The sequence below is a fragment of the Monodon monoceros genome, unplaced genomic scaffold (genome assembly GCF_005190385.1).
Source record: "Monodon monoceros isolate NGI ecotype Baffin Bay Population unplaced genomic scaffold, NGI_Narwhal_1 Super_Scaffold_18, whole genome shotgun sequence".
NCBI lineage: Eukaryota > Metazoa > Chordata > Mammalia > Artiodactyla > Monodontidae > Monodon > Monodon monoceros.
The window spans coordinates 162,156,881-162,227,665 of NW_021703774.1; the positions used below are offsets into that span (position 1 = coordinate 162,156,881).

At 47.2% G+C, this 70,785-nt stretch overlaps 2 protein-coding genes across 3 annotated transcripts in view; one reads left to right on the top strand and one right to left on the bottom strand.

Annotated features, from left to right (window-relative positions):
* The first annotated feature begins 203 nt into the window (after positions 1 to 203).
* STPG1 (sperm tail PG-rich repeat containing 1) lies at positions 204 to 50,032 on the top strand. 2 transcript variants are annotated; one of them, XM_029230177.1, is made up of 10 exons: positions 204 to 255; positions 2,591 to 2,709; positions 9,627 to 9,767; positions 16,911 to 17,029; positions 26,286 to 26,387; positions 30,716 to 30,886; positions 35,739 to 35,847; positions 39,603 to 39,768; positions 47,974 to 48,173; positions 49,956 to 50,032. In XM_029230177.1, the coding sequence occupies exons 3-10, from the start codon at positions 9,695 to 9,697 to the stop codon at positions 50,030 to 50,032; spliced, it is 1,017 nt and encodes a 338-aa protein (XP_029086010.1). In that variant the 5' UTR covers positions 204 to 255; positions 2,591 to 2,709; positions 9,627 to 9,694. The 2 variants fall into 2 exon arrangements, with proteins under 2 accessions (XP_029086010.1, XP_029086009.1); XM_029230176.1 differs by lacking the exon at positions 49,956 to 50,032 and having other exon boundaries at positions 47,974 to 48,331.
* Positions 50,033 to 54,596: 4,564 nt separating this feature from the next.
* Positions 54,597 to 70,785, bottom strand: part of GRHL3 (grainyhead like transcription factor 3) — a 35,615-nt gene continuing 19,426 nt past the window's right edge. Inside the window, exons 8-16 of the mRNA XM_029229576.1 lie at positions 69,834 to 69,928; positions 67,425 to 67,583; positions 66,756 to 66,834; positions 66,501 to 66,634; positions 64,757 to 64,791; positions 63,476 to 63,564; positions 62,538 to 62,623; positions 60,037 to 60,101; positions 54,597 to 55,553 (exon numbers count right to left, since the gene is read on the bottom strand). Of these exons, the coding sequence (XP_029085409.1) occupies positions 55,439 to 55,553; positions 60,037 to 60,101; positions 62,538 to 62,623; positions 63,476 to 63,564; positions 64,757 to 64,791; positions 66,501 to 66,634; positions 66,756 to 66,834; positions 67,425 to 67,583; positions 69,834 to 69,928 (857 nt within the window). The 3' untranslated portion in view covers positions 54,597 to 55,438. The remainder of the gene's footprint in view (positions 55,554 to 60,036; positions 60,102 to 62,537; positions 62,624 to 63,475; positions 63,565 to 64,756; positions 64,792 to 66,500; positions 66,635 to 66,755; positions 66,835 to 67,424; positions 67,584 to 69,833; positions 69,929 to 70,785) is intronic.

The window sequence follows — 70,785 nt, forward strand, 5'->3', positions numbered from 1 at the left end:
GATAAGCCCTGTTAAGGTTCCCCACCCATCCTGACGTAGTTAACCCGAACCCCAAAATTCTGGCAGCTTCCCAGCGGTTTTTGAAATGCCTCTGATCATTGGCCAACAACTTTTCACGCTTAAGAAACGGAGGACACCATTGGCTCGAGTTCATCCGGAAGCGGGCAGAGGTGGAAGTTAGAACGTTTAGGCCTGTGGTTGCCATAGCGACAGGGAGGTTGACAGGCCAGAGTCAGCCCTGGGGGACCCGACAAGGTAGGAAGATGTCCCTTTTGGGGGACGGATGCCAGGGTCGTGGGGAGGAGGACCCGGCGCACCGCAAGGGACGCCCACTGAGACCGCCGCCTACCCGGTGCGTGCGGAATTCCGCTGCCGAGCTAGGTGGTGCCCTGAGGGCCGGAAGAAGCCACTGTTGGAGGTTCCCCTCCCTGGAGGTGTGCCCTCAGAGTCCCCAGCTGAAAAGTGGTGATAATAACCAGGGCATCCCTTCCTCATAGAGCTCCGGTGAGGGGCGTGGGCATCTGACTCCCCTGCCTCAGCCCCGGCGAGTGGACAAACGTTTGGGGGCGTCTGGCAGCGGGTGGACCACAAAGAGCTAAATTCTAATCCCAGGTCCACTCCATCTCCTTCCCTGCTCGGGGCTTCGGTTTACCCATCTGTGAAACGAAAGGCTGTGATTGGAATCTAGAGGTCACTAGCCGGCAGCGGAAGTTTATTCCAGCTCTCCGACACACTTTCTCGGCTTCAGAAAAATATCAAATAGATTATTTACCCAAGATTGCTTTGAAAAATGTAAAATACTTCCAAGATGCACCATAGCATTGTAACTGAATCAATAAAAATCTCATACAGTCAAAACTACTCACGCAAGTCCCATAAAATTCCACATAAAGGTAACAGTATACATGAGGTAGTATATATTGATATACTTGTACAGTAAAATACATGCATAAATATATGAAATATGTGATAATACTATAAGATAAATAATAAGGGTTTTTTAAAACATAGAGATGGTAGAATGAAAACATGCCTACAGTTGTAGTTTTGTGAGTTAAATCTTTCTAGAATGTAGCTCCTAATGGAAAGAGTTGTATTTAATATTATGAGTACATCTATATACATTATGGATAAAATGTGTCTACTCCTAGTATTCATCCATTCATTCAGTCCACAGATGTTTATTGAGCAACTGCTATGTGCCAGGAAACAGATTGGGGATTCAGTGATGAACATCTTATTGATGAAGATCATAAAAAAATATTTTACATATTACATATAAAATATGATGTTGGGTAGTGAAAAGTGCTTTGAGAAAAATAAGACAGGGTCAGGGACTAGAGAGAGATAGGTGGTGCTTCCGAAGAGAGAGTGGTCAAGGAAGTCATCCCAAAGGCAATTTGAGGAGAGGCCCAGATGAATCTGGTGACAGGGCCAGAGGATGGTACCCAGAATAAGGGAGGAATCCCCATGTTACAAGGGTATTGCAGAAGCTGAAGAGGTCCCTTGTGGAGAAGAGGATTAGTCTTTAGGTTGTGGGTTATGACAGCTGCCTTCAAATACCTGAAGAACAGTCATATAGAACAGTGGCTTTCAAACTTTTTGACTGTGACCCATGGTAAGAAATGCATTTTATATTGTGATCCAGCACACATACACATGCACATAAAAGCTTCACAAAAGACTACAAGCTATGACCTGCATTTCAAAACTCACCAATGTGGAAGAGGAGTGACACTTATTCTGGGCTGATTCACGCAGGAACTTTCTAGCAGTTAGAACTACCCAACAGTGAACTGCCTCAGGAATTTTCAAACTGAGTTCTGGGGACCCCCAGCATCCTGTGAAAATTCAAGACAGCCTAAATATTTGCATAGGACTCTATTTGCATAGTACATTGCATAGGATTCGATGCAATGTCCTAATTTTTAAAAAAACAACCATACATACTCAAGGATAGTAAATGTCAACATTTAGCATGTTAATATTTAGTGTGTGCTGCCTTAGAGGTTATTGTAGTGGTTCAGAGCAAGCAGAAGTCAGACTTCCTGGGTTCAAAGCCTGATCCCACCTCTTACTTCTGGTGTGACCTTGAGTAAGTCACTTAACCCCTCCCTCTGAATTTCAGTTTTCTCATCTGTAAAATGGGGATAATACCTCACTGGATTATTGTAAGGGTTGCGTGAAGTATTCTATACAAGGCATTTAGGAGTGTAAGGGCTCAAGAAATGACAGCTATTATTTTAAGCTGTTAATACATTATCCCCGTGCACGTATTAAAATCTAATGTTAATAAAAGCCTACTGTAGGCTAGGCAGCATTAACTACTACTTGTGGATCATCGTATTTGATCCTCACAAGCAACTTGAGAGGAAGGTACTGTTACCAATCTCCCTTTATGGAAGAGGAAATGGATTTAAAAGGTCAAGTGACTCATCCAAATAAGAACTATTAAGTGGCAGAACCCAGGACTATTAACCTTGAAGAGAGGACTGGATACTCTTGATCACTGCACTGGCCCTCACCTGGGAACTGCTTAAACATATGCTGTTGATTAGGAAGTTAGCATATCTTCATTGCTCTTTCTTAGACTCCAGGCCCATGACATCCTGTCATGAACAGTTATACAAGCAAGTGCACCAGTGAGGCACATCTGCACAGTGCTCCATTCACACCTGGGCTGCACCTTCTCTCATCCTGGCTTCACAGGTATGCAGTAACAAGGCTGGAAAACATTATTAATAGTGTTGTCTTTGGGTGGTAGGAATGTGGATTGGTTTTTTCAATCTTTTAAATTTATCTTTCCAAAAATTTGACAATATGTACATATAACCATTGTAATAGGAAGCTTAAACCTCTTCTAATTACTCATAATTCTAGCACACTAATGCATTTAAAAAATAACAGCTTTATTGCAGCTAGGGAAGTAGATGGTTATTACTAAGACAACAACACTGCACTGAGACGTGATAAGTGAATAGTGGCTGCTTTTATAGATCCTAAAAGACATTCTTATACTAGAGTAGTGATTGTGCTGTGATCAATATTGACTTGTTTCTGTTGTTTTTGATTTCTTAATTTCTTTGAGTGTGTTGCCAATAATTATATTAAATATTAAGTTTTTAGTATAGATTGTCCACCATAAATGATTGAGAATTGCTGCCGTGAGGGTGATAGAATAAAGTGAAGAGTAAATACTGAAGGAGCAAAGGATTGGTAGAGCATAACATCATTTATTCAATCCTTCATTCCTTAGTATTTATAAATGATGTAAATTCCTTAGGAAAAAAGGTGAGCAAAATAAAACTCGAGTCTGTTCATGAAAGATTAACTTCTATGAAAATTAAATCATGCTCCTGCTGTTAACAACTAAAAAAACAGAGAAATATAGGAATCATGGTTTTTAGACATTGAACAACAGGGAGCCCAGTACTGTAGTCCCTGAGAGGAGAAAAACAAGGTGAGCCCCACAATTGCTCCAGCTTAGTGCTGGGGGCAGTTTCTAGGCCACAGTTCAGGGTGAGGGAAACCTCAGTTTCTGAGCTGGGGAGATAGAAATCAGAGTTCAGGGAGACCAAAGCAGCTGGAATTTACAGGGTAGAACACCATAAAGGACGGACCTGCACATAAAAAGTTCAGAAATAGGAAGAGAGTTCTCCTCAAGTCTTTGGCTGAGGAATGATGGGCACATGCATGAGAAGAAACTAAGACTGGGGAAAGAACCACCAGAAAGCGGTAGGCTGAACAATTTCTGGGCCTTATGCAGAATTGGGACTACTTCATGTTCCCATAAACCAGAATAGAGAGACACTGTACCAGATGAGGATTGATTGGGCAGAGTCTATAGAAATATCATGTCTTAGTAGTGGAGATAAATTATTCCTAGAATAAACGCTGCTCTGGATTCACTATAACAAAGCTTAAAAAGCTGGAAAGGAGCATATGTGTCTGTAAGTTACTGGAAATTGTGCCAGGAAAAAAAAATGCAACACTCTACAGAAATACTTCAAAATCCAGTACCCAACAGTGTAAAACTCACAATGTCCAGCGTCCAGTACAAAATTACTGGACATGAAAAATACAGGAAAATATGACATATATCCAAGAGAAAGAGCAGTCAATATTAGCAGTCCCAGAAATGACAGAGATCATAAAATTAGTAGAAAAGGGGCTTCCCTGGTGGCACAGTGGTTGAGAATCTGCCTGCCAATGCAGGGGACATGGGTTCGAGCCCTGGTCTGGGAAGATCCTACATGCCCTGGAGCAACTAAGCCCATGCACCACAACTACTGGGCCTGTGCTCTAGAGCCCTTGAGCCACCACTACTGAAGCCTGCACTCCTAGAGCCCATGCTTTGTAACAAGAGAAGCCACCGCAATGAGAAGTCCACACACTGCAATGAAGAGTAGCCCCCGCTCACCGCAACTAGAGAAAGCCCGTGTGCAGCAACAAAGACCCAATGCAGCCAAAAATAAATAAATTAAATAAATAAAAATTTAAAAATTCGTAGAAAAAGACATTAAAGAAGGTATTATAAACATGCTCAAATATGTAAAGGAAAACATGAACATAATGAAGATAAAAATGGAAAATATTTTTTAAAAGGACCCAAATGTAACTTCTAGAGATGAGAAATGCAATATTTGAAATAAAAATATAATAGATGGGATTAACAGCAGATTAGAAACTACAGAAGATCTTTGAACTTAAAGGCAATATACACTGTCCAAATGAAAGTGCGGGGGAGGGGCAAGAACAGAATCTCAGTGATTGTGGGACAATATTAAGTAATCTATATACGTATACTTGTAGCTCCAGGAAAGAAGCCAGGGTGGGGAAAGGCTCAAAATTTTTTGAAAAAATAATGGCTGAATATTTTCCAAATTTGATGAAAACTATAAATCTGCAGATTCAGGAATTTCAATGAATCCAAAACAGTAAAAACATAAAGAAAATAATAAAATGATGCAAAGTCATCATCAAATTTCTGAATAAAAGTGATAAACAGAAAAACTTAAAAATAGTGGGTAAAAAAGATGTATTAGGACATAAGATAAGAATTACAGTGGATCACTTATCATAAACTATGCAAGTTAGGAGACAATGGAGTAATATATTTTAAAGTTGGGGAGAGGAGGGAAACTGTCAACACAGAATTCTATTACCAATAAAAATGACTAAGAAAATGAAAGGAAAAAAGATTATTTTAGGCAAACAAAAACCTAGAGAATGCATTATCAGAAGACTTTCACTACAAGAAATGTTAAAATAGGTTCTGCAGACAGAAGGAATATGATACCAGACAGAAGCTTAGATAAACCCAAAGAATTAAAGAACACTGACAATGGTAAATATAAAATACATTTTTTCTTATTTTAATCTCCTTAAAAAATGATTGACTGTTTAAATGAAAAATAACACGAGGGACTTCCCTGGTGGCAGCCAATGCAGGGGACATGAGTTCGATCCCTGGTCTGGGAAGATCCCACATGCTGCAGAGCAACTAAGCCCATGTGCCACAACTACTGAGACTGCGCGCCACAACTATTGAGCCCACACACCGCAACTACTGAAGCCCGTGCACTCTAGGGCCCACATGTTGCAACTACTGAGCCCGTGTGCTGCATTATTGAAGCCTGCATGCCTAGAGCCCGAGTTCTGCAACAAGAGAAGCCACCGCAATGAGAAGCCCGTGCACCACAACAAAGAGTAGTCCCCGTTCGCCACAACTAGAGAAAGCCCGCGCATAGCAACAAAGACCCAATGCAGCCAAAAAATGAATAAAATTAAAACAAGTCTTAAAAAAAAAAACATGAGATTCATAATATATGTAGAACTAAAATGTATCTCAACAAAAGTATGGAATGTGGGAAATGGAAGTATACTATTGTAAAGTTCTTACGTTATATGTGAAGTGGTGTTTCTTTTTACTGTGATAAATTAAAGATGTAAACGCTAAACCTTAAAGCAACTGCTAAAAATAAAATAGGTATAGCTAATAAATCAGCAATGAAGGTAAAATTGAATCATAAGAAATACTCATTTAATCCAAAAGAATGAAGGAAAAAAGGAACAAAGATCAAATAGGAGAATGATAGATTTAAATCCAACCATATAAATTTTTACATTAAATGTAAAAGTTTTAAACACTCCAATTAAAAAGAGATAACCAGGGCTTCCCTGGTGGCTCAGTGGTGGAGAATCTGCCTGCTAATGCAGGGGACATGGGTTCGAGCCCTGGTCTGGGAGGATCCCACATGCTACGGAGCAACTAGGCCCATGAGCCACAACTACTGAGCCTGTGCATCTGGAGCCTGTGCTACGTAACAAGGGAGGCTGCAATAGTGAGAGGCCCACGCACCACGATGAAGAGTGGCCCCCACTTGCCACAACTAGAGAAAGCCCACTCACAGAAATGAAGGCCCAACACAGCAAAAATAAATTAATTAATTAATAAACTCCTACCCCCAACATCTTCTTAAAAAAAAAAGAGATAACCAGAACAGATTTTAAAAAACCAAGATCCAACTCAACTATATGTTACCTTTAAGAAACCAACTTTAAATATAAAGACACGGATAGGTTAAAAGTAAAACGATGCAAAAAGATACAGTTTGCTAACAGTAGTCAAAAGAAAACTGGAGTGACTATATTAATATCAGAAAAAATAGACTTCAGAACAAGGAATATTACCAGGGATAAAGAGGGGCATTTCACAGTGATAAAGGGTTCAATTCACCAAGAAGAGGTAAAAATTATAAATGTGCATGCACCAAACAGTGCTTTAAAATACAGGAAACAAAAACTGACAAAACTTAAAAAAGAAATAAACAAATTCACAATAATTTAGTGTGGGAGATTTCAACACTTTTCTCTCCATATTGAAAGAATGAATAAAGAGAAAATCAATAAGGATATAAAAGACTTGAACAACATTATCAACCAATTTGACCTAATTGACATTTATTTTTAAAAACCTCCATCCAATAACAACAGAAAAACTCAAAATCCCTCCAGCTACTTGGAAATTAAACAGCAGTCTTCCAAATAAACCATATGTCAAAAGATATTATATGAAAAATAGAAGCTAGTTTAGGAAGAAAACGAAGGCACAACATTTCAACATACATGAGATGCTGTTAAAACAGGGATTAAAGGAAAATTCACAGTATTAAATGCTTATATTAAGAAAGAAGAAAGGTCTAAATTCCTAGATTTAAGCTTCCACCTTAAAAAGCTAGAAAAAGAAGAGCAAATGAAGCCTAAAGTACATAGAAAGAAGGAAATAATAATGGTAATAGTAGAAGTAAATGAAATAGAAAACAGAAATGGGAAAAAAATCAATGAAACCCCTTGTTGTTTTCTTTTGAAAAGATCCATAAACCTCTAGCCAGTCTTAACAAAAAGATATAAGATGCAAATTACCAATATCAGAAATGAAGGAGGGATATTACTACAGAACTTACAGACATAAAGGATAATAAGGGACTATTATGAACAACTTAATGCCCATAAATTACATGACAGAGATGAAATGGAAAATCTTCCTTGAAAGACATAAATTACCAAAGCTCACTCAAGAAGACATAGATAATCTGAAGACCTTATATCTAACAAACAAATGGAGTTTGTCATTAAAAAACCTTCCCACTGGGCTTCCCTGGTGGCGCAGTGGTTGAGAGTCCGCCTGCCGATTCAGGGGACACGGGTTCGTGCCCCTGTCCAGGAGGATCCCACATGCCGCGGAGCGGCTGGGCCCGTGAGCTATGGCCGCTGAGCCTGCACGTCCGGAGCTTGTGCTCCGCAACAGGAGAGGCCACAACAGTGAGAGGCCCGCGGACCGCAAAAAAAATTAAAAAATAAATTAAAAAAGAAAGAAAAAAGAAAACCTACAATTAACATCGTCATACTTAATGTTGAAAATAATTGGAGAAATATACCACATTAATGGGTCATAACACTCGACAAAGTTAAGATATTAATTCTCTCTAAATTGTTTTATAGGTTCAGTGCAATCCCAATTCAAATCCAAAGAGGTTTTTTGGTAGAAATTGAGCTGCTAGTTGTATAAATTGCATGGTAATTTGAAAGAGCTTATAAGGGCCAGTACCAATGGTTCCCAGAGGGGAAGTGTGTTGGGGGGGGGGTGAAATGTGTGAAGGGCATCGACTGTATGGTGATGGATGGTAACTAGACCTGTGGTGGTGATCATTTTGTAGCGTACACAGGTGTCAAATTACAATTCTGTACTACTGAAACTTATATAATAATAACTTTAAAAAGAACTAGTATACTCAAAATAATTTTGAAAGTGAAGAACAAAGTTGCAACTACCTTGATTTCAAAACTTATAAAGCCAAGATAGTGCGCTGTTGGTATAAGGGTATACATATAGGTCAAAAGAACAGAATTCTTGGACTTTTGATGACTATGCCAAAATAATTCAATAGAGAAAAGGATATTCTTTTCAACAAATGGTGCTAGAACAATTGAATATTTAAATGCAATAAAACAAACCCGACCTATATCTCATGCCAAATATAAAATTTAATTCAGAATGAATCTTAGACCTAAGCATAATAGCTAAAAGCATAAAACTTATAGAAGAAAACATAGGAGGAAATATTTGTGACCTTGAGTTAGGCAAAGATTTCTTAGACAAGACAAAAAAGAATCACAAACCATAAAAAAAAATCGATAAATTCGACCTGATCAAGATGAAAACCTCTGCTTTTGAAAAGACACTGTTAAGAAAATGAAAAGGCAAGCCTCAGACTGGGAGCAGATATTCCTAAAACACATATATGATAAAGGGCTTGTACCCAGAATATATTAAGAACTTCTATAACTCAATAGTGAGATAACCCAATTGTTTAAAAAATAGTCAAGATTTGAACAGACACTTCACCAAAGGAGGTAAACAAATGGCAAATAAGCACATGAAAATATACAAATTAAAATGACAATGAGATACCACTATACAATCACTGGAATGCCTAAAATTAGTAAGACTTACCAAATGTGTTGGTGAGAATGTATAGCAACTGGAACAAATTATTGATACATGCTACCACATGGGAGAATCTCAAAAGCATTGTGTTAAGTGAAAAAAAATAGACACAAAACAGTATATATACTGTATGATTACACATATATAACATTCTAGAAAAGGCAACTATTGTGACAGAAAGAAAAGCAGTGGTTTCCAGATGCCAGGGTTAGGAGGGTATCGACTGCAAAGAGACATAGGGAGCTTTGGGGAGGCGGAGGATGGATATATTTATATCTTAATTGTTGTGGTATTTTACACAATTGTAAACACTTGCCAAAACTTAAAAATGTACACTTTGAACCGATGAATTATACTGTATGTAAATTATCTCAGTAGAAATAAATTTATAAAATTCAAGCCTACAGGAGCTCTGTAAGCAACATCAACAGAGACCACTTACAGAGTTCCTACTACAAGCAGTGCAATGTATTTGGGATTTGGGGTCGTGGAACTTGGTAAATCTCAGCCTCTACCCACAAGATTTCTCAGTTTATCCTGCAGATACAACAGAACCCAATCAACATACTTACCATTGTGAAGTGATCCCTACAAATGCTGTATTTTGCTGTTTCAGGTGATTAGAAGAAAACGCAGTCAAGTTTTTCATCAAACACGTGGAATATATCACAGAACTTTGCTAAGATGGACAACTCCATGCAAAAAGACCAACACTCTGGCAAAAAATATTCCAGAAAGACTGACAAAGTACAGAAAGGTCTAGTGAATTTTATAACAGAGGTCTTTGGGGACGAGAGCTCCTGACATATGTTCATTTTAGTACATAAGAGCAAATTTTAGGGGGATATAGTAAATCCTGGGTTATACCCACAAGGCCACTCTTAAGTATATCAAATAGATTGCTTTGGTCATTCTCCCACTGCCTCTAGGGTGATGATTGGGAAGAAACTATGAGAAGAAAGGATGGTGGTGGCGGGGAGAAGGAGGAAGAGATCTTACTTTATTTCCTAAAACTTAACCCAAGCCCCCATTCTGCCAGGTTGTTGGAAAGTTAAACTCCAGCCATTACTGGCACAAATGCTATTCCTCCTTATTTCAAGTTTTGGACCTTTCTTAGTAGAAAAAGGTGATGTGATGATGGGAGTCTGGGTGAGGGAGGGGAGAGGTACTCAGATCATGGGTCATCCATCCAGACAGGTGAGAGCTCCACTGTCTCAGCCCATGTATTCCTTTGGTTTTGTTAGTATGCACTAATCCGGGACTACCTCTGGGCTTGGGCAATCATTGCTGAGGCTGGAAACTTCGTTCCAAGATCCTCACTCACTCCACTGCTTTTTCTTTTAGGGGTATTACCACCGCCCTGGTGGGCCTCTAGAGTCCCTGCTCTCAGACCCACAGCTGGACCTCTCTTTCTTCCTCCCACCTTTTGATTTAGTGCTCTCTCTTTTTCTTTAATACTTTTAAATTGAAGCTTAATATATATTCAGAAAACAAATCATAATTGTACAGCTTAATGAATATTCACAAAGAAACCACCACCTATGGAATCACTTCTCAGACCCCGCAGTAAACACCAGCATCCCAGAAGCCCTTGTCTTGTCCCTTCCTGGGCATTATCCCCCTTCTCTGCAAATGTAAACACTATGGCTATCCTGACTTCTAATATCATTAATTACTTTAGTCTGTTTTGAACTTTATATAAATTGGAATCATACAATATGAACTCTTTTCTCTCAGGCTTATTTCATGTTTGAGAGATTTAACTTCATGTTTCATGTATCAGTGATTAGTTCATTTTCATTGCCGTAAAATGGCATAGCATTCTTTGTTCTAATGTACCACAATTAGTTTATCCATTATACTATTGCAGGACATCTGGATTGTTTCCTGTCTTGAGGCACTATGACTAAAAGCTTTTATGACTATTCTTGTTCATGTCTTTTGGGACATGTATGTATACATTCCTTGGGTCTATACCTAGGAGAATTGCTGGGTCATAGAGTATGTTTATGATCAGCTCAGTTGATACCACTAGTTCTCCAAAGTGAGCGTGCCAATTTTACTTCCTTACAAGCAATGTATGATCATTCCAGTTGCTCTACATCCTCACCAACACTTTTAGCTCATCAGGGTTTTAATTTGCATCGTCCTTTGATCAGAAAGATTGAGCACTTTTTCATGTGTTGCCTGACTTTTAGGATATTCTCTTTGGAGAAGTGACTGTTCCCGTTTTTTACCCATTTTTTCTATTGGGTTTTTCTTTTCTTAGGAGTTCTTGAAAACATTCTAGAAATGTATCCGTTCATTGGCTATAGGTAAAGTAAATATCTTCCCTCCATCTGTGACTTTCCTTTACATTCTCTTAATGGTGTGCTAATGAAGAGAAGCTCTTGATTTTACTATAGGCCATTTTATCAATATTTTCCCTTATAGTTAGTGTATAATGTCTGTCCTATTTAAGAAATCTTTGCCTATCCCAAAATAATTTCTTCTAATAACTGTATTATTTTACCTTTCACGTCTAGACCTACGATTCACTTGGAATTGTTTGTGTGTATGGTATGAAGACGTCCAAATCTATTGTTTTCAGTATGTATATCCAATTGCCCAGCACCATTTATTGAAAGAACGTTCTTTTTCTGCTACTCCGCAGTGCTATCATTGTTGTAAATCATGTCTATGTATATGCAGGTCTGCTTCCGGATTCTTTATGCTGTTCAAATACCACCTTTAATTACTGTAACTCTATAACAAGTTTTTTTCTTATCTAGTATAAGTCCTTCAGCTATGTACTATGTTTATCTTGGCTACCCTTGGCCACACTGAATTTCCATATAAATTTTAGAATCATCACATTAATGTCCTAAAAACATCTTTACTGTCATTTTGATTTAGATTGCATTGATTCTAGACATCAAGTTGGGGATAATTTACATCTTTACAATATTGAGTTCTCCAATCCATGTGTATCCTTTCTTTTATTTTCTTAAATTTTTCTCAATAATGTTTTATAGTTTTCTATGTAGAGGCCTTGCATATCTTCTATATATCTATTCTAGGCATTTGATTTTTATGCTGTTGTAAATGGTACTATTTTTATTTCATTTTCTAATTGTTTGCTGCTGGCATAGAAATAAAATTAATTGATTTTTGTATATTGACATTGCTAAATTCAGTTATTACCTCTAATAGGTTATCTATAGATTCTTTTGAAATTTCTCCATATACAATCTTGTCTATGAATAATGACAGCTTTATTTCCTTCCTTTCTGATCTATGCATTTTTATTTATTTTTCTTGGCCTTTGTACAGGTTAGAGTTCTTCAGTACAATGTTGAACAGAAGTATGAAAGCAGTCAACCTGGTTTTGTTCTCTATCTCAAGAGAAAGCTTTGAAGTATCATGTTTGGTGTAGGCTTTTGTCATAGATACCTTTTATCAGATTAAGGAAATTTGCTTCTATTTCTAGTTTGCTAGGGTTTTCTTTTAATCATAAAAGAACACGGAATTTTACAAAGTGCTTTCTCCATCTACTAAACAGACACTTTACCAAAAAAAAAAAAAAAAAAAGATAAACAGGTAGCAAATAGCATATGAAGAGATGCTCAACATCATTAGTCACTAGAGATATGCAAATTAAAGTCACAATGAGATACCACTACACATCTAATGGGATGGCTGGAATTAAAAAGACTGCCCATGGGACTTCCCTGGTGGCGCAGTGGTTAAGAATCCGCCTGCCAATGCAGGGAACACGGGTTCGAGCCCTGGTCCGGGAAGATCCCACATGCCGTGGAGCAACTAAGCCCGTGCGCCACAACTACTGAGCCTGTGCTCTAGAGTCCGTGAGCCACAACTATTGAGCCTATGAGCCACTACTACTGAAGCCCGTGCACCGAGAGCCCGTGCTCCGCAAAAAGAGAAGCCACTGCAACGAGAAGCCCGCGCGCTGCCACGAAGAGTAGCCCCTGCTCGCCGCAACTAGAGAAAGCCCACGTGCAGCAACAAAGACCCAACACGGCCAAAAATAAATAAATTATTTTTTTAAAAAAAGACTGCCCATTGTTGTTGAGGATGGGAAGTAACAGTAAGTCTCACACACTAATAGTGGAGATACACAAAGATACCACAACTTTGGAGAAGGGTTTGGAAGTTTCTCAAAAAAGTTAAAGTATGATCCAGCCATTCCTCTCCTAGGTATCTACCCAAGAGAAATGAAAACTTATGTCCATTTTAAGACTTGGGATTGAATGTTGTTAATAGCTTTACTTGTAATACTTCCAATCTAGAAACAATTCAAATTTTCATCAACAATGGATAAAAAATTGTCACATTTCTATACAATGGAATGCCACTCAGCAATAAAAAACAATGAAGTATTGATACTTGAACAACATGGATGAATCTCAAAATAACTGTGCTCAGTGAAAGAAACCAGACAAAAAAGAGTACATATTGTATGATTCCATTCTGCCTCTATTGACATGACCATATAGTTTTTCTTTTTTAGTTTGTCAATATGGTGAATTACATTGATTGTCAAATGTTAACCTATCTTTGGATCACCGGGATAAACCTCATTTCATCATGATGTGTTATCTTTTTTATATATTGTTGAGTTTAATCTGCTAACATTTTTATAAGAATTTCTGCACGTATATTTATGAGGGTTAATGATCTATAGTGATTCCCTCTCACCTTCTGCTATGACTCTGTCTGGCTTTGGTAACACGGTAGTAACTGGCCTCATAGAATGATTTGGGAAATGTCTTTTACTCTTCAGTTTTCTAGGATAGATTGTATAGAATTGATAGGTGGAGTGTTCTATAAATGTCAGTCAGGTCAAGTTAGGTAAATAGTATTGTTCAAGTCGTGTATGTCTATTGATCTTCTATCTACTTGCTTAAATTATTGAGGGAGAGATTTTGAAATCTCTGACAATTTTTGTGGAATCTTCTATTTCTTCGTGCAGTTCTATCAGTTTTTATTACCTGTATTTTGAATTTCTTGTTATTGAGTATATCAGTGCTTAGAACTGTTATATTCTCTTGAGGAATTGGCCGCTTTATCATTATGAAATTACCTTCTTTATTGCAGTCCCATCTGTTCTTTGTTTACATTTTCTGGATTCTTTTGTATTGAATATTTTTTTGTTTCTATTTTGTCTACTTTGTTGGTGTTTTAGGAACAGCTCTTTGCAGTGTTTTCTTCGTGGTTGCTTTAGAGCAAGGGTTGACAAACTTTGGCCCTTGGGCCTAATCTGACCTGTTGCCTGTTTCTATAAATAAAATTTTATTGGAACATAGTTACCTCTATTTGTTTATGTGTTGTCTGTTGCTCCTTCACTCCATAATGGCAGAGCTGAATGGTTGCAACAGAGACAATATAGCCTGCAAAACCTTAAATATTTACTATCTGGCCCTTTACAGAGCAAGTTTGCTGATCTGTACTACAGAGTTTATAATATACATCTTTAATTTTATCACATTCTACCATCAAGTGATATTATTATACTTCACATATAGAAGAACCTTACAACTGTATATTTTTATTTTTTCTTTCCTTGACTTTGCACTGTTGCTGTCAAACATCTTACTTCTACATACATTATAAATGCCACAAGAGAGTTATTATTTTTGCTTTAAATAGTCAATTATTTTAAAAATGATTTAAATTTTATGTTTATATCTAAATGCATCAATTTATACTCAGGGTTCTACGTTTTACATTTACCTACATATTTACTAGTTCCAGAGCTCTTCATTCCTTTAGGTAGATCCAGATTTCCAACCGGTATCATTTTTCTCTTGCCTGAAGGACTCCCTCCATTTCTTGTAGTTCCAGGTTACTGGTGATTAATTCTTTTAGTTTTCGTATATCTTCAAAAGTCTTTATCTTGCTTTCATCTTTGAGAGATATTTTTACAGGGTACAGGATTCTAGGCCGATAGTTTTTCCCTTCTGGTACCTTAACAGACGTTGTTTCTGATGGTCATCTGCTGTTATATTTGTTGCTTTGTGTGTAATGTGTCTTTTTTTCTCTGCCTGATTTTATGACTTCCTATCACTTTAAAAAGGCAATTTGATGGGGACTTCCCTGGCGGTCCAGTGGTTAGGACTCTGTGCTTCCACTGCAGGGGGCACGGGTTCGATCTCTGGTCAGGGAACTGGGATCCCCACATGCTACAGTGGTGAGGCCAAAAACTTAAAAAAAAATAAATTAAAAGTAAAAAAACAAAAAGCAATTTGATTATTATGTGCCTTGGTGGAGTTAAATTCCTGTTTCATGTGCTTGAGTTTCACTGCCTTTCTTTGATGTGCAGGTTTATGTTTTTTTAAATCAAATCTGGAAAATTCCAGCCACTTTTTTCTTGAAAGATTTTTTTCTATTTCCTCTCTCCCACCTCTCTTCTTTGGAACGTATATTAGGTTCCTTGAAGTTTTCACAAAGCTCACTGATACTCTGTATTTTTTAGTCCTTTTTCGCTCTGTGTTTTGAATGGTTTGTATTTCAATGTCTTCAAGTTCACTAGTCTTTTTTCTGCAGTGTCTAGTGTATTTTTAATCTCAGACTTTTTAGTTTTCATCTGTAGAAGTTTGATTTGGATCTTCTTTATATCTTCCATGCACCTACTTAATAAGTTCAATCTTTTTTCCAGCTTCTTGAACATATCAAATGCAATTATTATTGTAATGTAATGTTCTTGTATTCTATCATCTATATCATTTCTGAGTTGGATTTGATCGATTGTTTATTTTCTCCTCATTGTGAATTGTATTTTTTCCCTTCTTTGTATGCCCATTAATTTTTTATCGAATGCCAGTTATTTTTACCTGTTGGGTGCTGTATATTTTAGTAGTCCTATGAATTCTTGTGCTTTGTTCTGGGATGCAGTTAAGTTACTTGGGAAGTTTGATCTTTTCAAGTCTTGCTTTTAAGCTTTGTTAGCTGGAACCAGAGAAGCATTTAGCCTGGGGGTAATTTTACCCTATTTCTGAGGCAAAACCCTTCTGCATATTCTCCTTGTGTCCCATGAATTATGAGGTTTTCCACTCTGACTTGTGGGAACAGGGGCTATTCCTGTTCCCAGTGTTCAGGTATTGTCTACCCTAACTTTTTCAGGTGAATCTTTCCCCAGCCTTGGGGAGTTTTCTCACATGCCTGGGCTGATTGATACTCAGGAAACTACTTGAGGGGAACCTAGTGCACGTCTCCGGAACTCTTTCTCTGTACAGCTCTCTTTGCTCTGGTTCTCTGCACCATTCACTGGAAGGAATGTAAAAGGGGGAGTTTGTATATCATTTATACATCACATCCCAGACATATAAAGTTTTAACTTGATTTTCTATAAATGATCCTTCTGCTTTTTCACCCCAAGTCTGCTCAGAGACCTAAACTTACACTTGTGTTGCACTGTGTCCTGAAGAATGAGAGCGAGCCCCACTCTGCTCTGGGATTTCCTGACCTCTCTGTATCTTTACGGTGCTTCGCTGATCTGTGATTCTGGGCTGAGGATGAGTGAGGACTCTTGCTCTGTCCCCCTGCCTGGCTCTCTTCCAAGGCTGCTCCAAATGGTTTTGTGTCCCCTTCCTCCTTGGCAAGAACGCCTTTCCTGTCGGATCCTTCCTCTTCCCTTGATAATATGCTTCAGCTGTGTGACCAAGTCTCACTAGTTTAAGAGCTGGAGGTGCTTGGGAAGGTGGGGTGGATGGCGGGGCGGGAACCAATAAATTACCAAGAGGGTCTTTAAAAAAAAACAACCCAGTTTCATGTTTATCTCTTGTCAAAAGGCAAGTTTCTCTTTTTATTCCATTTAAAATAAAATGTTAACAGCTCTCTGTTTTGTGCATTCCTCAGTTCTGTGTTTTGTACTATTTTTTATTCTATTTTTGTTGTTTAGGTTTTACTGCTGCGTATCCAACACAGTCCTCCATTCCTTTTAAATATCAGCCTTCCAGAATTCCAGAATCAGAAAAAAAAGGATTTAATAGTCAAGCCAAGAGGTTTTACCATAAAAAGGTAATGGCGCGCCTCTCGGCGTTTTCGTTAAAATCAAATGTAGTGGTTGTTTGTATCAGTTTAGCCTGTGGTATGTTTTGTGGCGAAAAGTAACACATTAAATGAGTTTTTAAAACCGTGGGGGAAAAAAAAGGTAATGGCGTTGTCTTAGAGATGCTTTACTTTTAGTCTGGATTTTAGCCTCAGGGGACAGGCACGCGAGTCTGGCTGGTGCGTCTCTCTCTGTGACCAGTAGAGGGCAGTGTCATCCAAGGAGCTGCAGCACCCTCTCCAGCTGTGCGCTCTGACTGGGCTGTAGGAATGAGCTGGAAAGATTAAATCCAGTGGAAAACATGTCTGGACTTACGGGGCCACACTGAAACCAAACATTTTTTCACAAGAAATGTATTTTAAAAATTACTATAAAAATCAAAAATGCAAAAATCCCAGACGTATGAAGTAAAAGATAAAAATTCTTTCCTTCCCCCTACCCCCAGCCTCACTCAAAACATGACAGGTAGAACAAGACTTTCTTCAAATAACATAAAAGGAAAAATAAACGAGTCTAATAAACGTAAAATTACCTTTGTGATGACACCCCCCTCTTTTTTAAGCTTCCTTTGACAATGTGTTAGAACTGTTCCTGCATTTCCCCCTTCCTTACCCTCTTCCCCAAATATCTGTGTCTCTTTTTCTCTTTGATCTGGAACGTTCTGCTTGGGTCCTGGTGGGTCCTCACCTAACTTCTGTAATTTCACCGGCTGAAAGCCCAGGTCTGATGTTCTCCCCTCTCACCAGCAGGGGACGGAAGCAACTCGCAGACGCAAGAGTCTTTTAACATCTTCATTCCTTTATTCGTTTAACTAGGACCTTTAGAATAACATTCTTTTGGAGGGGTCATCATGTCAGTTACCTTTTGCTGCATTCTAAAAATGTTTTTCATCCTACCCCCTCGCCAAGATGGCGAGAGGGGATGGGGAGATCTGGGTCCTGAACCCAGGTGAGTCCTCGGCAAGCCCCTGTGCCCCTTGGCCTGTTTCTTCCTTTGTAAACAAGAGCGCTGAGCTAGAGAATGTTTAAGTTCCCTCCACTTCTGATATTTTAGGATTCCGAGAAAGCAAATAGTAAAGAATATAGTGTGTGTGTACACACACACATATATTTTTAATTACTTGCAGGTTTTCTCCAATGGTGATAAATAAGCTATCCGCTCAGGTGTTTCCTCTCTATGTTTTAACTGTCCATCTGTCTCTCTGTCTCTTTTTTGTCTGGTTTTTCCATTTGTCAATTTACCGACAGTATACTGTCCATCTCTCAGATATCTGCAGCCAACCTCCAATAAAAATAATGACAGCCACCATTTACCAATCCCTACTATGCGTGAAACCAGTTTTAGACCATATTTCTAATCCTCTGAACAATGCTAAGAGGAAGGGTTTATACCTTAATTTAACAGAAGAGGAAACCCGGGCTTAGGGAAGTTAAATGACTGACCCACCCGAGGTCTCACAATGCAGGGTTTGACACATAAGAGGCCCCACATGAATATCTGCTGAATCAACGTTGAAAGAATTAGACCTTAAACCCAGGCCCAGCTCACTCCTAAGCCTCATGCTCTGTCCACACATGGCACCACACCTCCCTCTGTGGCCCGCAAAGCCATCAAGTCCATCTATGAAAGTCAGCGCGTGCGTTTCTGAAAATGCCTCCACCAAACAGACCAAACTCAAGATAGGGGAAGATGTCGTGTGTGTAGACCCCATTCTACATGATCATGTTCTGAAGACTCAAATCCAGAAACTGAATGGTCTGGCTTTTAAAGTTTGCATTTTAAACGACTATTACTTTTCAGAAATTTTTCTGCTGAAGGAACCAAGGTGGCAGCCAGCCAAAGCTATAGGCAGCATCCGATATAGAGAGAAATAGCTCAGAAATTTGATTAGTACTTTTCAAACGTGGTTGCGTTGGTTTGACGATGTGAAAACGTTCATCTAAGCATTTGAAAGCATTTTGTAAATAAGTATGGAATTTTTTAGAAAGGGCATGGGATCCATAAACCCTGGCCCCTGGGTTATTATTTTTGCTTTAAATAGTCAATTATTTAAAAAATGATTTAAATTTTATGTTTATATCTAAATGCATCAATTTAGATGCATTTTTAGATATAAAATGTTATGTTTATATCTAAATGCATCAATTTATACTCAGGGTTCTACATTTTACATTTACCTACATATTTACTAGTTCCAGAGCTCTTCATTCCTTTATGTAGAGCCAGATTTCCAACCGGTATCATTTTTCTCTTGCCTGAAGGACTCCCTCCATTTCTTCTTCTGCTCTGTTACTAGCTGACCGGGTTTAGACTAATCACTTGACTTTTCTGGGCTTCAGTTTCCTCATCTGAAATGTACAATTTGGATTATTATACTTTTTTAGGTTCTTCAAGCTATAAAAACAGGAAGAAAATGTCTTATTGCCTGCTCATTATTCTCATTCTTCCTGAGAGAAATGGGCATTGAGAAGTTAAGAATTCTGTTTAACATCACCCAATAATTTAGTGAGGCAATACAAATTAAAAGCAGATTTTAAAACTCTGGTGTCTCACCACCCTTCTTATGACATTAATCGTACACACCCTGTGCCTCATCTCATGACTTGGTTGTGTCCTCACATTCGTTCTGTGACCCATCTAGCACACCTTTAACACAGAGAATCAGTGCCCTCTGAAATGTGCACTTACCTTATCAGTCTGACTTCGGAGAGAAACTTCAGGGCCTCGTTGCCCGGCTCCCATTCCCCATGAGAATCTGACTGCTGCGTACGAGGAAACCTTCACTGGGCTCGGTGTCCGGGCTGCAATTTTGGCTGCTAGAAATGAAGTCTGCTTCCCTGAACACGTTACAGTTATGTACAGATGTGCTGCTGACACTGGGTGCATGAAGAGACATGCCTAATCTGGAACAGAGCATAGCCCAGCCACCCGAGGGACAGTTTCCTCCCCCACCTCCCGATTCTGTCCCCATGCCACCCTGGATTGTGGTCACTATTTCCCAAGCTGTGTAACACTAAGGACACTCCCTTAAAGTCTTTGCATCTCTGTTTCCTCATCTTAAAAATAAGGATGTTATAATAGGTAGGCCCTTGCCAGGGATGACTATTCCATGATCCTAAACCTGATTAATCCCTTCCAGGCACACATGAAGGGATACTGGTAGGATACAGACACCCTTTCCTCTAGATGCACAATTTTAAAATACATGTTAATTTCAGACATAGCCTGACAGCAAATCCACCCTCCCCAGCGGTAAGCAGGACAGTGTTTAATTTGTGGTGAAATTGTACAAAGTTAATACGGTTCACTTATTGCCTTGATAAGGCACCAGACCAGGGATATTTTTAAATGAATTTTTTAACGTCAGAGCTTTTTCAATGAAAGGAAGTTCAGTCTGCAGAGACCGCCATCTTCAGGGGGATAATTTCCCCGCATGTGCACTCAGCTGCGTGTTTGAACCACAGTGGGGTCTGCCCGACCTTCCTGCTCTAGAAGCCTGACCACTTCCATATCAGTCACCAGCACCCCTTCCTCAGGGGTCTGCAGGACACGCTGGTGGAAATCGCAAACACTTGGCTGGCACAGACAGTGTGCCAGGCTCCCCTTGAAGATGTTGCCTTTATGAACTCATTTAATCCCCATAATCGATGACCCTGGGAGCTAAGTCCCGTTATCCCCACTTTTCAGATAATGACTCTGGGACACAAAGAAAGTTGAGTAAGTGGCACAGCCAGGGTCAGGCAGAGTGAGGACGACCCTCGCAGCAGCTCCAGGCTCCCACACTGTTTCCTCGCGTCTCCCGGGTGGAAGCCAGCACACCTTCCCCTGAATGCCCGAGCACCTTCTACTTGGCAGGGTGGTAATGGGCATGCGCATCTTGTCTCCACCCAGCCGGAACTCCTCGGGCAGCAGTCATTGTCCTTTCCAGACGCCCAAAGCCCCTCAAAAGTGGGTCGAATGAATGATCCCAACTCAAGTCTACGAGCCACGGGAACTCGTCCCACCCATCTTGCGTTGCTTTGCTGCGTCTCCTCCATCCCATTCCTAGAACATCTAAGCTGCCAACCGCCTGTATCCTGGTGCCCCAGCCCGGGCCCTGGCCCACAGCAGACTTCAGTGTGTGCTTGTTGAATTGAGTCTTGGCGCACATTCCACTCAGGGGATTTCAAAGGACTGCTAATGAGCTGACACCAGAGTTAACAAAGAGGAGGGGTCGGCAAAAGAGGACCGCGGTTGCTCAGAGACGCTACTGACGTAAACTGATGCTTTGAAAATGCAGGTTTGGCTTCTCTTGTCTGACTGTGTTTCCAACCCAGCCAGGCCAGCGATGGGCAAAGACCTGGTCCCCATTTTCTTCTGCCCAGGTGGCCAGTGTCCCTGGGCTTCCCCCACACCTGCTCTTCACCTGGGCCACTAAGAAACAATCTCCTCAAGAGAACTCATCCCACTTTTCCTGGTTGCTCCCTGAGGGCGCCCAGGGATCTTTCATTTCTGAGATCCCCATTGTGAACAAAAAAGTGTCATTTTCTTGCTTGCAGTACGCTCCCTGCCTCTCCCTTCTCCTCTGCTGTCAGAGGCCTGGAAACTTTGATGCCAGGCATTAGTGTATGGAGTTGGGGCGGGGAGAGGGGAGAAAGCAGAAAGGAGGAAGGGCGTCTTACAAGGGGCACTTCTCAGGGTTGTAGACAGTTTGAACCAGAAGGGCTTCAGTGACCCCGAAATCCCTGGGCTCAGCAGAGGGGCCCCATCTGTGACAGCATCCCATGCTGAGGCCCGTCGGTGGAGCGGGTAAAGGGGACTTGCTGCTCGAAGCCACTGCCGATCGGGCCCCCTTTCCCTGAGTTCCTCATGGAGGCCTGGAGTGGGGTTGAAAACTACAGATCTCCACACCCGCACTTGCCTCTTTGCAGGTTCACAGATGAGAGGGCTGAGGCCCAGTGAGGAGACGTGCCCTGGGGGCAGACACTGGCCCATGCTATCACCACTTTGGCCACATCAGCCTGAGAAAAGGGTGGATGGATGCATTGTTCCGAGACCCTAAGACCAGAAGTATTTGTAAAAGGAAAATTTTCCCGCAGGAACCCCAAATTCCTGGGCACTTGTGCGAGTGAGTTAACCACAGGACAGGGCTCTGTTTCCACCTCAGGCGTGTCTTCCTCCTGTAATATACCGCTAGCCCTTCCACAGACTCTTAGTTTTCATTCATCTCGTGCACTCCTGAGAACCCCAGCTGGCCACCCCCATAAGAGACCAAAGCAGAGCGGAACATCCCTGAAGAGTCAAAAGGCAGCTCTAGTGTTGTGGGCTTTGGCCAATGATCCAGCAGAGACCGCATTTTCCAACCTGGAAATGGGCTGACAAACCTGAAAGTCTTAATTGGACAGAATCTATGAAATCGGGACTAGAAAATCCAGGCTGTGTGCAGATGTGACCGGGTCCAGGTTGTGGACACTAGGCCCTGCCATGCCCTAAGGAGCTGTCTGGGGTGAGGGAGTAAATGCCCTGCTCCCTCTCTTCCCCTCCTCCTCATGACCTCTCTAAACCTATCCCAAGGTCAAGTGAATGTCAATCTGTGTCCCGCCCTTGGCATGTGCTGCCCATTTGGGACTTTAATCCTTCAAAAGAGCTCTCAAAGTGCATTTCCACCAAATGTTGCCCAGCAACATCAATCATCTCTTGCTCCATCCCACTCTGAGGGCCTTTAACCGCCGAGGGAAGGTCCTGGCTCCCTTGAGGCTGTTGTGGCAACTTGAGGACTGGTAATGATGAGGCCGGTGGGACGTGCATTGACTCATTCAGTTCTCACGTGCACAGGGGACAACGGGTGTAGCCCTGGCCCAGAGCTCCCCGTGGAACACACAACAGGCAGTCAGCAGAGCTCAAATGAATAGTTCTCTTCCCTTCTCCCTCCCCACACCCATTTTATTTGGTTGGTTTATTTGGTGTTTGCCTTCTGGGGTGGTCTCGGCCAAGAAGCCGAGGGCTGGCTGAGTTCACACCAGTTTCGACTTGGATTCTTGCTCTCTGGGAGATGCTGAGAGGCCAGAACTCATCAACCTCATGTAACATTAGTCACATGAGCTGTTATCTCAGAGGCCAAAGGCTGGACTTTTATTGCCCTCCCAGGGAGCCATCCACCACCTCTAGCTTTTGCAGGAGAAAGCTTGAACCCCCTACAGCTGGACCTTTCCCTCCAGGCAGCTTTGAAACTTACTTGGTGTGGAGTGCAGGTGGTGGTGTGCTGGTAAACCAGCTCTCTCCTCCACAAGGAAAGTTCTGATTTAGAGCATTGGCCAATCACTGTGGTGTAAATACCGCCCCCCCCAACCTGGTCAATTTCAAGCTACCACGAGCAACATTTCTGAAAATATTTAACAGTCGCCCTCTTGAGCCACCACTGGCAAGCCCCAGCATCCTGCTGCCTGGAGGACCCTTCTTGGATATTCATTAAGAGCAAATAGGCAGCATGCTCTCCCTCCAGGCTAAGAGGTGACAGCTCTCTTCCTACTTGTCCTGGACTCAAACCAGTTTGCAATGTGGCAGAATTAAAATGTGATTAAGGTCCAGTAGGGTTGCCAGATTTAGCAGATAAAAATACAGGATGCTTAATTTAGAATTTCAGATAAATAACAAACTACTTTAGTATAAGTATATCCCAAATATTGATTGGGACCTACTTATACTAAAATAGCTTTTTGTTGTTTATCTGAAATTCACATTTAACTGGGCAGGGTGGGATGGAGCAGGCTTGTGTTTTATCTGGCAACCCTAGATCCTCAGACACATATAGGTGCCCAGAAAATTCTTGTGGGCTGATGCTGGTTTTGGGAGTGTGGCAGCAGACTGGGGGCTGGAGATGTCCAAGACTGTTTATTCTTTCAACCTAGAAGCGTCGCAGTTACACTTCCTGCTTCAGCTTTCCCTCGCTGTAGGGACTCTGGAAGCTAAAACGTGCCTGAAGTCATTTAGTGCAACATCTTCGATTTACACATGAGGAAACTGAGGTCTAGAGAGGTGACTAGATCAAGGTTACTTAGCTAGTAGCAGCACTGACGCTAGAATCCTAATTCAAAACTCAGCGGGATTGTTTTTCCTTTTATCCTGCACATTTTATCCTGCACTCGTCTGAGAGTTAGTTTGTCTTAGTGGTCAAGAGTCGACTGTCCTCACACTGCTTGGGTTCAAATTCTGGCTCTGTTACTTGCTGCGTGACCTTGGTCCTTATCCCTTTGGGCCCTGTCTTCTCATCTTTAAAATGAGGATTAAATGAGCTAGTGTGTATAAAGTACTCAGAACAGTGCCCGGCATGCAGTGACCATCAATAAACACATGCCATGGGCTTCCCTGGCGGCGCAGTGGTTAAGAATCCGCCTGCCAATGCAGGGGACACGGGTTCGAGCCCTGGTCCGGGAAGATCCCACATGGCGTGGAGCAACTAAACCTGTGTGCAACAACTACTGAGCCTGCGCTCTAGAGTCCGCGAGCTACAGCTACTGAGCCCACGTGCCACAACTACTGAAGCCCGCGTGCCTAGAGCCCGGGCTCCGCAACAAGAGAAGCCACCGCAATCAGAAGCCCGTGCACCGCAACGAAGAGTAGCCCCTCCTTGCCACAGCTAGCGAAAGCCCGCGTGCAGCAAGGAAGACCCAACGCAGCCAAAGATAAATAAATAAAATAAATAAATTTAAAAAACAAACAAAAAAAACCATATGCCATTCCTGCAAACAGCCCCCGAGAAAAACCTCTTTCTGTTCCTTCCTGTAGCACCTCAAATTGCACCCACATGCCAGGGCTCTTCTGGTCGGGCTGCATCTCCTGCATCTCCTGCCTCACTCTCCTGGTAGTCAGCTCCCCCTCTGTCCACCAGGGACCATAATCACCTACAAGGCAGGAAGCAGCTCCCCTGCCTCCACCTGCAAGGCTCAAAGGCTCACTGCATTTAAAATTCAGCACAGAAGAACCTGCTAATAGCCCTTATATTAAACCATAATCACACACTGATTGGGCCACACTGGAGCGTCCTTGAAGGCCCTGGTGGTGCCTTGAGCTCTCTCTCTGCTCTGAGGAAGGTAGTAGGGATGGTGGGGACAGGAGGAGCCTGGGTGGCAGGTCTTGGAGGTAGCAAGCTCTGGAGTCAGGCTGCCTGGGTTTAAATCTGCGCTTCACCATTTACTAGCTGCGGCCCCAACGTCTCCGGGCTTCGCTTTCCTTAAAATGGACCTGCTAATAGCCCCACTGCAAAAGGCTTGTGTACACCATCATGTAGCGCTGAATTCAGGTGCTGCCACTGACAGCAGTGGGACCTTGGGCAAGTTCATCTCTGCGTGCCTCAGTGTCTCCATCTATAAAATGGGGGCATCCCTTTCTCACCGGGGGATTAAACGAGACCTTTGAAAAGCTCTTGGCACCAAGGAGGCACCCGGTAAACTCTCGAGACGGTGGGGCATCCTTATCATTTCATGTCACTTGCCTGGCCAACTTTTGTCAACATTTACTTCCCCCTGGTAACGAGCATGGGAAATGAGACCCAAGCCCCATTAACTGTGACGGCAGAAATGAGCTTAGAAATCAAGCTTTTGTTTGTTCCTCTCTAACGTACCCGCATCACTTAGGACTTGAGCCCCATGAACCCGCCTCTTTTTGTCTGAGAGTTAGAAATGGTCTTGTTTGGGATGAAGGTTGTTTTTGTTTCATTTTGCTTTATAAACAGAAACACTCCCTGGTTTCTCTTCTGAAAGGCTGGGGAGGAAGCTGAGTCAGGTGGGGTGTGGTGAACATGAAATCAGTCACCCTTCCCTCGCCGTGGGTTTGGTGAACCCAGTCAACACACACTGACACACACACTGACACACACACTGCACACACACACTGCACAGCCGCTGCCGCACTCAGGATTGCATTTTCTGCTCGTATCTCTAATGGCACAAAGAAACAACAGCATTCTCCTGGAATGCAGTACAGCACCGTGGAAAGAGCAAGGGCCCTGGGGTGGGGGTGGGGGGGCGGTCCCAGACCCGGGGTGGAATTCCAGCCCCAGCGCTTGCTAACTGAGATGGTGACTGGGCAGGTCAGGAATTGGTGGAGCCCGGCTGTCATCCACGAGGTGGCATCCCTGCCTGTCCCAGAGGGTTACAGTAAGGCTTAGTGTTAATGGATGTAAAACTTGCAGAAAAGCACCATGGAATTGAAAGTATCCCAATGACACTACGTTCTCTTCCCTTTCAGGATGATATCCCAGGTCCTGGGTTCTACAACGTCATTCACCAGTCGCCTGTGTTTGACAGTGTGTCGTTGTCTAAGAAAGGGACGTGTACTTTTCCCTCTATGGTGAGAACCCCTTCTCTGAACATTAACTGCTCGGTACTTTCCTTCATTCATTGCACAACTGGTCCCTTCTCTCCAAAGGCCCGTGGTTCTAATTAGGAGAGTAACTGCCTCCTCAAATTTCCTGCAGGTAAACTGGAGCCTATGTCTTTAAGGAATTTTTTTCCCCACTGCTAGCGTTGCCAGAGTGGGAAGAGAAGCTAGAAGAATATTCAGAACCTGATCATCCAAAACCAATTTTGTCAGTGTGGAATGGACTTACAGATGTTTTCTTGAGATTTTTAGGCAGACCAGGAAAAAAGTTATTATTATACATCTTGCCCTAATAGGACTTTTTACACTGCTTAATCTAATTGGGTTATTCGAGTTACTGAGAAATCTGATGGGACCAAAAAGAAAACAGGCAGCAGGCAGGTAATTTAATGATATTCCTCTCCTCCCCATTTCTCTCCTTTGTAAGATGTGGGTCTTTATCTTTGTGGAAGGCTACAACCGTCAAGTAGCTAAATGAAGTTCCAATGTCTCTGACCAGACCTGGGCAAGGATAGTCTTTATTTGAACACCTATCAGTTGCCAAGAAAAATAGATATAACAAGGAGAAAGGGTCAAAGTAGGGTAAGACTAGCTGAGGGAGGAAATTGAAAAAGAAAGCAAACCCAAACTCCAGCATTAACAAAACACATATGCCGTCTGTCCCTTTAAAACTTATAATAATCTCTTGCAAAAATGTATTACGATACCTGACACTGGAATTGATTTTTTTTTTAAAAAAACCACACACAAAGAGACCATTTAAGACACACTGAATGCAGCCACTTATTGGAATTCAAGCTTGGCAGGGTTGAATACTCAAGGAGAAAACCGACTTTGGAGTTAACTCCTTATTAGCAAAGACGTTGAGGCTGCACATGCCCCCAGTGAGTTCACAGAATAACCACGCCTCTACTTCTCCTTCTGTCCCAAGCCCCGTGAGTAAAGAGACTCCAAAGCGATCTGCAAAAGAAGTTCCATCTCCCAATGGCCTGACACAGGAGACAGGACTTAAGACCCAATCTTGACTCAGCTGTGGGTTCTCGATGTGACCTCAAGCACGTCACCCTCTGTGTCCCAGTTGCCTCATCGAGTGGAGACTCCCTGGAGGCGATGGGCAAATTGACGTTGCAATGAGTAAAATAGACTTTGAAATTGCAGAGCATTATAAACATGTTGAATGTTATGATTGTCACCACCTGAGTCACAAACAAGACTTCCTGCAGCACCTAGGTTTTCTCTCTGAGACGTTGCCAAATAATGGCACTGCCCATTCCTGCCTGGTGCCAGAGAAGGCACTGAATCAGAGCACACTATCAATTCCCTGCTAGGCTTTACATGTAGTAACTTTCCAAATGACGTGGCTGGGCCACCTGGAGAAGGGGTCCAAGGGAAGCTCTGTGTATGACAGGATCCTGTGTAAGACAGGATCTAATCAGGTCTTTAAAAAATTCAGACCAAACCCAAAAGAAGGCAGAAGGTGAGTTGTTCAGGCTTCCTCTCCCCGCTGTGATGGATATGGGGGTTTCTATTTCTGTTTGTAAACACATAAGTTCCTATATCCTTGGGAAGGGACCTTAAGCGGTTGGTGGAAGTCTGTCAGGAAATCCCCACATCTCGCCTCTGTTCCTTCCCAAATTGGACGAGAATTTCATTCCTCCGCCCCTTCTTTTGCTGCCTTTCACATTCAGTGCCTCTTGTTTCCGGATCCCAATTCCCTGAGGGAATCAAAAGTAGTCCCCGTCAGAGAAAGGTCTGCCTTACTGGAGCCAGCATGGCCAGCAGGAGCGTGTCTCTCTGGGTGAGGCTGACCAAAAGACTCTGTGGGTCAACACGCTTTAAAAACTTCCTGATGACTATTGGAGCAACAGCGCCCAGCCTTTTGAGAGGACCTGTCATCCGCCTAAATTCAAATCATCTGAAGAGCTTCACGACGGTATTCCAAAGCTTTGCTCCAGAATTATTCACGGGACGGACTAGGAAGTTAAATGGGGCAGGTGGGAGGAGGTGTCCATGGCCTTTCCGTATTTGTCTGGTGGCAGCAGCGGCTCTGGAAGAGCTGGACAGAGGTTCATAAATGCCAGCATGTGGCCAAATTGGAGACCGGAGGCCTGGCAATGAAAAGAAAGCCAAGGGGCAGGGAGGGTTGTTGAGTGACTGTCAACTTCAACTAGACTCAGGCTAATTCTACCGCAATGCTTTATGAAACTTTGCCTCGAATAGGAATTTTTTAGTACAGTTTTTCCCAAAGGGTATGTTAGTAGGTATCTTAAGCCAAAAGATTCTATGATGGAGGAAGGTTGGGGAAGGCTGTTTAAACAAAGCTAGACATGGGACTTCCCTGGTGGTCCAGTGGGTAAGACTCCGCACTCCCAATGCAGCGGGCCTGGGTTCAATCCCTGGTCCAGGAACTGGATCCCACGTGCATGCCGCAACTAAGGAGTCCACGTGCTGCAACTAAGAGCTTGCACACTGCAACTAAACATGCCACAACAAAGATCCTGCATGCTGCAACTAAGTCCCAGTGCAACTAAAATAAATAAATAAATAAATATTAAAAGAAAAAAAACCCCAAAGCTAGAGAGGTTTCTTTATTGCAGACCTTCCCAGAGCATTTACTACACCAACGTGTGTTATGAATCTTCAAAATGGGAACATGGTGTGAAACTTCTCAAATTTATTTGACCCTGGAACTCTCTCCCTGCTGCCGTTACCACCAACACAACCTTATCTCACAGACCTGGAAGGCCGAGGAACACACTTTGGGAACTAGCGCTTTAGAAGAACATCCTCTGCCCACTCTGTTGGGTGACTCAAGATAGACACGCTACAAATGGCAGCACCAAGGAAGGTCTGACCTTGCCACCCTTCTTCTGTGGAAGTTAGAAGGAAAGAGCAGAGGTGTGTCTGCCCCGTCGGGCACAGCAGATTTCGGGTAGTGATTCTTCCAGAGCTAAAACCTCCCACAGGCATTTATCAGCTGTTCATCTTGTAGCTGCAAACGCATTGCTGTGACTCCTCTCGGCTCATTCTTCTTCAGAATGGATATCTGATCCATATCCTCTCATGGAGGCGAGAATGTTGGTTCCAACACTTCGCTAGCTGAGGAAGTTCAGGGTCCTCATCTGTAAAGTGGGGATATTCATAATATCCTCGAGCCAGGGTTGTCATGAGGATCCAATGCAACACCCCTGCAAAGTACTGGGTTAACTATTGCCCCAAATGCAAAGGTAAGGTGAGTTCAAGGCTGGGGTGACCTTACTTCTGGGAACATCAATGAATCCTTACAGTTAGGAGGAGGTGGAGCTGGGACTCGAACCCAGGTTAGACTCAGGACAGCTAAGACTCTGGAAAGAACACTCCTGCTTCTGGTGGCACATCCACCCACATTACTGGGTCTATGAACCAGATGGTGAGAACCATTGCCGCCACGTACAGAGTGAAGTCAGGCGAGGGGCTGATGCCTTCCCACACCTCCCCCACTTTCTGTGCTTGTTTATTGACCCCTGTCAAGTGGAGGAAACCCAGGGCAATGTTCTCAAGCTTTTACCCATAAAATAATGAAATTTTTTTGTTGTTGTCTTATCAGACTTCAATACTTGCCATACTATCCCAGGGTAAGGTGATGTTATCGCCGAGTTTTTATGGCTTTTGTCCCTGTTCATTTGGCAAACATTGATTCTGTTTGTTTTTTTTTTAAGTGAAAATAGTTTATCATGGCTTCCTGGAAGAAGTAGGATTGGTTTCTGTTGAGACAGCAAAAATATCGTAGAGTTTTATGAAATCAGTGATTAGGTGGTGGATAGGAGGTGTGGGTGGGAGGCAAGCCCTATGGAGCCTTGTACCTTTAAGATGTTAGAAGCAAACTTGTTATTTAGGAAATTTGGATTATTTAAACTTAGAAACAAAAAGTGAGGGTTTTACTCAAAGGAAAACCAAGGTTGGAAGAAGCAAGTGTAAAGCGTCCCATCATATAAGTCACCCACCAGCTGATGGGACAAGTATAAGTGTCCTGAAATGAGATTGGGTGGAAATGCTTTTATGGAAGAATTATCTTTGCCAAGTCCCAAACATAAGATGAATAATTAGAGTTAGTTTACAGAAGTTAACACAGGTCTGAACTTGCATTTTCCAAGAGCAAATTCTCAAAGCCCAAGGTCATTTTATCACTGTTACCTGCCAGGGTTTCACCTTTTATAAAATGTGTTTAGACCTGGTGCTGGGCACCATCTTTTTGACATCGGCCCTTCGGAGCCATAAGATACGTGATGATGTGGATTCCCTTGACTTTCTCCTCACAGTGTGCCCGACTGGACACCATCGTCTCTAAATACCCTGCAGCTAACGCGTACACTATACCATCACGTTTTGTTTCGAAGAAAGACTTCAGTAATTCCTGTTCCAGCATGTTCCAGTTGCCAAGCTTCGTGAAAGTTCTCAAATTTGAAACTCCCGCACCAAACCATTACAATGTAAGAACACTGCCTATGCTTCTTAAATATATATTGAATTAATGGTTTGCTAAAATAAAAGAAAGGAAGGGGGGAGCTTTGGGGAATAGCATTTACTGCAATTGGTAAGCCAGCTAGCAGTTGCTGACTACCCAATGGCTACATGAGGCTGGGCAAAACTCTCATAGGGAATTTGCAGAACCCAGAGAAAAATGTGGGCAACACAGAAGTCAGTATAGAGCAGTGGGAAGACCACTGCCCTGGAAAATACTTACTGCAATTACTCTTATCACATAAGTTTTATGGGACGGTTTTCTCATCTGTAGCGATGATTATATTACGTACCACTTTATCTGCAGACACTATTATATTCTTTTTTTTTTTTTTTTGCGGTACACGGGCCTCTCACTGTTGTGGCCTCTCCCGTTGTGGAGCAACAGGCTCCGGACGCGCAGGCTCAGCGGCCATGGCTCACGGGCCCAGCTGCTCTGCGGCATGTGGGATCTTCCCGGACCGGGGCACGAACCTGTGTCCCCTGCATCGGCAGGCGGACTCTCAACCACTGCGTCACCAGGGAAGCCCTGACACTATTTTATTCTTACAGGGAAAATAAACTTCTATCTTCCCATATCAGAAAATTGGGTTTTTTTAACAGCAGTGGTTCACCATTTCCCATCACTTTGTAGTCACTGAGGCAGAATGGTGTGGTTAACAGGTAAGAGACAGACTCAGGTTCAAATCTCGACTCTGCCATTTTCTAACTGTGTACGGCTTTGGGCAAGTCTCTTAACCTTTCAGGACTCAGTTTATTGATCTGTAAAGTGGGGTTATATGTCTACTCCATGGTGTTAATGTAAACATTAAATGAGATAGTCTAGGCTGAGTGCTTACCTAGCACAATATCTGGTGCACGAGGACTCTACAATACATGAAAACTGGTAGAACTGTCTTTAGGGAAGCCCCGTTACCTCTTGAGTTTCAATTGTAAAAGGGAATTAATTATACTTGCCCTACAGGGTTATTATAAGAAGCATATGAGACTACAAATATGAAAGCACTCTGAAATACCTAAGACATGAATTGTACATAAGGTAGTAATATTATTACACTATATTTAAGAATATTTTGGTCTTAGAATACTTCATTTTAAATTTCCTTTTTCTTTTATAATATTTATAAATAATATTGATTTTTCTGACTACAAAGAGCCTGCCTACCTTCTATGATGAATCCAATCAATTATAACATGTTCAAAGCAATACAAGTGCCTGCTAGGCCAGCATGGTCCAAAAGGAATATCAGTATAACAGGAGCCACATACATCATTTAAGTTTTCCTAGTAGCTACATTTAAAAGTAAAAAGAAACAGATGAAATTAATTTTAATTATAGATTCTATTTAACCCAATATATTCAAGATATGGCAATATCTAATCAATATAAAAATTATTAATTAGATGTTTTACATTCTTTCCCTTGTACTAAGTCCTTAAAATTCAGTGTATATTTTATACTTGCAGCACATCTGAATGTGGACCAGCCATGTTTGCAGAGCTCAATAGCTTCATGTGGCCAATGGCTACTGTTTGGGGTAGTATAGCTCTAGATACTCTTCTCTTAGGGTAATCAGAGCCTGAAAATAAGAATGATGATGATATGATGAAGCACTTTTCACGGCCTATGTGCTGTTCTAAGAGTTGTGTATTCACTTATTTCATACTCACAAGAACCCAGGAAGTGGATTCTCTTATTCTCAATTTACAGAAGAGGAAGCTGAGGCTCAGAGAGGGGAAGGGACTTGCCCAAAGTTACCCAGCTTGAAGGGACTGTTCCCACATCGGTGAGCACGGGCGGGTGCCGAGGTATAAAGCTGGGGAGTGATCAGAGTCCCCATGTTCCAGCCCTGCTGGGCTTCCCTTCATAAATCCTGTGGCTGCTCTGTGCCAGACCAGTGATACAGCTTAGATTGCAGTGGGGAACTCAAGATGAGAACTAGGAGACAGACCAACAAAATAATTACTGTGTGGCCAGCTCTGAGGGAGACAAACAGTTGGAGCCTGAGAAAGAGAGTATGTGTGGGGTGTGGAGGTTGGCAATACCATGTACTTTAGACTGGGTGGTCAGAGAAGGTCCTGAGACTGAGACTCAAGGATTGAGGGAAGAGCCAGAGTTGGGGGAACAGCATGCGCAAAAGTCCTGGGATGGGGAAGAGCACGTGCAAAGGTCCTGGGACAGCAAACACCTTAGCCCATGGGGAACTGTAAGAAGGTAGCTAGAGGGAGTTCCCTGGTGGTCCAGTGGTTAGGACTCGGCGCTTTCACTGCCATGGGCCCCTGTTCAGTCCCTTGTCAGGGAACTAAGATCTTGTAAGACATGTGACGCAGCCAAAAATAAACCAAAGTATCTAAAGTAGAATGAACTAGGGGGTCTTGGGGGAGAGGGAACGAGGAGAGGCCAGACAGATAGGCAGAGACCAGTTCATGCAAGGCCCTAAAGACCCCAGGAGGGAGTTCGAATTTTGTTCTCTGTGTGCTGGGAAGCCCTCCTTGAGGAGTATAGGAGGTGTGGAGTGATGTCTTCTGATGTACCTTTTAAAAAAGATCCCTCCAGTTGCTGTGTGGAGAATGGACTGCAGTGTGGGTTAAGGGTGGATTTTGAAAAAACAGTTAGGAAGCTGCCATGATAACAAAAGAGCAGTGGTGTTAGTGCTTCATGCCTTCACCTCCCCAGCCCACTGCTCCTTCACCCTGGCTTCCTATCTCCGAGGCCCAGCTCAGGTCCTGGCATGCAGTAATCATGCAATAAATGTTTATGACTCCAAAGGAATAACTTCCTTTGTTAATCAAGAAATGACCATTCCCCACATCAGGACTCTGCCACCAGATCAATTTTAGTTTGCATGTTTTTTGTTCATTATTGTTTTAATGTGGCTCTGAAAAATAATACATGCTCATCATAAAATATCTTCGAACATCACAGAAACCCATGAGCCAGAAAGTGGAAGTCCCTCATCATTCTGCTCTGCAAACAAACATCAAAAACCGGGGGCAGGGCTTCCCTGGTGGCGCAGTGGTTGAGAGTCCGCCTGCCAATGCAGGAGACTCGGGTTCGTGCCCCGGTCCGGGAAGATCCCACGTGCCGCGAAGCGGCTGGGCCCGTGAGCCATGGCTGCTGAGCCTGCGCGTCCGGAGCCTGTTGCTCCGCAACGGGAGAGGCCACAACAGTGAGAGGCCCGTGTACCACAAAAAAAATCAAAAAAAAAAAAAAAACCGGGGGCAATATTGTTCATATTCTCTTCCTCCCGTGGTCCTTCCCTTGGTTTTGGGATTATGCTGTCCACAGTATGCGTGCGTTTTCTACTTAATTATATCTGGGATTTGTTTTTTTTCCCATGGCAATACAATGAATCTGCTTCATTCTTTTTTAACCTGCCAGTGGAGCTGACTCTTCCTAGTCTAATGGTGAAATCTTCCAGTAACACACACACTCAGTGTATACAAAAATGCCCCCTTTTTCTGTTGCTTTTCTGTCTGGGCGAGGAATAAAGCTGAAGTAGTGTTTTGTCTACAGGACGCTTTTTTCAGACCTGGAGAACAATGGTTGAGTCAACCGGCGAGGAGCAGAAATGCGGTAATCCTGTTAGCCACACTGTGCTTTGAGGCTGTCAAGACCTCTCTACCTTTGCTTACTGCGATCCCCCGCTTCTCTGTTGGAAGCCTTTCCCTTGGTACCTGTTATTACTTCCTCTCTGGCGTCCTGGCTCTTCTCCCCGTGTCCAGTAATTAGCCTGGTCCACCTGATCTTTTTGTCTGCCCTCTCTGCAGGCAGTCTGGCCGTCAGGACCCTGGGAAAAGCGAAATTCCTCTGCCTTTGTCAACACAAAATCAAAATGCCATCTGCATTTCTCGAGAAACATTTTTTTTGACAAAGGAGTAGCACAGAAAATCAAGCCATCCTGGCCTCAGCAAACAGTTTCACTCATTCAGTAAATATTCCAGCCATTGCAGGCACAATTTTTATTGCATCTTTTATCTAATGAATACAGGAGACTGACTGCAAATTAGCCTTTAAAATATTTGTGATTCATCATAAGAATGATCTCAGGGTTCTTTTTTTTTTTTTTTTTTTCCAAAATTATTTTTAGCGTTCTGAGCTCACTGGACACTCTCTAATGTATATTGCCTGGGTCAACCAAAATTCTAAATTTCTGGTCAGCCCAGAAAAGTCAAGACAGTGCTTACAAATCTGATCATAATCTTAAGTTACACAATTTCTTTGTATGTCCTAAATCCCACACGTATTGAAGGATTATTTGAGCAGTGAGGAATCAGGGTGGGGATATGTAGGACTAAGTGTTCTGAAAAGAATGAAAATCATAGAAAACATGATGAAAATAACTTGCCTGTGTAATGTTACACACTTTTTAGAAAACCAGATGATTTGTGTTGACTGGCTGTCCCCTACCCCCAACCCAACAGCGCTCTGCCTCAAGTCGAGCAGGGATTATCTGATCCATTTTACAGATGAGAAAACTCAAATTCAGAGAAATTAATCCGTTTGAGCAGGATACCCTGCCCTGTGTGCAGGGAGCGAGCCCGGAAGCCAGGGCCGCTGGCTGGTTCAGGCCACCGTCCTCTGTGTTGTGTTGGGTCCCCAGACACTGGCTAACGATGACAAGCTCTTCCCCCAGTCCAGCTGCGGTGAAGGGGAAGGCACAGCCAGTGTGACGTTTTCCACTCACGTGCGCTCATTTTCTGAAGACAGGTTTAAATTTGTTTGTTTTTTTTAACCCCAAAGTGCCCCTCGTCCAGACACAACAACAAGGACAAAGAAAGGCAAGACACTGAGCACACCGTGCTTATTTTCTCCCCCAGGCCTCTGTCTCTTGCTGCAAACAGACAAACAACGTTTGTGCCCGAGCCGGGTTCATGTCCAAAACCCAGAGAGGACTTTTCACTATTACTAAAACAGGACCTGCCCCAGGTAAGCAGCTGCGTCGCACTGGCCTTGACCTAAGGCTCCCTGTACCAGATCTGATCAGCAGGGCACCCATTCCTTCACAGGGAGTCTCTTTGGAAGGAGTTAGGCATTGGGGGAAGAGGGGATGCAGGCAGGTATTGTACAAAGAGGAGAAGACTGGCTCCCCATTCAGGGGAGGAACGGCGGCTCTGGAAATGGACCCCGGGGCGGCCTATCACGTTGGCCTGCCTTCCAGACCCAGAGCACCTGCTTTGGGCAGCCAGCTGGGGAGGGGCTTCTCATGCCAGAAGTGTGCCCATGCGCATACCCCAGGTGCCCTCCCAGGCGCTGGGGGGAGGCGGGGCACACAATACATTCTGATCCTTGGACACTCGGCTGCAATATTCCTTTCCTCCCATGTCTACAAAGCGGCTTCATCATCTATCATCAAATGATGGGAAATAGCTCTGTTCACAGAGTGCCTACTCAGTGCTAAGTTTTTCCACGCGGTCCTCACACATCTGTCCTCATAGGGCCACACTCTTAGTCCTGTGTTTCAGGTGAGGAAATGGAGGTCCAGAGAGTTGAAGCAACTTGCTCAGCATCACACAGCTAATAAATGGCAGGCCTAAGCCCAGAGGTGTCTGACTGAGGAACCTCTTAACCCCGTCATCCCAATGTGACTTCTGAAGCCTCCAGGATTCAGGAACACACAAGGGCTCACCTGCAGATGTTTTCCCTGCCGGGCTGGGGAAAGGCATTGCACCTGTTCTGTGCCCTCAGACCTCCTCCCCACCCCAGCCTTAGTGAAAATTTTCCAGAGGGGTCTGATGACATAGCAGTCCATACTCCAGGACCACTGGTTAGACTAGACCTTCCCAAACAGGTCCAGAAGACCCCCGAGGGAGCTCTGGTCCCCAGAGCCCAGAGGAGGAGCAGGGAGGGTTTACCTCTGCAATCATGCTTCTCGGATGGGGGTGTGGGCAAAATCACAGTGCATGTCAGATTTCAGCAAATCCAGATTAAAGTTGAGATCAGTCTGAGGCTGAATAACAAAACCAGCCCTAATTAGGAGGCTAAGCCCGGCTAAAGCTCCCTGCCTTGCATCACCACAGGCAAAACCCCACCTTGTTTGTTTATACAGGAGAATAAAGCCAGCATCCCTGGGGTTTGGCCAGAGGTTCCACCAGAGAGCCCCTGGGAAGTGGGCAGCTCCTCCCTCTGGGAGGGTCCCGAGGGGCCCCTTGTAACACAGCAGGAAGGGGAGAGGTGGGCACCAGCATCTTTTAAGCTCCTACTGTGTGCCAGGAACTTCCAAAACCCCATGGAGGGTTGCCTGGCACGTATGTGCTCCGAGAGTGTGGGTTATTATTAATATTATTATATCCCCACTTTACAAGCAAAAATGATATATAGAAAACAGGTGACTAGTCCAGGGTCCCACTGCTGGATTTGAATCCAGCTCGATGCCAGGACTCTCGCCACATCCCCCAAATTTGCCAGGGGCCACAGCCTGGGGAATCTGCTTCTCTGAGAGAAACAATCTGCTTTGACCTCTCAGAAAAACGCTGTGGTTTCTGCTTCTCCCCCTTGTGGGAAGAAACCAGATGTGGAGCCATGATTGGCATCCCTGCTGGGTTCCGCCCACTCAGAGTGCCCAGGCTCAGAGGCTGAGGGCCGGGTCTGGTCTGCCTTCAGTTCTGAGCAAAATGCTCACCTTTACACGTTGGCTGGCTGGATTTTCTAAAGTCTGGCTACATCAAACACAAGGCCAAGCACTTCCCCAACATCCTCCTCTCTATTTCTCCTTAAAAACAAAAAAGTTATTAGATCATGGGGAAACAACTATGGTAAAGTGTCACTTGAAAAACGTGGGTGACACGATCAAATCCATGCTGTGGGCCCAACACCATGAGACAGTGTCCAGTGCACGATGGAAAGACTGGGGGTAAATACAGCAGAGAGTCCAATCCTGGTTTATTCTGGGCCGTGAGAGCATGAATGCCTTTCCCCCTTGCTTCTGCTTTTTAACATTTTATAATCAAGCATTGCTTTAAACTATTTTTTTTTGGTAGGGGGAATAAAAATAAAAAATAAATATATGTATATGTAAAAAACCCAGAAAGATAATTTGAGAGATAGATACCAGTATTATAAATGCTGCTAACTGGACATTTGTTTTTTTTTTTTTTTAACTTAAGCATATATTGGGACCATCTTTTCATGTTATTAAAAATCCTCCTAGAACATCTTTTGTTAATGGATGCATAGTATTCCATTACCTGGTGGTACCATCAGTTAAGGAACAAATGCCCTCTTGCTGGCATTTAGGTTGTTTTAAATGGATCACTCATATAAATAGAGTGGGAGCAAACATCCTTATAGCTCACAACTTGTGTACAATCAAGATTATGTCCTTACATAAATGGCCTAATGTGAAATTGCTAAGTCGAAAGGTATGTAAAATATTTAAGGTTTTTGATATTTGTGACCAAATTGCCCTTCAGCACAGAGATAATTTATCCTCCCGCTTCTATGAGAAATATGCTTTCCCTCACCTTTGCCATCAATGAGTATTACCATTTCAATAAAATCTTGCTAATATGTCCCATATTGTTGTTTTCAGTGCTTTTGCAATGAAAAAATCGATTTTATTTTTTTAAAAATTAACTTTACAGTGGTTAGAAAATTTGAAATATTTTTCCCACCCACAATGCCACCATTAATATAGTTTTTCCCACTTTTCTGGGTTCCCACCTATTTTTACTCACATGTATCCATTTGCACGCTGATGTCATAGTATATACAGTATAGACTGCTAGGCTTTATTTTACTTTTCTCGCTCACCTTTATTTTTGAGAACATTGCCATAGGCTTCATGGCCTTTGCATTTACCCCCCTCAGGGCTGATATTCCACCAGATTAGGCTGTTTTCCCATAACTGTGCCCTTGTACTTGGACCTTTGGGCTATTCATCGTTTCTCACACTGTAGCTACTGCTGTTGTGTACATCTTTAGGCTTAGAGCTTTTCCATTATGTTGAATAATTTCCTTAACTTCCAAGTAATAGGAAGCCAGGGTCAAAGTGTGCAGCATCTTGAAGGCCTTTGCCTAGTACTGCCGCTTTGCACCCCAAAATGCCTGCCCCCATTTACAGGGTTACTTGCTCTTTAGCGTGAGACTGCTCCCTCTTTACCCCAGCTCAGATCATTCTCTTCTTCCTTAAAGCTTTGTGCACAGCCAAATTACTTATATTCTGACAGTTTCTTGAGACAAGGCATGGTGGGGAAGCATGGACCTTGGAGAAAGGTGGGTCTGGGTCCACATAGTATGTACTCAATAAATATTTGTTGATTACATAATAGGTACTGAGCAGCTACCATGTGCCAGGAACCTAAAATGTTCTTCTTCTACCATAGCCTCCCAGTTGTTGGAAGAATTATTATCCTTAGTTTATGGAGGAGGAAGCTGGGCTTAGGCCCTGGTTAGATGAATGTCCTTTGGCAAATTACTGAATATCTCTTAGTCTATTTCCTCATGTTTGGAATGGAGGTGCTAATACCCACCTTGCAGGGCTGCCGTGAGGATTAAATGAGCCACATATGTGATGCACGGACACATGTTCTCTAAATGGTGAGCGTTATTTTCAGTTATTCCAGGCCCCTTCTACTTGACCATCCTGGAGTGATACTGCCTTATAGTCATTAAATGTATTCTTACTGCTTTTTATTTTTTTGAGAGGAGTTCTTTATTCTGTTTTAAAATTTCTTTCTGCTCAGGGCATTATAATGTCAACGAATCCCTTGTGAAGCAGTCGCCGAAGATATTAATGTCTTGTTTTAAATCAAAAACTGGCCGTGGATTAAAACTGACGTCGACAGGCCCAGGACCCGGTTATTACAACCCAGGAGGTCACACCGAAGTTCAAAAAAAGACTCTTATCCCGTGAGTCCTGATCATCCTGATCTTTCTTCTGAAAGGTATTCTGGGGAAGGACCAGAACCTGGGGAGAAAAAGAAGGGGTGTCACAGCTTGGCAGACACAGGCCGAGTTGCTCTCCTGGGGCCGTTGCTGACACATAGCAGGTGCTCAAGAAATACTTGTTGAATACGTAGTATTTACTGAGTAACTATTGTATGCCAGGAACTTAACATCTTCTTCAATGATCATAACAACTCTATTGTAGGAATGATTATTCTTACTTCATAGAGGAGGAAGCCAGGCCTCAGCGAGGCTGAAAGACTTGCGTAAGTCCACACAGCTAACTTGAGATGCACCTGGGACTCAGGCTCAGGACTGTTTGGACCTTCCAACATTTCCCATGATGCTGTACTCTCCTGGTGCTGATATTATTCTATCTTTATAATACAAAATCTCCACTGGGGTGGCAGGATATACGAAAGTGGTGAAACTCTCATAGCTTTGTACTGATAGGTTAACAGCCTAGACTTTGGAGTTGGTCAGACCTGCTAGATTTGAACGTCAGCTCTGCTATATTCATGCTGTGTGACCGTCAGCACTGTGCTAACCCCTCTGAGCCTGCATGCCCTCGATTGTAAAGTGGGGATAATTTATCTGAAAGTTGCTTTCTGATTTAAAAAATATATTTGATATAGTAGGTACAAATAGTGAGTCAATAACACAAATTTTAAAAGACAGGGATTTGTGTTACTGTTTTTAATCTCCTGTACATTTGATGTTACTTTCACCTCAGAGGCTCAAAAATTCACGGGGCTTAATATTCCTCAAATGGGTCTAGAACTTCTAGAGCTAAGTGCCATTAAGGTCAGCCGTCCTGTCACTCTCAACAGGATTGGCTGTTGTGAGGGCTGACCAGCAGGGCTGGGACCAAGGGTATAGCCACCTGGGAGCCTCCAGAGAGGTCACCTGGGAGCCTCCAGAGAGCTCAGGCAGCTGGCTGGGCACAGAGCCACAGGGGGTCAGGAGGCTGGGTGGCCCGGGGAGGCTGGCAAACTGGGTCTACTCGGACCATGAGCCCAGGGCAAGGGGTCAGGGGTAAGGGAGAGGAGCAAGACATGAGCCTGCCGAGTCCAACCCAGGACCTGGGGAAGGGATTCAGACCTCAGATGGAGTCCACCAGCTGAGTCCCTTCTGCCCTTCGGATCTGGGGTTCTGCAGGCTGACCTTTCATAGGCTGCAGGACTCGGGACCGGGGCGGAAAAGTCTCCAGGAACAGGCTCTCTCCAAACGTCAGGGACTTCCTGCCTCTGGGTCGGCTTGGGCACCACTACACACAACCTTTCCCTATGCTGCCCCCAAATGGAGTGGGAGAGAGGATGGGCTTTGGGGTTAGCAGACCTGACTGAGAATCACAGCTCTGTCTCTAGCAGAGACTTCCCCTCCCTGAGCCTCCATGTTTCCATGTATTAAGTGGAGATAAGAACCTTATCTCATGGGGGTTCTGTGAGGATTAGATGAGGAAGTGCTTGAAAATAGCTCTCACTCTTCTTATTACAGCAGCTATTATTCTATATCCTAGAGAGGATATGTGACGATAGAGGATGCAGCTGTTTTGCGGCATGGAGGCTCAAGCCCCCACCCTGACTCTGGAAGCTTCTTCAGGGAAACGATGAGAGGAGGGTGAGGGGCACTCGGTGTTTAACCGCCTTCCCCAGAGCGGTGTCATTTGGCCTGCGTCCCGAGTTTGGACGAGTGGTTTGAAATAGCCTCATTTTATGGCATTTGCATCTGTCAGTCAGCAGGCTCTGGAGGTTTCTGGTGCTGTGCTGAGGGCTATGGGGGAGCTCACATGGACAGAGCACCATCCATACCTTCAGGCTCACCTGGCAACAACTCCAGAGCAAGGCAGAGGAACGTGCCACAAAACGCCGGATCGTGTGGGCCCCAAGGTTGCGTGACCACACTCCCCCACCAAGGGCACCAGCTTTCTGATGGGAGCAGTGCAGTAGTGCTGGTGTGTCTGCGGGTATCTGGGGCACACTGGCTCTCTGTGATGCTTCGAGAATGGTGGATCCTGGGTTAATAAACCTAGGAAGCACTGCATACAATCCCTCTGCCCCCGGGTGCATCACAGTATACATGAGCTTATTAAAGGCTCTGAGAAGGCCCGCAGTAAAGAGACCTGTCAAACCCAGTGTCTCTTAAACTTGGGTTCACCTGGTGAGTGGACAGTGCCCCAGCCTCCACGGCAGGCTCTGTGGTCTGGGGCTGCTCTCAGCGCCTCCCTGGGCCTTTGTTTCTCCATTTGTGAAAAGAGGGGAAATCTTTCCATTTCTCACACTCTGTGACCCCAGCTTTGCTCACCATGTCACTTCGGAGAGCATACGGAGGCAGTGAACATGGGGCCAGGCAGGACCCACAGAGGAAGTCCAGTATATATTGTTGAGTTGGCATGGAAAGGGTGAGGTTGAGAAATCTGTAATTTCATTTAAAAGCAAAGAGGTAAAACTAAAGTGTGCTGTTGGTTATTCCAAAGTAGCATCCATCTGTTTATGTGGGACGATGGAGCAAGGGATGTAATATAAAGAAGAGATACAGCCGGATGCGATAGTATCGAAGGAGTATCCAAACTCCAGTCTCTCAAATTCAAATTCTGTTTCCTTTCCTGTGACCCTGGAGGGAGGAGAGGGGCAGGAGCACCTGAGGGCCCATCCTGGGGTTGTCAGGCCCCAGAGAAGGTCTGCGTTGTTTCCTCCCCATCGATATGTTGAGACTTTGTCTACATCAAGCCTAATCATGCTCAGATCTCCGGGGGCTGCATGGGGCAGTGGTGGAGAATCTGAGAATCATCACAGTGTTTCTTTTGTGGAAGCACGGGCTGCCCAGGTGTCACACGCATGTGACAGGATGTGAGGCCTGCCCTTGTTTCTCTTGCTTGGAAGTGTGTGGCTCCCCATTCATGGGTGGGGTTCCAGTTTGCAAAGATGGTATTTCGGCTCTGCTTTCTTCAGGATGCAGGGAGAACGGGGGAGATGTTAATTCTCGCTGGGGTCACTGGTGCCGTGTTACCGACCCCTGCTGGCCTCCTGAGCTGGGAACCGGCTGCAGAGGCCGTGGCACTGAGGGCATAAGCACAGGCAGGGAGTCGTCAGGCCGCTGAAACTCCCGCCTTCCCCTCTCACCAGCCCTGGGAGGCTGGGGGTAGGGGTGGAGGGGGTGTCACTTAACTCCCTGGGAATTCAAATTCATCCTCTGTGAGTTGGGGCAAGCACACTTTACAACACGCTTGCAAGGATAAGAAAAGATGACTCACATAACTCACCAGGTCTGGCAAATTGTAAACTTTTGATGTGCGTGATTTGTACTTTCATCGAAACGTGTGAGCGAGCCCTCTGCACTCACCTGATGTTTCTTGAGTGGCCCCGCAGCACAGATGCTCTGAGAGGCTGTAGGGTCATTGGCGTGGCCGTTTCTGGGCTCCTCGGCTGAAGAACACATCACAGAGTGTCTTTGTTATGGCCACGTTGCTGACTCAAAAGCTAAGAGGATTTACCAGCTTCCGGGGGTCTTTGGAGGAGGCTATCAGCCAGGGTTTCACTTCTGTAGGTCTTCAGCATCCGTCACAGCGCTGACTCAGTGGATCAGGGTGAGTCAGGGGAAGGGCTTTTGGAGATCAGAATACTTCCTCCTAGGTGCTGCCTTCCGACTCACGCCAGCAGGGAGGTGAAACACCCACTGACATCTTTCTAACCCTTGATCTGCTTCCTGGAGTTTTTAAACCACTGGTTTTGCTCAGACACGCTGTCCTGTCACAGCCAGAGCCCCATCGGCCCCACTCCAATTTGGGTAATTACGTTGGACCCACCTAAAGTTCCCCTGGGATTTCCAATTAGATATGGGATGCTTCTTCCCAAGCAGCTGTAATCTGTCACCCACTCCCCTGTTAAACAGATACCGCATTCCACCCCAGAGGCAATCGGCTGCCCTTTAATGATGAGAAAAAAATTGCCCCTTTATCCCTCCCGACCCTGAGAATCCCTGAGGCAGAGTGAATCTGTGCCTGGGAGTGTCCCGAGGGTCTCGGATGCCCTCCCCAAGTGACCTGCTGAGTCCTCTGAGACATTCACTATTCTTTGGTGATTTGCAAACAGCTCACACTGGAAGCTGCAAACACAACTTAATCCAGCTGTGGCCAAGTCAGAGCCTTTGACAGATGTTTTCTTCCACGGGGCAGGACCAGGTTGGCTTTTAAAACTGGGCGATGAGGCTCATAAAAGCCCTGGTTACAATGCACTGTGGCTGCCCTGGGTTTGATTCAGTCTGACCTCAGTGATTTGCCCAGCCCCATGATGACATGGAAGGACCAGCCCTGGGTGATGATAAAACTGTCAGGTGGGGTTCAGATGCCTGGGCTCGCCTACTTGCTTCAACCCCTCTGCTCCTCTCTGCAGTTAGGCAAATGTCCTCGGGAATAGGGACCAGGGCCTCAGTGATGGATAAGACACCATCCCCTGCATTAAAGAGCTAGACAAGTAAAAAGCATAGAAAAGTAATGTGTTTTGTGCAGAGAAGAGAAGAATGGCTACAGTGTATTGAGGGGCCAGCTTCCAGCCCTCAGAGTTTTCACAGACTTCCTACAGCTTCATCTTCCAACTCTCCCGTGGGTCAGGATTGTTACATAGAGTTTACAGGGGATGCAGACTCTCCCCGGTGGTAGAGCAGAGGGTGGAATCCAGGTCCACCTGACTCCAAAACCCGTGCTCCTCTATGGAGCCCAGGAAGGGAGGCGGGGAAGGGGGAGGATTGTGGCCCGGGGAGTTTCCCTGGAGGAGGTGAGAAGCAAAGAGGGAATCAGAGTTGGCAGGGAAAGGAGGTGCTCCTGGCAGAAGGAACAGCACGGCAAAGGCATGGAGTCGTTGGACAACGCTGTGCTGGGTATTTCTGGTCATTTTTTTTCTTTTGGCCGCACAGGGTAGCTTGCGGGATCTTAGTTCCCCAACCAGGGATCGAACCTGGGCCCACAGCAGTGAAAGCATGGAGTCCTAACCACTGGACCACCAGGGAAGTCCGTGTGCTGGGTGTTTCTGGGAGGTGACCTGGGAGTTAGGCTTCACTGAGAGGCCACTGGTAGTTTTCCTTTAGCTCCTCCTCAGGGCCTGTAACGGGGGTTGGTCGGAAACCCAAGCGAACAACCCAGAATTCAAGGGTGGAAGGAGGCTTGAAGGCGGTCCAGGGGCTTAGCCTCTGGCTCCTTGTGCCCCAGTCCCGGCCCCATGGAGCACGGCTTGTCCCTCTTCCAGGCTTTTGCCCCTGCTGTTTCCTCTGTGGGAAATGCCCCCACCTCCACCTCTTCTACCCAAAGAATTCCTGCTTACCTTTCAGAGCAAATGTTACCTCTTCTAGGGTAGATTTCTGGATTCACCCGGTTGGAATTAGTCTCTCTCACCTCTATTCTAACATTTCATATTAAAAAAAAAAATGGTACCAGTAAAGCACTCGTTAATCTTCATAACAACCCTGGGAGGCAGGTATTATTATCCACCGTTTTACAGATAAAGAAACTGAGGCCTAGGGAGATTACGAGGCTTTTCTAAGGACGCACAGCTGGTGGATGGGGAAGCAGAGATTCAAACTCAAGTGTGTCTGAGTGCAAAGCCTGTGAGTTGTCACCGGCCATGATTGTCACTGGCAGTGGATCGTTAAGCCCTCCGGGGCATTCAGGGTCTGTGTCTTGGCACAGACCAGTCTGGACTCCCCAGAGTGCCTGGCACAGAGCTGCACACGGGGCTGACACTGTCCGAAGATCCGGGGAGCTGAGTTGGTCGGGCAGAGCCTCTCCTGGGCACGTGGATGGAGGGGAGGGTGAGGGACCTGTCTCAGTCACTCTCAGCAAGAATCCGGTGATGGGGCTTCCCTGGTGGCGCAGCGGTTGAGAGTCCGCCTGCCGATGCAGGGGACGCGGGTTCGCGCCCCGGTCCGGGAGGATCCCACACGCCGTGGAGCGGCTGGGCCCGTGAGCCATGGCCGCTGAGCCTGCGCGTCCGGAGCCTGTGCTCCGCAACGGGAGAGGCCACAACAGTGAGAGGCCCGCGTACCGCAAAAAAAAAAGAATCTGGTGAGATGCTGACCCCCGCCTGTCCAGCTCCCTGCAGGCTGTCCCTGGGCAGGAGAGTAGACATCTCACAGTTTCCTCAAAGACTCAGGGTGACCCGGACCCATGGAGTAACCTCATGCAGTGATTGGCTCATTCCACCTCTAACTTCCAGGAGTCAAGCCTGCCTCTCAATGATCAAATTTCCGAGGGTGCTCTGAAGGGGTGTTGCAGCCGGAACAAGGAGACGCCAGCTTTTATTTGTAAGGGGAGAGTGGTGGATCCACATTGTAACCAGTTCTTCCACGCAGACTCGAGGGAAAGAAAGGAGGCAACCTTTTCCCCCCCTTTTCCTGTGGGCACCTTTATCCTAAATATATACATCCAAGCCAGCTGTTCCTCCATCCCAAGACGTGAGCCTCTCGCAGGTTTACGATGGCTGCCAGCAGCCTCCGCTGGCAGTGGGAGTGTCCACCCTGCCGCAAGGTAACTCTGGTGAGAGGCCCCCTAACCTCACTTTCCTGAGGCTCCGTTGCCCGTCCAGGCAGCGGATGGTGGTGCGGCAAGGGATCGTAGTGATAACACAACTGCTTTTACTGAGGACTTACTGTGTTCAGACGCTCTGCTAGGCACCTTACATAGCTTTTCTGCAGTCATCAACCCGCATATAAGGAGTGAGTGTTACTACTCCTTGTTGCCAGGAACAGAGAGGTCCAGGGACTTGGCTGCCCGGTATTCAGACTCAGGTCTGTGTGACTCTAAAACTCGAAAATTCTCCTCTGCCACAATGCCCTCCCCATCTTGCTAGTCACCAAGACTTGAGTTCCAGTGCTGGCATTACCATGAACTTGCTCTGTGACACTGGGTGACTCACTCTCTCTCTCTGGGCACCAACTTCTTAAGCAAAATAAGGATGTTGGATAAGACATCTCTAGGTCTCCTCTCGCTCTCCGAGTCTAAGAATGCCTCTGCTTCAGAAGGTGTCGGCCAAAGGGCAGCAGAGTTCCAGTGGCTGGGCATCCCAGTTCCCTCCTCTGTTTGGATGGGTTGGCTTTGAGCTGTGGTGAGTCCCCTGGGGCCATTCAAGGTTCTGAGAAATCTCTCTTTCATTTTGGTGAGAGGCCTTAGAAGAAGCTTCAGATGTGAGGCAGAAGTGGGCAGCCCTTCTATTGCATGGCCAGGAGGGTAGGACATTTCCTGTTAACAATCCCAGGATTCCTGGGCAACCCAGCGGACCTCTCTGAATCAAGGCCAGATGGGAGGTCACAGCTGGAAGGGACCTCAGAGGTCGTCATGTCCAACCCCCTCATTTTACAGATGGGGAGACTGAGTCCCAGAGTGAATTAGTAACAGAGTGAGGGCTCGAATACAGGTTCTCTCTTTCATTTATTCTCTCGAGAACAGGCTTAAAAGACTCCCTTTCCTGAAGGGGGGAAGACAGACCTGAAAACAACTGCAATCTAAGTGGTGATCGTTATTCAGAGGTCTCTTGATTTCCAACCCAGTATTTTTCCACTCCTACATCCTGCCTTGCCAAAAAGATGTTTAATAAGTTTCTGAGATGTCAGTGCTAGAATGGCCTCTAAAGATCTACTAGTCTTGGGATGGCAAATCCTTGGAATTTGGGATTCCTCTTCCCATTTCCTGGCCATGGCAGACATCACAAGTGGCTCACCAATGCTCTTCCCATAGAGCCCAGACAAGGCCTCAGTTCTTTACATGGAACTCCAGCCAGGCACTACCAAGCGATCAGAGTTGGCACATGGCATCGATGTCTTCTGCCATTCCTGATTAGCTCAACGACATCCGTCATCCACAACGACAAATGTACTGAGCTCTCACTTTGTGCTGGGCCCTGTCCTGACTACTGTGTTTTAGGTGTGTCATCTCCTTTAACCCTGAAAACAAGCCTACAGGGTAGGTACTGTTATGACTGCCCTTGTGCAGGCGAGAAGACTGGGGTCCAGGGTCCCCAGATCACTAGCAGTGGAGCCGGAAGAGGAAATAGGTCTCCCAGTGCCTCATCCAGTCCTGTTGCATGTGGCTGGGCACTGGGCAGGTCCTGGCTATGTCGAAAAACTGCCATTTCTCCAATAGACTGATTTAGTGACATCTTCCCATTTTTGTCTTTTCTGAAGGAGAAACCCCATCCTAACTTTCTCTGCCCAGCCTTTGCCTCTGCCCCCGAAGCCACCTCTTCCAGGCCCTGGGCAGTATGAGATCGTGGACTACACGGGGCCCCCCAAGCACTTCATCTCCAGTGCATCCTTCGTATCCAACACCAGCCGGTGGACAGTGGCGCCGTCCCAGCCAGGCCTGCCCGGCTCGCCTGGCCCAGGTCAGAGGATTGCTTTCAGTGATTGTAAAAACCAAACCTGGAATTGTTTGTCATTCCTGGGCCATCAAATACCACTGATTTATTGGCTGTTTGCCAAACAGTTTACAGGGGTTAGAGTGGATCTAGAAGACTTTTCAGCTTACACTTTCAGAGTATGAAAGGTGGGTTTTTGTTGTTTTTTTTTTAATTTATTTTTTTAAGGTGAAAGGGCTCTTAGAGATGATCCAGGTCAGGGATTTATAACTGAGGACTATGAATGTTTCAAGAGACACAAAGCTGGGCTCCAGGAGGTCTGTGACCCTGAAATTGTCTGCAAATTTGGAGCATGCAGATATTATTTTCTGTGGAAAAGAGCCATAGCTTTTGTCTAAAAAACTCATGTTCTTAAGAATGTTAAATCGTAGGTCTAGTCTGGCGGGGTCACCTCCCAGATGGGGAAGGCCCGGAGAGCAAGGTGTCATAGCCCTGCAGAGGGTGAGCGGAGGGCAGAGGCCCAGACGCTCTCGCCTCGACGCCTTGTCTGTCATGAAATAAAACAGGGCTCCACCTGAGCAGCTCTTTCAAGCCATATAGTTACCCCCAGGATCTGCCTGAGAGCTGATGGTCTGAGGGACTTGTTCCAGTGGGTGGTCCCTGCACTCCCCTGCCTACTTGGAGCCCCTAGCTATTTACCGCCCCCGACACTGGCCAGAGTTTATGGCATTGGGGAATGACAGGTGCGCTGATGGGCTGGTGGCGTGGGAGGGGGAAGGCAAGAGCTGAGGTGGCCACCAGACCTGTGAAAGTCAGGCTCTCAGTGAGCATCACTGATGCTCCCACCCTGCGGAGGCAAAGATGACTGAGGCTCAGTGCTGGCCCCCGAGGCGTCCCCTTCCCTCCACACACACAGGTGAGTAAAATGTAAGGTAGGCGGGACAGGGAGAATATCATTCTCATGGCTCTGTCCTTGGAAACGTAGTGATAAGCCAATAAGATGGTACAGGTTTGACCTACGGGTCATCTGGTCAGTCCAGGCAGAACTCAGCTTGGTCCCGCAAATGTACGAATGCCCCATGGAGTGGTGGTGCCAGGACCCCGGGGACCAGCCGGATCCTCGTCTGACCCTGTTTGGCCCAGTCCTCTAGGAGCTTTCTCCAAGCATCTTCTCCATGCGGGCACCTGGAGTGCAGGTACAGGCCGGGGCCTGCTGCTGTGATCACCTAGGCCAAGGTGGGCTTCCCTGAGGGCCTCCCAGAGTAAGTACATGCAGACATCTGCCTTCTTGGCTTCCAGTGGGCGCAGATCTACCTGGACCCCTCAGCAGCTTCCTGAGGGTGTACCGGAGGCCGTGCGTGGCCCTCGTGAACAAATCAGCATCAACGCAAGAGTTTCCAGCCACCCAGGTTGTGGTTCCCAAGCCCTGCGTGGTCCTGGCTGCTATTGTGATGGCTTTCAGTTTTCCCGAAATTTCTGAACTAAATCAAAGCAAACCCGCATTAAGCTGACACCTTGCTTCTATAAGAGTGTTGCTCTATTCATTTCTTTTCAAATTTCCTACAAAACTCTTTTGTAAATTTTCTTCTGTTAAAAAAGTTAGTGAGTTGAAGAAGGTGGGCAGCCGGAGTTCGAGTCCCGCCTGGGCCAGTTCAGAGCCGGATGACCTAGGCCCAGTCCCTCCCTCCCTGTCTCCCCACATGTCAGGTGCAGGGGTCCCACCGGCCTCACCCGCTCCAACGCCGAGTGCCAGGACCTTGAGAATTGGCCTTTTCTCTCTCAACACTGTCTCTCTGTCTCCTCTCACAGCCACATACAAGCCGGAATTCCCTGGAAAGCAGTCCTTTCTCTACAATGAGGATAAGAAATGGATCCCAGTGTTGTAGTCACCTCATCCGAGCTCAAGGAGACCCCCCCCCGGCCACCAGCTGTCACCCCAGGCACCCCGGACGGTCATTCAGAGAGCGCCCATCTCGTGTGTGACGCCTGATGACTTGGGACGTCCTTGCCCCCGCCTGGTGTTACAGCTGGCCTGCCGTGCTTGTCCTTGTCCTGAGCTGCCCCCTGGAGCGTGGACCCCCACCCCACGGACCCCCGTGGATTCCTGAGCAGACAGAGCCCCCTGGGTTACTTGGCCATGTGCCCTCCGGCCTGGCTCGGCCCGCCTGCCCTCAGCCCTCAGAGCTCGTGCAGCTCAGGATCCAGTAGGAGGTGGCCGATGGCAGATGCCCCGTCTGGAAGCCTGCTGCTGAGCCAGGGCTCTGGGGCCGCAGGGTGGGCAGCGCAAGGCCGCGGCCCCGGCACACTCCCATGCTCTGGCCTTGACCTCCAGACTCCTCCCGGAGTTCCAGGAGCCGGGAAGGCCCACAGGCACTGTGACAGGGACCTGAAGGGGTTGCCTTGCCCTCGCCCCCAGCTCAGCCTCGTGTCTCGCCCTAGGAAGGGCATGGCAGCGTCACCGTGGTCACATGAGCTCATCACCCACTTTCAGGAGAGGCCTCCGCATCCATTTGTTGGCTCCACGCACAAAGGGCAGATGTGGGCAGGACCCTCTGGGGCCAGAGCCCTGGGCACAGCGGTTCTGAGGGACGCCTGCAGGTTCTTACTTTTGCCCGGCCTTTCCCCTTCCCTGGCCTGGTCTCCGTCCCTCCCACCTCATGCTCAAGTCCAATATGATCTTTAATGGATCCTTTCTGGCCTGCCAAGTCGGTCCCCCTCAGCAAGAGGATGAGATTCTCAAAGAACCAAGAGGAACTACAGTTAACCACACATCCCCTCCTTCCCCAACTATCCACGTGTCTTGGGCTCTTGTAAGTGGAAGCCTCTTGCGCCACCTCCCTCCCCTCCGCGTGTCCCTCCCTTGCCCTTGGCTTTCTCCTTTGACTTTCCTCCGTGACTGTTAGTCCAGAACTGGCCGCTGACTGCCTCTCCCTTCAGGGAGGGGCGGGTGAGGGAGAGGGAGGGAGAAGGATGGCACAACGGGTCCAGTTAAACAGAGTTCTCATTTCTCACAAAAGCTGGCCTTGTTGTGAACCTCAGATTCCCGCAAGTGCCCCACTGCTTTGGGATGAGCGGGAGGCAGCCTGGAGCATGGCGCCAAGAGCGACCAAGGTCTGGACCTAAAGGTGGACACCTTGTGCTGAGTCTGCTCAGGTCCTTAGCTTCTCCTAGAGGTCAAGAGTCGGATCCGAATTTGGAGGTTCAAGGTTAAGCACTTCCACGGTTGGGCAGGCAAGGCAAGGGAGCAAAACAGGTGAGGCGAGAGGAGGTCCAGGAGCTGAGGAGGCTGCCCATCTAAAGGCCAGCTACCTATTGCCAGATCTGCAGATTTTTCAAAAGAACCTGGGAAATTTTAAAATGTGAAACTTCTTGATCGGAGATGTTAACAACCATATTTCAATTAAAAATTTTTTGTTCAGGCTAAAGGAAACTCTTCTGCTAACCATCAACTGTCCACTTCGGCGCTAGAAATTCCGGAAGACCCCTTTAAGGCTGACACTTGAAGCTGCACCTTTCTTTGAACCCAGACTCTTGACAATAGGGCCAGACCTGAAGGCCTTGGCTTTTAGGTCCCTCTGACCCTAGGAGACCTTAGCAGGCCACTGGGCTGGAAGCAGCCGGCCCTGGGATCACTGCAGGCAGAGGCTGGCGGGACTGCATAGAAAACAAGACAGGCCGCTCCTCCCTGGGGCAGCTGGGCTGAGCACCAGCAGGTGGGGTCTGTCTCTATAGAAACCCCTCCAAGTGGGGTCAGGAAAGTGGAGAGTCTGGGAAGAGGATGGCCGGGCTGCTCTTGGCCAGGCGGAATCGGGGTATTCCATAGAAGACACGGCTGGAGCTGAGGCCCTGAGCTCAGAGGGTCTGTCTGGGTTGTACCCAGCCTCTCTGAAGATGTCATAGGCTGCTCACAGCCCTGTCCAGCCCTGTGGTTCTCAAGCCCCATCTGTATGGTAGGATCACTTGGGGAGCTGTTATAGAGACTGCCCAGGCCCGACCCTCAAAGTTCTGATCTGAGGTAGGGTCTGGGCAGTGGTATCTTTATTAACATTCTTGGTGTGATTGCAAAGTGTCTAGTTAGGGTTAGGATGTACTGCTAGTATTTTCCTAAATTTAATGTGCATACAAATCACTTGGAGATCTTATTAAAAGATCTCGGGTGGGGCCCGAGAGTCTACGTATTTTTTCTTTTTTTTTTTTAAATTGAGATATAATTGAAATATAACATTGTATTGGTTTTAGGTGTGTTTCTAACAAGCCCCCAGGTGATGCTGATGCTGCTGGCCCATGGACCACACTTAGAGCAGCAAAGGTCTAGTAAATACACCTAATTGTGGAGCTCTTCATCTGGCTCTCCGTGTGTTCATCCAACTGCCTGTCAACCTATTTATCCTTCCCTCCCTCCCTCCTTCTTCCTCCTCATTATTTGTTCATTCCCTCACTCCTGCGTTCCTCATCCATCCTTTTCTCCCCTCACTCACTCGCTGTCTACCGTGCAAAGCTACCTGCAGGCAGGGGATGGCAATTCCTCCAGCCACCAGCTGCGTTTGTAGTGACCCCCGTTTGGAAAGGACTTACCTTCACTCCTTTCACCTTTCCACTCTTTGAAGAAGGACAACCCCGGAATGGCTGCTGTCGGGCTCAGGAGCTGCCCTTTGCTCCCCGACCTTCTCTGAGGGCAGGACAGAATTTCCTCAAGCCTTTCAGAGCTCTATTTGCTTGAGGTCCAAATGGCCTTCCTAGCCACAGATGGCCTCATCTGTTGTCTGCTCGTGTGAAGGGGAGAGAAATGGGCCCTGGCATCTTGGCTGGAGGCCGTGGGTGGAGGTGGATGTGGAGCTGCAGGCCCCACCCCTGAGCTCGGCAGCAGGCTTTGCACTGGTCCCCATAGTTCCCTGTGTGCATTAGTCCAGCCAGACACTGGCAGGTTGCAAAGGCAGCAAGGCCTATGGAACGACGGCCATAGAGCAGTGGTTCTCGACCTTGAGTGCACATTGTAATCACCTGGGGGGCTTTAAAAGTACTGAGGCCTGGGCCCCAACCCCAGAAATTCTGATTTAATTGCTGCAGGGTGTGGTCTGGGCAGTGGGGATAAAAGCTGCCTAGGTGATTCCCGTGTGCAATCAAGGTTGAGAAGATCGACTTCCTGCTTCTGGAGGCTCTGGAAGGAAACGAACAGGTGTGGAACACCTCTGCGTGCCTGGCCACGTGCTGATACTCTGCATATGCTCTGCCATTTCACCCTCACGCGGCACCCAGGGGGACGTAGCAGCGAGGCCCGCAGTGGGCAGAGCAGCTCTGGGTGCTCCATGGGGTCGCTCCAGCAGTGCCGGGCAAGCTGTACTGGAGTCAGAGGCCACAGGAAACATCAGTAATACTGACCTTCATGTCAAAGTTTTGATATTTTATCATGTTTTTTTGGCCTTAATTTCAAAAAGCATCGCATTGGACTGTGACTTAACTTGGTTACTGAGCTCTTTGGCTCCTCTTAATTTTGTGCCTGAGGCTAGGGCCTCACTTGCCTGACCTGAGTCCTGGCCACAGGGCCTTGAGAATTAGGACTCTAGACCTCCTGTCAGAGCCGGAAGGCCCTTGGAGACATCCACGGTTTTCATACTTCTTTTTTTTAAGTTTAGTTCAGACAAAAGTTAATACGAGAAATCTTAGTGTGTAAACGAAGGAAAGCAGAGCTGCTCTGACTGAGTCTGGGGAGGATGCCTAAGGGCTGCATGCTGTCTCCTCCCCCACATTGTAGGGGCCTTTGAGACCCACCAGTGAACCGTGGGGCTCCAAAGATGATAGCTACCCGATGACCCATTTTACAGCCAAAGAAGCTGAGGACTAGAGCTGGTGGTGTGCTGGTAAGCCAGAAGGGCTGAGGGAGGAAGGAAGCTCTGACTTGCCATTTGTTCTCTAGGGAAAATAAGGCCTTGACTTGTAGCATTTGTCAATTCCTGCGGTGTAAACACTCCCTCCAACATACTGACAGGACGTCACTGACCTCAGAGTCGGGGAGAGACGGCTGGATCGCGTCTGTGAGCGGTAGGAGCCGGCAACAGGAAAAGTGAGTTGGTCGAGAGCATGGGGGCAGAACTGGCAGGACAGCGTGGTCACACGGCTCCCAGCCCTGGGCTCTGCCCACTGCCCCAGCTGTGAGGTCCTTAGCAAGGGCATCCTGGGACTTCTTCCCCTCCAGAGTCAGTGATCCTGACGTCATAACGTTCAGCCTGTGGGACCACACAGGACAGGCCACACAGGACAGGCCACACAGGACAGGCTGGGCATCAGGACTCGGCCGCCTTCCATGGTGGCACCTCTGCTTCACCAGGGCCCAGCACTTACCAGCACCCTTCAAGTTCGAGGCAAACCTCTTACAGGATAGAGAAGGAGAGAGGCCTTGTTTACCTTTACCCTCTCCTTCTGGAAGACTTTCACAAAAGGAACTAGTGTAGCATTTGAAGTAATACATACGTAGAATTTTATTACTAAATACCATACGAGTATACAAAATGCATAACTGAATAACAGCTAAAAAAATAATCCAAGAAATGTGAAATACACATTTTTTGAAATGATAAAAACGTATCCATGAAAAATATAAAATGTTGCATATATATACAATATATACTTATATATATATAAAACATAAATGAAAATTGTAAATAAGAAATGTATACAGTAGTGAGCAGGCATGGCGGTCGTTTTACACCGAGGCCACTTCGTTCCAGTCGGTCGGCTCTGACTGCTGTCTGGTGTTGAGGAAGTACATCTATGAGGAGAGTATATCCACTACAGTGTCTTTCAAAAGTCATTTGCACTAGAAATCAAGTGTTTTCAAGTTAACAACTGACCAAAGGGTGAGGACTCATTGGTCTGAAGTTGATGGAAGAGTCAAGAACGGGAAGAGTGAAGTCAGCTTGGGGAGACAGGGCCCACTTCCCCCATCCGAACGGCAGCCCGCAGGAGAGGGGCTGTAGAGAAGGTCTTCCGAGGAGGAAACAGCCTCTGGGCTTGTTAACCAACATGACGCTGTCTCTGGCTGGGCAGGCCCTGGCCGGAAGTTCAGAGAATAGATTCAAGCACGAGATGAGGGTTCGGATCAGGACACCTCCCAGGTCCCTTCCTGGCCTTGACGTCTGTGGGTCTGTGACTTGAGGGCCTCTTCCCTCAGGGAAGGCATTCAAGTAACAGCACTGAGGCATGCGGAGAGGTTGTGTGTGGCGCGGGGCCACTTCCCAGCTGGCTCCTCGCCTGGGGTCCACTTCAAGAGGTCTGAGGCTGTGGGCGCCCAGGGCTCACAGCTCCTTAAGGATGATCTGAATCTTGCCGTCAAGCTCCCCCATGTCCAGCAGGAAGGCGACGTGGTTGCTGTAATGCTGAATGATGTTGTTGTCCATGTTGACCAAGATTCTGGAAGAGAAGAGAAGGTGTGTGTAGAATGGGCTGGGCCCCTTGTTTACAGGACCTCTGAGTAAAGGGGGACAGTAATGGCTGCTACCTATCGGGCGCCCCCAGCACTTCAGGCACCTCTTGGACTTTCTCTCTGACCCGCATAACAACCCACAAGGTGGGCACTCACTGTCCCACTTTACAGGGGAGGACACAATTCCCAGTGGCCGAGCCCAGCTCAAACCCAGGCCTGCTGGCAGCCACGCCCACCTACTGCACCAGATCGCCTCTCCTCACACACACGAGCGTGGACGCAACCAGCGCAGTGCGCCTTAGTCACCAGGCCAGACTGAGCACTCGGACGCGGAGTGAGTTCAAGTGCAGGAGGCGTGGCGGGTGGACCCGTGAGGTTTGGGTTCAGCAGGAGGCTGTGATGTGGCACTCAGATGTGCCCGCCTGACCCACAAGCAGGTGCCACGCAAGGCCCCCTCGGTTTCACCCCAGGAAGCTGAAATCTCAGGGATAGCATCGTGGACTTGAGGGGCTTGGCTCTCTCCCCCCACAGTCTTCAGGCAAGGACCTAGGCCAACCTGAGAGGGACAGAGCCTCTGTGGGTGTGGCCCTCTGCAGAGGGTCAAAGTCATAGTGTAGCCAAGGGCACCCCTCTAGGAGCTGCCTCCCCAGTGAAGGACCCACCGGGCTGTGACCTGACCTGAGCACAGCAGCTTCCTCTTTGTAATGGGGCAGGTGTTTTCCTCCATCCACCCCTCCATCCACTTCACCAGCATCTGCTGAGGTCTTTCCATGTTCAAGACCTTGCTCCAAACAAAAACAAGGGCCACATAGAGATCCTAGGTCCCGCCCTCCAGGAGTTTTGAATCTACTAGGGGTCGGGAGAATGGATCCTTATAACCGTATTAGCCCAGTTCACAGATGGGGTAGCTGAGCAAAGTCATTTGCCTGGGATCACATAGTTAAGAGATGGCAGAACTGGAATTTGAATCTGGACTTTTGTCTCTTTCCACTGCATCATTTTTTTAGAAAAACAACAACAAAACCCAAAACCCTATAATTATAAGTTAGGAAGTGGCATATAAAAGGAAGGGAAAATCCAGGGCTGGGGGAGAGTTCAAGATAAGGCAAGATTATTTAAGTGGGACGGGAGGGAGGGCGGTGAGAATCCCAGACTACTACTCCTGGCAGGTAGCCAGCCGTCTGCTTTCCCCGGGGACCCCAGGAGAGGCGGTGGCTTTGTCCCCCCAGCCCGAATCCCCCGGACCAGGAGGTGTAATGGAGACAGCAGTGGGCTGAAGCCTGCGGCCCACGCCCAGGGTCTCTGCAGTAGCATCCAGCAACCGCTGCTTTCTGGAAGGAGGTCTGGGCTCAGGCTCCGAGGCCTGGGTGCTGACTGCCAGCATCTAATTATAAGATCCTGCTTCCTTGGGTCCTGTGTGCAGTTCCTTCATTTCACAGAGGGATCTTTGTCTGGGAGCTGCCGGCTGGGAACAGACCAGAGGAGACCAGGGCTGGGGCAGAGGGGTGGGCGCTTTGTCGGTGATGGTGCTTTTGTTCGTCTCCTGCAGTGGCATTTACTGAGTGCCCTACGTGCACTAACTTGAAGGCCTACTCTCAGGCAGGGCCTCCCAGAAGGCCCGGAGCGCATGCCCGTGCACAGGGGATCCCACACAGGCCCACAGACCCTTTCCTCTCAGAGGTCAATGACAACCGGGCCCTAGAGGCAGGGGCTTGTCAGGAGCCGCTGTCCCAGAATGGGGGCCTCCTGTCACTTGCCAGCTTCTGGCTGTCATCTGTCCTAGTTCGCATAGAACCCCTGGCCAGCCGCCAGCAAAAACAATGTAATTGTTAATCTTTCGAGCACACTCGGTGGTGCTTGTAAAGCTGATTGTATCTACCTTTGTCCAGAGGACTTTCTGGAGGGTTCTGTGAAAATGAGCGAAGCCAGTGGTTATAGTTTCCCGCTCCTCAGATGAGGGGAGCAGCAGAGGAGCCTCCCTCTGCTCTCCCAACAGGCTTTTTGGGGGATTCTTCTCGTTTAGGCATCGCAGACAATCCTAGGCCTGAGGTTTCATAGCTGGGGTGTGTATGGGGTGTGGGTGCTTCTGAAGGGCCGCTGGGTGATGCCCTGGGCTATAGAGCTGGGCAAATATAAATCTGCTGGCCTGGCCACAGCCTTTATTTGCACATTGCTTAGCGGTTAAGGGAACAAGCAGGAGGCAAGATAAAACAGTGGGTGCGTGCATGGGCTTTAGACAGGCCATGCTTGCTCCTGCCATTACTAACTCTGTAACCCTGGGACTATCCCGAACCCCAGTTTCCTCATCTGTAGAAATAATCATATCAAATTCAAATGGTCAACGAGATGATGCTTGGGAGTTCCTTAACCCAGCGCTTGGCATGTAGGAAGTGCTCCACAAATGGAGGTTATTATAATTATAGTTGAAATATCTGGCTGGGGCTTAAGGGAAAGCCTTGCAACTCAGCCAGTGGGGCTATGGGGCATCTTTGTACGCAGTCATACACAAGGCATTTCCCAGCCCCTCAGCGCAGCCTGAGGTGGGAACTGTAAGAGAGGACGGCAGTGGCAGGTGGGGTGGCAGCCAGGGGGTGTGGACACTGGCACCAAAGGGGAAGTGGGGCTGGGCTTGTCTGGGCAAAGCAGAGCCTGCCCTCCGCTATGAGGTGGATTCCGCTCCACAGAGCATGTGAGCTCCAGTTCCCAGTTTGAAACCGAAACTTGGAAGGAAAAAAATACACAAAGAACCCTAGACATTCATACAACCAAAACCAAACGATCCTTTCCCAGGGGCTGCAGGGCTGCACACCTTCCCCCCACCACCGGCCCTTCTATGGGAGGCTGGGTGGGAGCCAAAAAGGGGAGGGAAGGAGGCCTGTCTGTGAGGAAGGAGGTGGCCCCTGGGCCTGACTGGATGGCCCTCAGCTTGAGTACAAAACATGCCTCATTTTGCAGTCCCCTGAAAGAAGAGCCACAGACAGTAGCCCCAGGGCAAAGCCTGAGCACCTTCCAGGAAGAGCCGCGGGACTTAGTCTCAGGCTGTCTGGAGCTGGAGGGTCAGTCCGAGCTGTTCGGGGGCGGGGAGGGGCTGGGCGTGTTTCCCAGGGCCCTAGTCCAGGGTCCTCTAGGCAGGTAATGGCAGTCACGATTCCTCACTGCACAGGGGCCCCCATGCTGGGCTGGTGAAGTGACCTAGGCAGCAAGGGTTGCAGAGGCCTGGCTCACTGGCTCTGACGGGGGTGGAAGCCTGGGAGGGCCGTCACCACATGGCCCTCCAACTCCACCCCCCCCATGCCACCCCTGCCAAGGAGAGATCTCCTGGGCAGAGAGCAAAGGCTACTGTGGTCCTTAGCACTAATCCTCTGGAGCCCGTGGCAGGTGGCAGTCACTGCCCGGCCCCCTGGAAGGTAAAGCTTTACTCCCTCCTGCCTCATCCAGACTTGAAGATGGAGGAGGCCTGTGGAGCATCCCTGGCTGGGCTCCCTCAAAATGACGTCCAGGGGGCTTCCCTGGTTCCCTGGTGGCGCAGTGGTTGAGAGTCTGCCTGCTAATGCAGGGGACACGGGTTCGAGCCCTGGTCTGGGAGGATCCCACATGCCGCGGAGCAACTGGGCCCATGAGCCACAACTACTGAGCCTGCGCATCTGGAGCCTGTGCTCCGCAACAAGGGAGGCCGCGATAGTGAGAGGCCCGTGCACCGCAATGAAGAGTGGCCCCCGCTCGCCGCAACTAGAGAAAACCCTTGCACAGGAATGAAGACCCAACACAGCCAAAAATAAATTAAAAAAAAAAAAAATGACGTCCGATCACAGTTCCCTTCCCAGACTCATCGCCAGCCATTTCTTTCTCGGACCCTCTGATTCAGCCGGTAGCAACTTTGCTGGGCCCTTCTGCTTCTGTGTCTTTCCTCCACTGCTCCTGCCCCTCTGAACATTGCTTATCACCTCTGAGCCTCAACTTCCCTATCTGTAAAATGTGTGTAATGGTATCTACCTCATGGTATGGGTTAAATGAGGGTTTAACCCGTGAGGGTTAAATGAGATAATGAGATAAGCTTAGCCTAGTATGTGGCACGTAGTAGGTGGTTAAGTGATGATAGTCACCCTCATCATTACCATTATAGTCAAATGACTTGGTTACCTTGGTTATTCCTGACATGTGGCCCTGTGCTTCCCTCTCCCCCTGAGCAGGTGGCGTATGAAGACCCTTGCACCCGGCTCCCACTCCTTTCCTTCCCAACAGTGATCAGTGTCTGGTCTCTGCAGGTGGCCTTGGCCTGATAGGGCGCTCTGCACCCCAACTCCACATCGCCTCTACCTCTCCACAAAGCCAAGTACAAACACAGCTCAGCTCCGAGCAGCAGGCCTCTGCCAGGCAGGGCGAACCTGCTGGGAGCTCCCTGAGCCAACGTTTTAGAGGGAAAGGGGCAGAGTGGGGGTGTGAGGAGGGAGAGCTGTGCTGGGCACTTACCCCCGCTTGCATTTCTTGTAGACTTTGTAAATGTTCTCCTCAGGGAACCCATACTTCTCAGAGATCTGGAAGAGAATGACAGGAGATTCACCATCTGTTGCAAAGCTGGGTTTACGCCAGGCTTGTCTATCATGACTTTTAATTTCCTGATTATAAAATATACCCATATTGTAGAAAATTATAACTCATCCATAATCCTGTATCCCAGAGATAAACACTAATAACATCTGAGTGTATTCCTTCCTGTCTTTTGGCCATGTACACAGGTATTTTTATATCCCACGTAGATAGTTTTACTTATCATTGTATGTTATAAGCCTTCTCATATCACAGCAAACTCTTGACCAACAGCATGTTTAGTGGTTGTAAACTATTCCAAAGGTCATCTGCCATTTCCCTCAACCCTTGCCTATCATCAGACATTTGCATTGTTCCAGTGCTGGGAGCTCCCCACTCACCAGCTAGCTGACCAGCTGTGCAAACCACTCATGGAGATGGAAATGGTGCCTAGTTCATAGGGTTGTTGACAGAATTAAATGAATTGGTCTATGTAAAACACTTAGGACAGTTCCTGGTATGTACTAAATAAATGTCAGTACTCAAATAAATGGTCATTATTACTTCAGAAGTGGTGCGACAGGGATGCTCCTGTCCTGTTGTGGAGGGGGGGAGGGGTGGATAACCCAAACACTTACCCTTTCTAGCAGGAATTATTTACCCCATTTGATGGGTGAGGATGCTGAACTTGAAAAAGATAAGGTATGCACCCAAGGCCTAGCCTAGAACCCAGATTTCCTGCCCCCATCACATCCCAGAACATTGGAGTTTAGTCTACAAGTGAGGAAATTGCAGCTCAGAGGCCTCAGCAACCTGGCTGAGCTCACACAGCGTCAGCCCATTTCTCCCCAGACCTCCTGAAGTCTCCTGTGGGGCAGACAGAACTGGTCTGGTTCCAGTTCCACCACCTGGGGTTGCAGAACTCTGAACAAGTCACCTTACTTCATGGAGCCTCAGTTTCCTCATCTGTAAAATGGGTGCCATGATGGGATGTACACACAGGTGGTTCTGCACAGGAACTGAGACGCTTATGTCAAGGGCCTGGCCCAGTGCCACCCCTGGGGAAAGCTCAGTCAAATGCCGCTGGTTAGTACTACTGGCTGCCTTGGAGCTGCAGAGAGCGGCAAGCAACAAGCTTCAGGCTGAGGTTGTCCTCTCTGGGCCTTTCAGGAAGAGGAGCCGATTCAGCTCCTCAACCGGTCTCTGCCTTGACAGAGATCTCTCCAGGCAAGAAAAGTTCTTAGACTACTTATCTTAATGGCAGGCAATGTGGCTAGAGGCTATCAGGAAGATCTCAAGTCAGTCTAAGCAAGAACTTAGGAGCTTTCTAACTATATGTTGTACAAAGACAACTGCATTGTATGGCTGTCCCCAAAGCGATGAGCTCTCCATCCCTGAAGTATGCAAGTCAAGAGTGGGCACCCACTTGGAAGAGCCGCTGAGGAGAGAGCTGGGGCACCAGATGGGAGCTGGCCCTTTAAGGTACCGTCCAACCCAAAGATTCTGAGTCTATATTCTAGTGACATTAATGGCCTTTTGCGAGCCCAACTTCCTGGGGCTGGTGCCAAGCAGGGCTGATGCTATGTGAAGAGAACAGGATAACATAGCCGAGTGGAGAGAGCTTGGGCTGGAACCTCAGCTCTGTCACTTCTAGTTACCTTGGCAAGTCACCTGACCTAATAGTACCCACTTTTCAGGGCTGTTAAGAGAATATGGTGAACTAGCAAACGCAGCACGCCTGACAAGATGCCTGACACGTAGTGGGTCTTCGATAAAAGGTAGCTATGTTATCACTTGATTCATTTTCCCTTCCCCAACCTGACATCTTAGAACCAGCTGGCTTTTCTGTGTGGTTCGACCTTGAAACACAGCTGGCCCTGGCAGAGGCTGTGTTTGCTCAATTTTTAGCTGAACCACAAAGCTGCTGTGGATTTTGTTCGGGGCTGTTTCACCTGCTCTCTGGCGGTTTGGGGGGTTGGGGAAGGTCTCCTTGCCCAGACACCACCTTCAGCCGCCCCAGCCAGCGCCCCCCCTCCAACCACAAGCTGGAGGAATGAGGCCCTCTGGGAAAGAAAAAAGGCTATCTCTGGGGCCTGGCCTTTTGGGGTTTCATTCCCATTAAAATAGAAACAGGTTTGCAAAGCCAACAAAAAGCTCTGGCCTGTCAGACAGCAGCCATCAGATTAAGGAGGATTTATGGTGTGTGCGACTCCCAGGGTGGAGCCCGGGTTCTGGCTGGGAGATAACATCTCAGAGGCACACCTCCACCAGCCGGGCCCCACAGGCGCCCTCAGATGGGTGGGACGGATGGGCCACCAGAAAGCCAGCGTTCCAGCATATTCCTTCCCGGAGTCTTCCTGTAGGAAATCGGAACTATATGGCGAAGAGTCGGGGGAGATGGGAGTGCAGAGAGGGCCGCGGCCAGGGTGCACAAGGCCTCTTACCGCACTCCTCAGGCCCTTCAGGTCCGGGGTCTTCAACATGAGGGCGTCAAACACCTCCTCAGTCTCTCTCCGCACGTACAACAGCACTGAGAAGCAAAGGGGTGGCTTTTAGTGGTGCAAGGGAACATCTGGGGGTGGGAGAATCTTAAAAAATATTATTTGTAACCTAAGATTGATTTCTGCAAAAAGAGCAAATCCTTGCTGAGGGTGTGTACCCAGCTGGGAAACACCCCACCTGGCTCTGCGGGTCCCACACACTTGCTCAGACTTTGCTGATTTTGGTGGGTTTGAATCCTTGCTCTGCCACCTGCCAGCTCTGTGACCCTGAAGAAGTTCTTTTAATATCATTGAGCCTCATTTTTTCCAGATGGAAAATGGAGGCAGCTCCACCCACTATTTCACAGAGTTGTTGTGGGCAGTATTGATAGAACACCAAGTGGGGTGCAAGGCTCAGTTCCAGGCTGCTGGAAGCTTCTGATCTTGCTTACTGGTTGGTTTCTTCCTGATGGTCAGCTAGAGCACCCCTCTCTCAGGAAGTCACAGACTTACTGTGTCAAAGACAGAAAGCCAGGTATTGAAAACCCACCCCACTCCTACCCCCATTAGAGAAAGTGGGGAGGACCTGCCCAACATCATGAGCCTGTTGCCTTACCAGCTGCCCCAGGACGCCCACGTTCAAACAGGGTCAGAGGCAGAAGCCCCCCAGCTCCGTGGCTGTCTCTCCAAGCACCCTGGGTGCCCTCCTTACCCGCTCCACCCCCTCACTCAAATCCTGGCCCAGACCCAAACTCCAGGGAGTAAAGCAGCCCCTCGTGCTCTCCCCGCTGGGGTGGGCGCTGCCCTGGCTGCCTGGACCAGAATCAGTCTGAGGCTTTGGGGAGGCCTCATGGAGGGCTGGGGCTGGGATCAGAGGACAGATGGGGTGGGAGTGAGGCTACCTCTCTGTAGATCATCTTCCTTGGCCTGTTTGGAGGGCAGAGGCTCAAACTCCTCGGTGAAGGGTGAGCAGGTACGCTTCAGAGGCAGCCTGTGGGGATGGCAGGGAGAGACCTGTGAGGAACCCAGAGTCTGAGGGGCCCCAGAGGTGAAGAAGACCCTATGAGGGTGGGCACAAAGCAGTGGGACAGAGGTTACAGGAGCAGGTTCTGGAGCTGGCCTGCATGGGTTTAAATCCCAGCCCTGCCCCTCACTAGCAGGGTGGCAGCCCCAGTGTCCCATCTATAGCAGGTGCTGCATCAGGCTGCGAGGCTGGAGGAGACAATGCACACTGCTTTTAGAACAGTGTGTGACACACAGCAGGCCCTCCATAAATAGGGACTATTGTTTCATCATCAATATTATTCTCTTTTGAAAGAATCAAGTTGGACGTGAGTCAGTGGGAGGAGGGAGGCTTGTGGATTTTAGAGTGAGTCAGACTTAGCTTCCAGCCTGCCTCTGCTTCCTAAAAGCTGTGTGACCTTGGGCAAGTCATTTCACTTCCTCTGAGCCTCAGTTTCCTCATCTATAAAGTAGAGCAATAACCCCTGCTTGCCTGACTCACTGGGACTGTTGTGAGGTGATAAGTGACATAATTTGGTGTGAAAGAACCTTATGAAAAGTACTTCTTGTTTATAAGGAGGAGACTGATATCAACAATACACGATCTTCATAAAGTACTTTCCCGTTTACAAAGATTCTATTACATGCCGCTTCTCATATCTGCCTCATTCTCATGAGGCCATTTTCCTCCTTTGACAGATTTCTAGCTGAAGCTTGAAGAGGTGAAGGGACTGTGGCTGACAGAGGGAAGGATGTGGAGGTCCATCCTGGGCTGAAGGGCCAAGGGGCCCTGGCCACCCCCTTGGCCTCTTGGAGTCTGGTGGGTGTGGGGGGAGGGGACACGGGGTTGATTCCCCTAAGTCCTCCCACACAGCTCCCCTCCCTACTCTCCGAATCTGTACCACCATCTCAGAGGCTTTCTCTGTCCCATTTTACAAGCCGGTGTCTCGCCAAAGATTCTCCAACTTTTCAAACAAAACAAACCCATAAAAACTCAGGCAATTTCAGTGAGAAAGGAGCATGAGTCTAGCTTGGGGGTTGGGGGCAGAGTCTCAAGGCTGCTTCCTCCGGGCCCAGCCTCTGGCTTGGGGGACAGCAAAGGGAAGGGCAGGCTGGGAGCTTACGAGCAGTAAAGGGGGGACAGGCAGGGAGGTGAGGCCCTTGGCTGCTTCTCTCCATACCTGTTGGAGGTGCCGTGTCCTGCTGAGGGCACTGCCTGCAATGAAGAGAAAGACATTTTCCATCACATACAGGAAGATGAGAGTAGCCCTCAGCTGCTGGAGGCTTTCTGGGATGAACAATCTTTGTGGGGAGATACGGGGGAATGCAGTTTCAATGGCTTTCTAGCTCATTCTGCTCAGATGTGTCCCCTCAAGTGAGCTGAGACCTTGAGTTGAAAGGAAGTACCAAGCCCCAGTTGGATGAGTCAGGACTCAGTGAACACATGAGGTGCTAAGGAAAGGGCAGCAGAATCAGTGAGTCCCATCTGAGCCCCAGCAGGCCCAGAAGGGCTGCAACTACAGACTGTCCTGCAGCTGGTAACTAGGTAGTTGGAGCTGAGGCAAAAGAAGTGGAGGGGGAAGAGGCAGTCTTTTTGAACCCTCATGTGTGCCTGGCACTGTACTACCTGGTGCAGCCATCACCAGCCCCGTGAGGTAGGACACCCAGGCCCTAAGAGGGCAGGGTCCCTGGGGTACCACCATGGGGGCAGAACTGTGGCTCAGAACTGGGCTCTCTGCCTTCCCGCACCCCTGGTGCCCTCTCTCAGGCTCACAGGCACAAGCACTGGCGCCCCACTTCTTCCTCCCACAAGGAGCTTTGAGCCCAAGTGGTCATCTCCCTACTTGAGGCCTCTGGTTGGGGAGAGAGAGTGGGTTAATGCAGCCTCCTGTGCTATGGGGGCCACAGAACTACTTCAGGGCAGCGAAGGGGGTGTGGCGGACACAGAGAAGGCTTTGAATGTGTGCCAGGGCTGACCTCAGGACTGGCTGCTCTTTCAGCACCATAATCTATCTTATTGTTTGAAGTCACTGCACTGAACACATCCATACACCGAGGGCCATTTCTGCAAACATTCCCACCTAAACGGTGGGAGCTCAGTGGAAGGCAACAGTCAGATTGTTTAATATGGAAGCAAACTCACAGACAGGCTCTGGGGTCTTGATTCTGCCACTGACTTGTTGAGTGACCTTGCCTGGAAAATGGGAATAACAGTCTCTACCTCAAAGGATGGCTGGGCTGGGCTGCCCAGGTGAGGTGAGGGGGAAACGAGACAATGCAGCGAAAGGCTGGGCCCAGCGCCGCGGGCCGGTCAAGGTGCTTGGTAAATGGCTCCCTGTGTTGAAAGGCGGTGTAACTCATGGTAACGGGCACTGTCTCTGAAGCCAGGTTGCCTGGGCCCCAATCCTGGCTCTGCCACGTCCTATGTAATTTTGGTCTCAAAGCCTCAATTTCCATGCCATGAATCCAGGGAGAATCGTATTATCAACTTCACAGGGAGGTAGTGAGGGCTAAAGGAGATAATGCATGGAAAGCACTTAGAGCAGCGCCTGGAGTAAAGTGAGCGCTCACAGGTGTTGCTGTGACGATTATTATCCACCCAGCTTTGATGCGGCCACAGTCTAACTTGGGACTCTGATATTAGAAACCTGCCCTGTGTGTGCTCCAGGAGTGAACATTTTGATGGGTATGAGGTCCATTTCTTTATTAACATTCTTCTCTTCAGTAGAAAAGGTCACTGAAGTTATATGACATATATACATTTTTTTAGTTCCCTGGGATTCAATAAAGATAATTTGATGATATCAGGACCTATCGACATCTAAATTGGCCTGTAATGGCTGAGTAGCAGGTTGCTCCCTGCTGGTCTGTGCTGAGACAGCCCCACCCGGGGGCCACAACCCTCTCTCAGCCCAAGACCCTCACCCCTCCAGGTCGCTGCAGGCCAGAGAAGTGCACGTTGGGGATGAACAGCACTGGCGGGGTCTCCAGGTCTGCCTCAGGCCGCAGGTAGGTGGTCTCATTGCCCCTGAAGCCGGATAGCAGGGAGCCCTTGATGCCTGATGGGAAAAGGAAGGCATTGTGCCGTGAGGGCCCTCCATTTACGCCTCCGACCTCTGCCCTCTAGTCTCCTATACCCTTAACCCCAACCCTGCCCCGTTGTGACCCATCCCCACTGACCACTGTTGCTGGAGTCGGGGCACTTGACCTTCCTCCGGAACTGCTTCCGCTCATCATCCCGCATCTTCCTTTCCGCTCCCTGTGGGGCATAAGGGAAAGGCGGTCACCAGAGGTCTTGGGAGGGGCTGGCTGCTTTGCCTTTTAAATGTGGGCCAGCCCTCTGGTGTTGCTTTCTTCCCAGAGCGAGACCAGGAGATGGGACGTTACCAGCACTCGGCCCAGCCCAGTGCAGCCTAGCCCTGAGGTCAGGTAGACCATGAGAGACAGAGAAATAGAAAGACGGAGAAAGAAGAAATTGAGAGAGACAGAGAGGTGTGGGGAGAGAGGAACAGAGAGAGAAACAGAAAAGAGAAAGGGACTCGGAGAGGGATAAGAAGAATGAGAAATGTGAAAAAGACAGACAGACACAGAGAAAAAGAAACCTGAAGAACTATTTACAGAGATCTAGAAAGAGGTCTTCAGAAAGAGGAAGGGATGAGAGACAGAAATGCAGAGAGCAGAGGAAAATATACATAGAGAAACCAAGACAGACGAATGACAAGCACGCAGGAGAGACATTCAGAGAGCAAGAAGCAGAGACAGACACGCCCAGAATGGCTGGGGAGGATGCACAGGTGGGGGCTGGCCCTTCTCCCTCCCAGGGCCCAGCAGAGGGTCCACCGCAGCCACCTTGTCACAAAAGATCTTGATCTGGCAGACAGCTCGGTGTACCAGGTGCTCAGTGCCCGAGCCACAGTCGTAGGTGTCGACCTGCAGGTTCAGGGGGACGCCCTTCACCCCCTTCTGCGAGGAGAAGTCTGTGCTGAGGCAGTTGATGCCGATAAACACCTGGGGACAGAGGAGGGAGCTAAACAGCTGACCCGGGTCACCAGGCCTGCTGTTCCATAACTACCCTGTATAATTATGGAGCCTACTGTGTGCCTGGTGGGCACCCTTAACTGCACAACGCCCCTGGAAGGCAAACATCACCGCCTCTCTTTTACAGACGGGGAAACTGATGCTCAGAGAGGGGTGGCAGCTGTCCCAAGGCGACACAGGGAATGTATAAGGGAACCGGAGTTTGGGCTCAGGTCTTCATCAGTGGACAATGCAGCTTCCACTAGATTGCCAAGGGCAGCCCAAAGGATCAAGGCCCTGGGAGGGAGACTAAGGGTCCTTTAGGAGCTTAAAATCCAGAGCCCATTTTTTTGCAACTCAGAGCAAGGAGGTAGAGAAGGGCCAAATCCCCCTCCCTGCCAGCTCCAGAAGACCGCTTTCCTGCTGGCCCTGGGCCACAGAGAGTGAGACACTGCCCCTATGCACGGCAACCACCACCTCTAGCCATAGCTGAACCAGTCACCCCCATTGTATAGCTGAGGAAATGGAGGCTCTGAGCATGGATGTGACTTGTTAACGTTTCCACAGGGAGTTGGGCAGGGTGGCATGGTGGAATGAGCCTGGACATCGGGCCACTTAGACCTCTGCCACTCAAGCCATGTGGCTTTGGATAAGTCCTTTAATCTCACGGGCCTCAGTTTCTTTATCTGCAAAATGGAGACAATTAAACCTACCTCTTGTGGCTGTGAGGCTGGCAGAACACCTAGGGGGCTTGGATATTTTGTAACTGTTGTTGTAAGTGGGACAGCTGGAGTCTCAACCCGAAGCCTATGTGCATCTGATGGCAGCCTGGGGTCAGTCTTAGTTGGGCATCTCTTGGCAAGCTCACCCAGTGATTGCCTACTGCTGACTCCTCCGTGGGACCCTAGGCCAGACCCCACTCCAGGCTGGCCCCTGTCCCTTGGGGCATTTCCCTTGGAAATGACCCTGACTTGCACAAGTGGGGGTGGGGTGTGGTACCTGAGCAGACCCCCTTCCTTCCCTGGCTGGGGGGGGGCCAGGCCCACAGGTGCATGCCAGACATACCTCCCCCTCAGCCAGCTCAGCCCTAATGCAGCCCCCACCCAGCTCACGCCTGAGAAAGACCCAAGCCTGGGGGCTTAAGAGGCTGTGAGAAAATCCCAACCGAAACCCACCTCTCCCTTCCCACGAAACTCATTCCCCCCCTCCCTGAACTGGAGGCCCCAGCTCCTCCCCCAGTCCCTGGTGTCTGTTTGAATAATAATAATCCCTCGCCTTTGTGCCTCCCTTTGTTGTTTTCAGAGTCCCTTCACCTCCATTTTCTCCAGGCAGCCTGGACCGCCCCATGAGGCAAGCCAGGGAGACAGGGATTAGGTCCCCAGCTTTTCTAGGCCAGAAAGGCCCTTGCCAAGAGCCAGACCCAACCTTGGTCTGATGGGGTAAGTCTGGCCCAGGTAGGTGAAGGGACAGGCCCAGGGTTACCGAACTCGAGTCCCCAACACGCAGACTACTGCCCTTTCCACGATGCCACTTGTCCAAACAGAAAACCAAGACACAGAGGGACACTGCAGCACAGGTGACTTCAAGTCTGGTCTCAAGCACTAAACAGCTTAATCACTGGTGTGAAAAAAAATCACCAGAGGCTCCATTTCTCAGGCGTCTCCGATGGGCCTGGCATCGGGCCTGTCCCTTTGACGTGCGTGATCTCATAGGATCTTCACCACAACCCTAGGAGGCAGATTATTCTTCCCTTCCTGTGCGCTCAGGAAGTGAGGTCATGGCTTTAAGCCCTCATCTACCAGACTCCAGAACGCTTCTCCTGCAACGCTCTGCGCTAGCCCACAAGTCAGGAAACCTGGCGTCCGCGGCGGCTTGCTGTGTGGCCTCGCACAGGCTTAGCTTTCCTATCTGGTAAATAGGTGGATTGGATTAATTAACAACAGCCACCGCTCATGTGCCAGGCTGTGCTCTACCTTTTCCTTATCTCACCCGATCCTCACGCCAACCTATCAATTGGTGCTATGGTTACACCCCAATTTTCAGCTAAGGCATCTGTCCAAGGTCACAGAGCTGGGAAGTGGGCCTAGCGTTTCTGGCTTCTCCACCACTATGTATCCTGCCTCCTCCACTGGTGCCCTCATCGGAGCAGCTGCCACAATCCTAGGTACAGGTAAGCCCTCTTCCCAGGATGGGGACTTCCTGGCAGCCTAGCCCCATCCTGGCCATGACCCCAGCACTGACCTTGGCCTCCTCGTTGACGTTCCACACGAAGGACAGTGCATTATAGGCCACCTCCTCGATGTGTTGCACAGTGTTGAAGTTTTCTTTGCAGTCAGCTGAAACCACACAGACCAGAAGGAGAGTCAGAAGGGAAGGGATTTGGGGGCCCCATGGGGAGGGGTCATTTAGGGGGTGGGCCTTGTTCTTGGCAGGGACTTGCATCCTCTCCCCCAAGGACCATGCTTCAATGCAGGGAGGAAATTAGTAATTGTGCCCTGGGCTACAGGTGGAAAAACTGAGGTCCAGCCTGAGAAGCAGATCTGTCCAAACTCCAGAGGGACTCCTTAACTTTGCCAACTAGGCCAGGGCCCTCATGATTTTGTGGTGGAGCTTATACTTTTCATGGGATTGTGATTTAGGACATCTCCCAGACAAAGCAGTAGTAGCAGTAGTAATAATCGCAGTAATAGTGGTAGTAATAGCCATAGTAAAAGCCGTAGTACCAGTACTACTAGTATTGAACTAGTCATATTAAATAAATGATAGTACCACTGTCATTTATTGAACACTTACAATATGGCAAGCCTTCAGTTAATCCTCACAACAATGCTATGAATATTCAGCTTACACATGAGGAAAATAAAGCTCAGAGAAGTTTGGTCACTTGCCCAGGGTCACACAGCTAATAAAAGGTAGAGTAAGGACTGGAGTCCGGCTCTGTCTGTCTCCTGAACCCAGGCTCCTAACCACTTTACTAACTGGCCTCTCAGATAAGTCACTGAATCATCCCTATTTGTATTATGTTCTCTAGTACACGTGGCTCCAAGGCAGAAACAGCATTGTAGGCAGGCAGGGCAGCTGCCGTTTTCCCAGTTGACAGCTGAAGAAACCAAGGCCCAGGAAGGGGAGGTGACACAGGTCACACAGCCAGGAAGAGAGTGATAGAGCCAGAACCTGGAGATCTGAGGATGGA

Coding starts and splice junctions, on each gene's coding strand:
- STPG1 (XM_029230176.1), top strand. CDS start 9,695: ATGGACAACTCCATGCAAAAAGACCAACACTCTGGCAAAAAATATTCC. Junction 26,388..30,715: donor CGTGTACTTTTCCCTCTATG/GTGAGAACCCCT, acceptor TTCTCCTCACAG/TGTGCCCGACTGGACACCAT. Junction 35,848..39,602: donor TAAAACAGGACCTGCCCCAG/GTAAGCAGCTGC, acceptor CTTTCTGCTCAG/GGCATTATAATGTCAACGAA.